At 42.3% G+C, this 60,948-nt stretch overlaps 1 protein-coding gene across 2 annotated transcripts; it reads right to left on the bottom strand.

The window, feature by feature from the left end:
- Positions 1-740: 740 nt before the first annotated feature.
- Positions 741-51,997, bottom strand: LOC104147794 (LIF receptor subunit alpha). 2 transcript variants are annotated; one of them, XM_068925180.1, is made up of 21 exons: positions 51,869-51,997; positions 43,390-43,496; positions 29,102-29,256; positions 28,274-28,394; positions 26,116-26,267; positions 23,687-23,850; positions 22,124-22,298; positions 21,513-21,782; positions 19,341-19,470; positions 17,337-17,500; positions 15,906-16,051; positions 13,391-13,556; positions 13,168-13,238; positions 12,529-12,742; positions 10,053-10,232; positions 8,271-8,372; positions 6,333-6,500; positions 5,510-5,671; positions 4,407-4,500; positions 3,756-3,834; positions 741-3,063 (listed from the first exon to the last, which is right to left on the bottom strand). In XM_068925180.1, the coding sequence occupies exons 3-21, from the start codon at positions 29,181-29,183 to the stop codon at positions 2,425-2,427; spliced, it is 3,279 nt and encodes a 1,092-aa protein (XP_068781281.1). In that variant the 5' UTR covers positions 29,184-29,256; positions 43,390-43,496; positions 51,869-51,997; the 3' UTR covers positions 741-2,424. The 2 variants fall into 2 exon arrangements, with proteins under 2 accessions (XP_068781281.1, XP_068781282.1); XM_068925181.1 differs by lacking the exon at positions 43,390-43,496 and having other exon boundaries at positions 51,869-51,978.
- Positions 51,998-60,948: the final 8,951 nt, after the last annotated feature.

Here is a 60,948-nt window from a genome sequence, read left to right as displayed (position 1 = left end):
CAAAAAAACCCCAAAACACACACACACACACACACAAACAACCCTCCCACACTACCCACGCATTGTGTCCTTGACATCATCTGCTTTCAATTAAAAGCATATGGCAGCACAATCTAAAATTCACCTTAGGTGCTAAACACATTAAGCCAATTCTGCAGCAGTGAAAAGAAATCTGCTCTTAAATGTGGTACTGCGAACTCTGGAATGGAAGGAAAAGGTCTTTCCTATTTGGATTTAGCCACCTCCCAGCCATCAAGCACAAAAGAGCAGAACTACCTCCTTTTATGTATTAATTTAGTGTTCTGAATACCAGGCAATAATAATTAGGCATCAAACTTTCTCTTGCAGTGATGTCTGGTAATATGGATACCAGCTATTTTCAGTGTCTCTCTGTCTTTTCACTTGCTTCTCTGTTAATTCCAAAATTCATCCTTGAATACTGAATCTCATCTGCACTTCCTATGCTTTCAGACAGATCTTGTATTCTGTCAGGTCTGTAAAGAGATCTATTTTTACTGTCTTCGCTCCTCCTGAAGGTGCACAGAGGCCGTTATTACTGATGAGGATTTGGACGCTATTTACTTTTTTGACTTTTTGTCAGTTTTGAAATCTCCCTATTCTTTCACTCTATGGAGATGGCACAGACGTTCCAATATCTGAAATTTCACCATCTTCTGCTGTGAGTAAGTTTAGCTCAAGGCTTGATTTTATTTTGGCAGCCAGATCATGTGGTTTTGTGGACCAAATATCTATCAAGCTAGCAGTCTTCCTGGTCTGTTCTCACTCCTTTAGAATGAGTAGCTTAGCAAATTCTGCCTCCCTATCTGTCTCAGGATCTTCTTTAGAAATCCATTCTTCCATCTTATTAATTCAAGAAGCCACAAGCCAGTTACAGAAATCAAAATTAAAAGAAAAAAATTCAGTTAGGACTTTATGGAGCCCCTCTTCGATCAAATGCCTTAACATATGACCTCTCAAGACTGTGTTTTACAGTAAGGAAAGGGCAAATTAGAAAGCACTTTCTTGTGCAAGCTAGCGAAACTTGTTCGTGTGTGCCAGAGTCTGAAGTTTACACAGTGAAATGTTACAATCAGAGCTGCCTGGAGGTGCGCATGTGAAAACAAAAGTTTTCAAAGACGATTGTTCTGAGCAGTTCTGTAACCACACAAATTTACATCATCTAAGCTCTCTTTGTATCACATGTCTGGTAAAGGAGAGGTAGAATTAGCGGCACCAAAACCTCCTAAGGTTTCTCCCTGCCAGCAGAAAAAAAAATCCCACCTAGTACTCCCAGGGAGGATTTGTTGAGAGGGCCCTGTTCGGTAGATGCTGTGGAGAACAACCAGGCAGCAGGTGGCAAAGCTAATACAGTAAAGACAATCCAAGGAGTAATTTGTTCTCACAGAGCTAACATTACTGTCTCTAATTTCTGGCGCCAAACTGCTTGGTCAGCTAATGTTAGTAGATGTAGACTTCCCCATGGCTTACATCGGTGTGGAGTACAACTGAAGACTGATGAGCACTGTGGGAGAATGGAATATTGTACCACTTTGAGACAAGAGATCTGGAGCTGAAGCTACAAAAATACAAAATGCATTAGTGCAATACATTAGGAAATATTTACTCCTTAACCAAAGGATAGAAAAAATATAGAGCATTCTAAGGATTAAAAAAAAAAAAACTTTTAAACTTGACGCAGTTCTCATTGACATTTAAATCAGTGTTAGGCTTTTTTTTCCAAGTTTGTACCCCTGAGTCAAACATTGAACAAACATTGTACAGTAGGTACAGAAACTAGTGTCTAGTTAAAAAGCAACAGGTCTGAACGGCCATTGCTTAAGAAGTGTTAAACAGTGACAATACCCTTCCAAATGGGACCAAAAAAAAAAGCACTTTGATTTGTTCTTAGTTTATGACTAGATTAAAGAAGATCTCAAGAGTTTCCAACCATGTTGTTTCTACGTGTTAGGCTGAGGTTTGTGATAAATTAAACCTTTCGCTCGTAAGCCTGTTTGGGCTACATCTTTTGAGTACGCACAGTCAAGAACACCTACAACAAAGCTAAGCAACCTTTCTAAGTTATAAGTTGTATGAGACCATATTGATTTTTGGAACACTATGTGAGGGTAGGCAGAGCTCTTTGACTATGACTATCAGGAGATCTAAACTCAATACCCTTACATCCAATACATTTTACTAGAATAATAACTAAATGGCTATAACTTTGGCCTTTTAGTCTCTATTAAAATGGAACATTAACATTTTCACTAACTTAAACATGGTAACATTCAGCTCACTTGAACCTCTGCTGACTGTTTCCAAGAATAATTTGTGCCTTTTGCACTTTTCTTCCTCCTTTTTTTTACAACATCAGGAATAAGAGCTTATTTAGAAGGCAGGTTCGGGTGCAATGAGGACTCACTGTTAATCATTTGGTTTGTTCTGAAAAAAGTGTGTAAAGGACCACCCTGCGTTACTGGGTTTGGGAGAATCTTCATCATCCTTTGGGGGGATCAAAAACTGTCGGGAGTTAATGGAGCACGGGCTACCAAAAGATGCATTTTCATTGTTGCTTTCAACTGATCCAGGCGAGTCTGGAGCGTCCACGTTCCAGGCATTTGTGTTTGCTTGAGGTCTGTAACCTGCAGTTTTATCTGATTCTTCCTCTGTAGCTGAGCGAGACTCTATTTTCAGAGCACTGATAGGCAGCTGCATTTGTGGCTTATAGCCTGCTGTAGTCACTAAGTCTATTTCTGGCTCCTCCTCTGGTTTAATTTGAGGCTGATACATTGACTGGATGTCAATGTAAATGACCTGAGATGACCCCACAGGTTCATCCATAGGGGGATTGGAGATCTCCTCTTCAATGATAGGGGGGCAGTAGGACACAACTACATGGTTCTCATTTTCTGAGTCAGAGCCATCCTCGGGCGCAGCAGTGTCTGCTGCTGGGGATACCATCTCTGTGTCTTCTATCTTGGGAGCTGCAGACCGTGTTTCCACCACTTCAACACTATTGGGGGTGCAGGGGTTCATTTCCAGTGTTTTAAGCGTCTTATTCCCCTGAAGTGAGAAAAAGGAGAAGGGGGAGAGACTAAGCAAAAAGATCAGGAAATCCTGAAAGCAACAGCTTGCCTGAATTAAAACAGTATGCTGGCTTGCGGCTTGCCTTCATACCACTTCCACTACTACAATGCAAAAAAGGGATTTAATTCTCATTTGCAGTCTCATGAATATTCACACATTCCTATTAACGTAAAAGTATTCCAGCTAACTTAAAGAGACTCCAGCTTTGGCAGTAAGTGTTTCAGAACTGCTTCCCCAAATCTCCGCTTTGTATAAGCCATTCCAGAAGGTTATTTAAATGTTATACTTAGTTCCAGCTATTAAGTGCATCAGAAGGTTGGGGACATGGCACATACACTTCTCCCCGCTTTCCGCTGCTCCTAACACCGTGAGGAAGATAACTATATGGGAGTAAGCTGGAACTCATCCCGTCTACTGAGACGTGCTATTACTGTGGGAGGACAGAACTGCAGCAGTGCTTTCCTTGTTCAAACTTTTCAAGTAACTACATTAACAACATGATAGCTCCAGATACAAAAAGTAACTCAGTAACTTGCCCTGTTCTCCCCCACCCCCGGGGCCACAGAGTTAATTTACAACTGCAGCAGAAGACTCAAAGTTTGCAGAAGACTCTTCTACTCACAATACCTTTTGTAAGTTTAAAATTCCAGGTTTAAAAAGAGCCTTACTTCACAGATGCTCTTCTGAAACTGCAGTGCCTTGCTGTTCTCAGGATTCGGGATCTCTGGATAAAATGTTTCCTTAATCCTTTAAAGAGGAAAGAAAGAACTTTTAGAAGCTACCAGGCCTAGAAACAGACTGACAATACAATAAAGGAGTCAGGACATTTCCCTTTAATTCAGAATACTCAAGACATCTGGCATAAAGCTTTAGCGTGTTTCACTTTCACGTTTCACTTGAGTATTTAATGGAAAGAACAGCAAACATTTTAACTTAGGAACTTGAAATGCCATCTTTACAAGTTGAAGATCAGATGTCTACCTGAGTCTTTGTGGACGGGTCACAGATTACATCATTTATGGGTCACAAATTAGCTCATTTACGCTTGGGGACTCTAAACGGTGTTCACTGGGAGACAGGCTCCCGCAAGCCTTTTTCATTCCTAACTAACTCCGAGTTCTTTCTCACTTCTCTGCGACTCAGTTCCTTCTTCACCTTCTACCATATGTTTTCGCCCCCTGCTCTTAAACAAAGCCCTGTAAACCCCATTGACGTATTTGGGTATTCGGAGAAAACAAAGAGTAACTCAAATCACAGAAAACTCTAGCCCTGAAACAAACACATCCAGGAGAAGACCAGCACTGAATGCAGGCATTTACCATTCCCTCTTTCTGTAGCAAAAGATGCTGGCCACTACTCCAAGCAGAACAACCACTGCCACTGGGATGAGAATTGCAATGATTAATCCCACAGCTGGAGAGAGGAAAAAGAAAAAACAAGAAAGACATATCCCAAGTTACCAGCAAGGTTTATGGCTTTTGTAACATTCCTACAGACCAGAGGCCCTGTCACCTAACCAGAAACTCACTTAACAGTGGTCTACAGTGACCTATACCATATACTTCCCCTTTGCCAGAAAGGGAAAAGTCCATCTGTAAAAGGGCCGATTCACGGATCACTGCAGAAATCAACATATATTTCTCTCTGATTGCTTAATTGAGAAGAGCTTCAGATGAAACACAAGAATGATTGTAATGTAAGCTCTGTTCTGAGGAAGCACTAGAATTACACTTTCAGGTTACTTGAGCTGGCCACATCTCTGGTAATGGCTCTTACAGGCCACCAATTCATTGCACACACTGCACTGCTTTTTTCTGGTTTACAATGCTTCTAATCCCCAGGGTTACTCTAAGATGTTCCCACTGTCTTTCTCCACTGATGCTAAGTGCCTCAGCTTTGATTTTTCATGTATTTTCACTGAACCCCGACGCTTCCTCTTCCCTTCACGTGAAACACTTTTTAAAATTTTCTCATCCTCCAAAGCTGATCTCTTTCTGTAACTATCTTTCTGGGTTTGCTTCTGTCAGGGGATCGATAAAGCTGAAATCAAAGCAGAGAGGCATCTGTTTATAATTCTGAAACTGGTAAATATTTCCATAATGCCTTTCTTCCCACCATTTATTAGCAGATATTCATCATGGGAAACTTGACAAAAACAACTAGCTGCTTGAAAAGACTTAAGACTCCACCATGTCTAGGATTCTTCTTGCACACATTACCATGAACTACATGGTAGCTATGACAGGAACAGACTTTTTACAGCAATTTTTACATTTAAAAATAAACAACTAAATAAATTAAAATAAAAAGCAGGCTGCAGGCCCAAACTGCTTGAAGGGACCAGACAAAAGAATCTCAGCTTTATATACATTGTACAGCCCCTGTCCCAAAGAATATTAATGAACAGGGATATTCAACTTACAATCCTCCTTTGTCACCACATAGAGGCTATTTGGAGGGCTCATCCCGCCAGCAGTGTAGGCTTGTAGGTCCAGCTGGTAGCTTGTTTTGCCTTGAAGATCAAGTATTCTCAAAGACTTTTTTGTTAAGTCAGTGATATTCTTAACTTTAAGTTCTGGATTCCCTGTTTGTTTGGAAGAAGTAAGAAAAGAATACCTTGCAGTAAGGGATTCTCAGATCACTCTCAGCATAAGCATAGCAAGAATTTCTTAAAATCAGCATATTAAGCCTGCAGAACAGTCTTTGGAAAGGAGAGAAGTAGAGAATCCCAGGAATGCCACTCAGCCGCAGAACAGCAAACAATACAGTGCGTATGTTGTTGCTGTAGACTGGTTTGACTTTTTACACTCAGGTTTATCCTATTACGTTAATGAGCTAGTTCTGTACAGTTCTGTACAGACATGTCCTTACAAGCCGGGTACTGGAAGAATATACCCTATTAAATATAGCCACGTAACTTCCTACCCGTCCTCTAGCTGGTGCTTGTGAACACAGGGCAGTGTGTCACACTGCCTCTTAGTCACTGCACAGCTTTATGGCCTTGGTGAGTCAGTGTTTTCTCTGACTTTTGCCCTATATTAAAGAATAACTGTGCTACCAACACAAAAAGCTGATATTTGAAATGCCTTTGTCACATATTAGGGGCCGATTCTGTCACTGAATAATGCAACTGAACTATAATTAAAACATCTTTTTTTCTTTTTTTCCCCTCAAAGTGGAATTAAAACTATTGGGAACTAAAAAAGGCTAAAATAGGAAAGTTGCAATCTATAGATTTCACTTACCTGATTCTGAAAGCCTAGGCTTTAAAGCATCTTTTTCACCTTTTGCAAAGGAAAGCCGATATCCCTCTAGAAACCCCTGACAATCCTCAATAGGAATGTCTTCCCATTTTACCAATATAGAATCTGAAGATGTTTCTTCTACAGTAAAATTTGGTGCACGTTTTGGGGCTGCAGGGAGAATTATACAGGAAAAAGTTAGTAAGAATCTACACTATCATAAAATGCAGACTCCACATAAGTGTTGCATTCGTTTTATTTCAGAGCTAATATGTTTGACTTTTTCCTGAATACTCTTCTCTCTTTCTCAAGGACATGTAAAAAAACTGAGTAGGTGATACTACAAGGCAATCAGTATTTCTGCCTCCTTATGAGTAATTACTGCAGTATTATCTACCAACAGAAGCTGAACGAAAAACATTTCCTTAGACAGCCTTCTTGTGGACACATACGTGTAATATACCCCTCTCCCTGCATCAAACCCAGAAAGTTTGCATAAACATTCTGAGCATGCAAACTGAAGTGTTTATTTTTTTAAGGCTTTAACTCCGTGGCTACATTGCTTGTATTGAAATTAAACAAAGTTCACATTCCTATCAAGGAAATCTACCTTAGCTTAAAAGAATTAGTCGTAGCAGGCATGGCAAATCCTTATTCCAATATCTCTCCAATATCCCACTGACAGTATCACTGCACATATTGTGTACAGTCACACAACAGGACGTTGACTGATATTTGTCACCAATCTGTGACTATCTACCAAAGCTGAACTCATGTTTAAGAATGCAAACATTTTGTCTTGATGGCTATCCAACCAAAGGCAAATACGAAGTTTTAGCATAAATCTGTACTTTTCAGCAAAGTGAATACATTTCTCAATTCCTAATAAGCTTCTTTTCAGTGTCCAATGGATTTCCCCCCAAAAAGCCTTTATTCTTTTATCTTGAAAGCTTCCAATTCTGAGAAGAACCCATATGAAAATCCTTCTTCCAAGAGACTGTTCAGGATTTTTAAAAGAGATGCAAAGGGCTGAAAGTTGAGTTTTTGGTAAAATTGCCTTACTCTAATCTTCAGTCCTTACAATAAGGATATTTCCATGGCCTCAGACTGTGTGATCAGCTTAGTTTTCCGAGCAACTTATTCCAGCAAAAACATGTTAAACTTGAAAGTAAAATGGTCTAAAAAGTGCATTCAATCAGCAACGTTGTGGACACCTCTTATATCTGCTAAGCTGTACCGCATGTGCTCAGAAGTTTACTTTGACTTTGAACCAAGAAAAGTTCCTTCCCTTCCCAGGGAAGTGACCCCATCTCTGTAGTTCAAATTATGCCTGTGCCTCCAACTCTGCAACGTCGTCGTTTTCAGAGCAAGCTTCTGCAACACCCTCTGCCACCAAGGAAGCTGGAGGACACAGGGATACTGCGTGCTGAGAACTGAAAGTGGCTGCTTTCATATAACCACAAGGCACACAGTTTGAACTGCAAACGTGCTACTGTTGACATCTGAGATTCTGCACAAGCCAGGCAGGCGGTTCAGCCCAGGGGCTGTGATGGGCATGTGAGGTGCGTCTGTCTCCGTGTTTGTGCGCGTGTGTGAGCGGGGGAGAGAGAAAGCAAGCAAACCCCATGCGTTTATTAACTTCCAAACGGAACAGCCACAGGAGTGCTTAAGAAAAAGCAGGCAATCCAGACAAGTAGTTTCAAGTCAATAGGACAGCATTTAGATCTAAAGTAAAAGCACAGAAAAAAGTAGGTGTGGTACAGAAATTGAAAGATTACTGGATCTATGAAGAGAACTATATTGCAGTTGTATATAAAGAATTTGCAGAAGTCAACGGTACTATAAGGGGATTCTGCTCTTAATCTTCTGCTAACACTGAACTAAAAATAGGCACGGTTTAATTTCACTTTGCAATCATTCTGAACGATAAAGTATACTTACGCAGCTCTTTCATATACCCAGTTATGTTCTTCAGTAACTGATATCCACTGGATTTGCAGCCATAGAGCGAAAAGTTGTATCGCACACCAGGTCTAAACAGTACTGCAAGAGAAAATCACTGTTAAGAAGATTTGGCTTATGAGGAATGATGCTTTTAGCTTTCAGATGATGCAAACATATAAGTACATATTGAAAAGATCATAAAGTCTTAGACCACAGAGTTAGGTATCAATACTATCTCTATTTGTAATTCCTATAAAAGCTATGCCATCAAACACAGTTTGGGGGCAGTAAAAAAAAAAAAAAATCTAGCTCTCAGAGCAATTTCAGTTCTAAACAAATAGGACAGAAAATAGTCTACTGGAAACGCATTAAATTGCTCTTTTCCATGAGGAAACACAAACTGTAAAGTTACAGAAACGATCCCTTTTGTTGCCTCCCATGGTACCTGTGTAGATCCTGCTTACTCAGAAATGCAAACACATCTTTAAAATACACAGGCTTATTACAGAAACAGCGCAAAGGTAATTCAGAGAACTCTCAAAAGTGATACTGAAGCAGTTCAACAACAAAATCCAGGTCAGAACTCTGAGCATATAAAACAGATAGTCATCAAACCTCCTCTATGTCTTCAATGGAGGCACAGGTGTTTGGTACTAGAGCGTACGTATAATTTACCACTTTCTGTGATTTCCTCAAGGGTGCACAATATTTTCAAATGTATCCTCTGCCTATTTTTTTTTCCTCCATAGGATGCCACTATGACCCACAGCAGCAGTCAAGCATGTTTTTGCAAGAGCTCAGGCCCAGCCTGAAAGAGTCTCATTGCAGGATGAAGCACAGAGGTGAATTTACTAGTTTGAGCCCAGCCCTAGCAGCCTGGTATCTCCTACAATCTGCTGCAAGAAACATCCCAGCAAAGAGCTCAGAAGAGAGAGACCAGTGCATCCTAGGACAAACACAGTATTGTCTGCTTAGAAAAAGCAAGCTATAGCCAACACAAACAAAACCAACATGGATGAGATGGTGTAACTATATTAAGAACAACACATTGCCCCCTGTCAAAATTCCCACCCCAACACCCCTCCCACCACCTTCTTACGTGCACAGCTCCAAGTTGTTTTATCTAATGGAGACTTTACATACTGAACTCTTCTAAAAAGCAAATAAATACTCTTTTTACGGAGCAGAGAAAAATCTTAAAATTTTCTTGAGCCTTTTCTTTCCTCTTCTGTTTCTACTAATCCCACCACAGCTGAGTTTCATTTCCCTGAGCTGCCCACCAGCATCTAGAGACCTGGAAAGTGCCCTGTTCCAGGAAACTTCAGTTGCTGACAGCAAGCCAACACATGGAGGTTACACTTAAAAATATCTGCCTCATGTAAAAACAACAGACAGAGGTCTCCCCTCTGTCCTGAGCAGCACAGTTTTTGTTCAGAATCTGCATAAAATTCAAAACCCTAGAATAACCATTATCCATTAGGAAGTTTTAGGAAGTTTAGGGCTGAACTAGGAAGTTTTCAGGTGCAGCTAAAAAAGGTAATTTGAAAATAGTTAATAAAATAGGATGGTAACAGTTAAACCAAGACTGAATATTTGGATTTGGCAGAGCAGCATAGGAAATTAAAATGAATACAACAGCAAGAAGAGGTTCATTTATACACACAAGCATACAGCAACACAACAACCTTTGATCTGTAGTAGATTGGTAATGTTCTCCCTCCACTTGCTGTTCAACCTCTGAATCAGAAAGACTCATAAAAACTCTTACTTCTGACTTACCAGATTTTATCACTGCATCTGTTGTATTTGAAGGAAATTTCTGCCAGTCCACACTACAGGGCTGAGACCCAGATGAATGACACCATTTTACTATGTAGCCACAGGTCACGTTGGGGTAAGAATTCCAAGAAATATAAATTCCGTTCCCCAGTGCAACGGCCCGCTCTGTTTTGACATTGTCTGCAACAAAAATGACGCAAAAACCCATCAGAGAGCAGACACTTATCTGTAGTCCAAGCGAAAAGAAAGCCTTCCAGCCACAGCACACAGGCTTTACAAACTGCAGTCATTTCTAAGAACGAGGAGCGCGCTCCTGGTGCTGTGAAATTCGGAGCGGTGCTTTCAGCTGCGCTCTCTGAAGTGCTGGAAATCAGACGAAGCCTGCAGCAAATCCTACAGCCAGTCTTGAGTAGGATGACGAGAAGTGCTGCAGCTCGGGACTGGCTAAGAAAGTACATTTTCAAGGTAAGCATTTACAGCAGATGTCAGGTTCAAATCTGACTTGACATCAATTTGGCAGGAGCCTCCAGCTACAAATTCCTCATTCTGTCTAAGAGTTTGCTTTGTGTTCCTTTTAAAGTGTCTCTCGTACAACCACAGGCAACAATTTTTCACTGAGACTCAACGGCAGAAGGTAAGTCCCTGGCAAACTCTGCGGAGACTCCAGAATATCAAGGGTAAAAAAAGATCCTCTGCTTTGCCTTCAGTACATTTATTTTGTTTCTGGTTATTAGAGATTTAGCTGCCCTTGAACTCATGAGATTGGGGAATGACACTTCCCTCTATGGCCGTCTGTCAGGAGGGGTCCTGCAGAGCTCAGGGATGTTTTCCAAAGGCCACGACAGATCTTCAGAAACAATCTCGGGGTTTCAGTTTTTCTTTTTTCAATGTTCTTATTTATGCTCCCCTATTGAATCAATTATTTCCTGTTGTCAAAGCCCTGACCCATGGGAGGCCGAAGGGAAAGGACGATTTTTAAGAAGCAGTGTTGTGAAAACTTTACTCTCACAGACATGCTGTGAATGTTGAAGGACTGCATAATTCTAAACATTTTTAATAGATACTGAAGTGTTTAATCCTTTTCTAGTTTGCTCATGGCAAGAAAGACACACATGCTTAAACAAATACAAGTCAAACTCCAGAAGTACTTCAATACTTTTCCCCATTTCTATGATGCTGGAAGAGAATTAAGCTGCTTTAGTTTTCCTATTTACATGAAAGGCTTTCTAGGGACTGTGGGCACATACTCTCTAAAAATGCTTAAGTACACCACACTAAATATTATTCCCTGAGCCATAAGACAGGAGATTCACCCGGGGCAGTAATGAGCCCTGTTCTGCTCATTTGGGGGTATTTATAGCTGTAGTAGTAGAAATAACTATCTACAGTACTACCTACTGTAGCAGCGGAGCCTGTAACAGCCAGATTATATGCCCTTGACTCTCTGCAGAGCACTTTTCAGAGACAGTGACAGATGAATTAAGGCAGTGTATCCTCTGTTTTCAGTTTTCACGAAACCTCATCAGATATCCAGCTTCAGAGCCACTGCTTTCTTAAGGACATTAGAAGCACTTACGGACTGTATACAGGAAGTAGCCAGAAGAAATGTTTGGGAAGAAATGTCATCCAGTTCAGTGAATGAGTCACATTTCATGACTCCAGTCAGTGACTCAGATAATTCCTATACCAACTTGGTAGCAAATCTTCTACAAGTTGGGTAATGCCACGGGAACCTCAGACTTCTGAGCTCTTTCCAAGTGAAAGCTGCAAATGAGTTGCAAAGCTGTCGTCCGTCCCACACCAATACCTGTGTTAGAGAGACCTCCACCACTCCCAGAATCTAGTTCTCTTTTTGCTCAAAAAAGAGCTATAAAAGCATCTTCATGAAAATCACTATCTGTCTCAGCTACATCACTTCACAGAAGCCCACAGCAAAAGCGGCAGTGTTTTAATTGGGAAGCTGAAGTCCACTTTCTTTTCAAACCCCGGCTTCTAGCACAAGGAGGCAAATGCTTTTCCAGCTAGCCCAAACAGTATTCTCCCGTAGAGCTCAGAATCAATGAACTGACAATTCCCCCCTTAACAAGGCACACAACATGCCCCTACAACCTTTTTCCGATTCTCTTTAGCATGTACCACATTTCAGTGTCGCAACAAGAACACAGAGGAACAAACTGAGCTCCCCAAACATCAGAGATCTGTGCCAATAACTTAGCATCACCCTTGTTATTCCTGGGAAGTCTCCAAAAAGGTGCAACATAGCTGCAGACACTGCACACTATCACCCATGGAGAGCACAATTACTTGGTGAGACACTGCACCAAAAGCAAAGCAGCATGTGTATTAGACTTCAGTGGGATAAAACCCTGCACACCAAAGCAAACAAAGCATGCGTCATCTTGTTTTTCAATAAATAAGCCTGCCCAGATATTCCCCAGGCTGGGACAGCGCTTAGACCGCTGCTGTGAGCACTCACCGCTCGGAAGTTCCACGCTCGTTATCTTCGAAGGAGGAGACGAGCCTGCGTGATTTTTGGCTACAACGCTAATTACACAATCGTTTTTTCCGAGTTTTATCTCAGTACTGTTTGAAGGTTCGGTGACTTCTTTATACTCCAGTGGTGTATCTAGCAGGTAGCATGACACTTCATGAGACACTATTTTTCCATTGGCTTCAGAAACGGACAATGGCTATGAAGTAGTCAAAGAATGCATTAAAAACAAGATGGAAAAAACAGAGGAAGACATAGGATTATATGAATCTAACGCACAGGACCACCAGGCAAAAAAGACAAGCTACTCAAGTGTGATTTTGGGAATTAACGTGCAAGTTCCTAAGATTTTATTTTTTACCCGGGACGTGTTAAAAACTTAATTCTTCACGTGAAATTCTTCTCAAATCAAAGTTTTCAATAATACTTCTTTTTAAATAGAAAAATTCTGTAATATTCTCATTTGCGGAAAATTATTTGTCTTAAGGTATGATTCTAAAAAGAGTTAAGAAAAGTTATCTGATTTACTGACGATAAACTCCACACATTCATAAATGCATAAGAATATTATTTTCATAAGAGTTACTTTATGTAATGCTTTAAAACTCTAAGTTTCCTATCTACCTTCCAAAAGATTTTTAGGCTTCTTCCAGAAGGACTTCTCTCTCTCCAGACATCTGGTCCTCTTGCAGGAGCTAAGAAAAAAGAGAATTTTTTTTTCCTCCGAGTTGTACAAGAGACAATTTAATATCTATCAATCAGAAAGACAGCCTTCCTTCCTGTAACATTTAAAATATATGGCTTCACAAGTTCAGCATTTTGTCATCAAAGAACTAAAAATACTTACGAGCTTCCAACGTTGTGTGTTCCTCTACCCTACTCCAATCACTCCATTTCCAGAAGTGGTCAGCAGCTGAACAGCGCACCCTGAACTGGTATTTGGTATACGGGTGCAATGCGTTCAGCTGAGCTGTGTAAGTCGAGAATTTTCCACCGGGCATGGAGACGTTGTGCTGTTAAAAATTTATAAAATTTGACATGATTTTTTTTGTTGTTCCTAGATTATGCTGAAAATCAACACCTGAAAACAAGGTGATATTCTTCCTAAGACATGTGCACAGAAGCACACTGAAGACGGTCCGTCTGAGCAAGATACTTATCATACTCTTCGTAGTAGTCCTATTTCTTTCAAAAGACAGTATGTAAGTCTTACCCAAGTGATCTCTGTTCACGTCTATTTTACAGCACTAGTCACTCTTGCTATTCTTAAAATGGTGCAAGTCTAGGGAGTATTTCAGTTTCATGATTACTTACAGAAACTCTAAGCCTGGGAATATTTTCTACTGTATCTAATTATAACACGCGTGCATCACAGCTGCCAAGAATGGGACTCTAAGCAACTTTAAGTTGTAACTAATTGTGCATTTCTGAAGCCAAATAACAACTTGAAAAATATCAAAAAGAGCCAACAATCTCTCACATGGATGGAAAAGTTTCTGAAAACCTCTTCAAGATGCCATGTAAAAACCCATAACAATTTCACAGCTACTTTTTTATTACAGAGAACTCTTAGAGGTTTTTTATTAAGCAACCAGAGTCAATATAATGCTGCCAAAACTTTTATAAAGTTGTATGCTATGTTTCAAAAGCATCTGTAACAGAGGCCTCTGATACAGGTGCAGCAAAGGGAACTGCTGTGGCAGCGTAAGACCTTACCATCTCCCACCAGCCCAAACTACTGAAACAGTAGCAGAGCTCACAAGCAAATACGTGCCCCAAGCTTCATCCAGTGCGACTCAGGCTAGACCAAACCGTGCAAACCCACATTTGCTGGTAATTTAAGCTAACTGAGCTGGGAGCAGGTGCCACAGTGGCGTTCGCTCCCACTGCTGACTGCTCCAGGAGCAGTAACTGCTAGGAGCAGACAAATGCAAACTGTGGATGATAATATCTCAAACTACCACACCAAAATCCAACACAGCTCATCTGTCAGAGCTGTTATTTACATCTCAAAGTCAGTTCAGTTCCTTCTCCTGGTAATTCTCAAGATAGCTATGATTTTCTTTGCAGTTCCTAATCTCTGGGTACTACTTAACACATTTGATTACAGAGTAAATATAAGAGCTTACATACTCACAGTATGTAAGTGCTCTCACGGTATTTAAAAAAAACATTCTGCATAGAGTGTGCATTAACTACAGCCCTATTATTTTAGGGATAATGTATATAACGATCATATGCAGCCTCAGCTGCATCACTTCTGTGGCTTGACTGACTGACTGATTATTCAAGGCTTTCCCTGGTAGGCAACTAACTATACGTGACTAACAGAATACTTGCTAAAATCAAACTGAGAAACAAGCTTTCTAAAAAGCAACCTCTAAGGTCAATGTATTCAGGTTACAAATTCCGGCTACGTTCTGTGCACTGAGACTGGATACTTCAGCGTGAGCCTGCCTGAGCTGGTCAGAGATTTACCATCTGAACGGGCAAAGAGAGTCTGGGGGCAGACCTCAGGCCAACCATACCTGCACAATTTCGCCATCGGGCTTCCCCAGCGAAACGGATCACCCACACGCTAAGTTAGGCAATAAGGAAGAAGAGGATATATTTCCACCACCTACACTCAGCATCTGATGCTGGTGTTTAAAATAGTATCCTAAGCTCCTTTGACAGTCAGCAGAGTAAATACGCAGCTCCAGTCAGAGACGCAGAGCACTAAAGCAACCAGAAGCCCGAATGCTGGAAATCTGAACTCTACCCAGAAATACCACCTTCTCTCCAGATGCAGAAGTCTCCATCGGGATTGCCTACTCACATGCCCAATGGGAGAATCCTTCCCTACCCTGTCTCCACGCTGCTGACGCACGAGCAGGTTTAGCAACGCTGTACTACAGCCACATGCATGTCAACTGCTGACAGCAAGCAGCTGAAATGTTCCCTGAGAGGGGGGAAAAAAAGAAAATCAACTACAGATTGCAAGAGGCAATGAGAAACTACTGTGGAAGTCCGCAGAGCAGCAGCACATCATGGGAACTAGCATGTGCTGGTGCAGCTTGCATCATGAAGGACAAAGCACAAGAACTACTACCTAAAGGGTCAGTATAAAACACTATGCACCTTCTCAATGCTCCAAATAATATGGTTGCTAAACTGACTTTCCTCTAAATTGTTTACAACCAACCAAACAAAATAAAGCAGGAAACAATAGATTACAACTCTTCTTGATTTTAGTAGATGGACTTCTAGCCATCACCGCATTAACCTTTCAATAAGACAATCAGACTGAAGCCATGAAAGGAATGTCAAGTGAAAAAGATCAACATTTGAGCACAACAAATTCCAATAAAAGCAACACTTACCAGTTTTTGTTCAGCGTGACCACTGCTAATTTCAATTTGACACAGAAGCCGGATCTCAATAAAGCTGCCGTTTATGTACCAACGCAGACGGACACTTGTAGAACTGTTCCCAGAAGCAGTTAACTTTTCTGGAGTTTTTGGATGAACTTAAAAATTAAAGGAAAAAACCTTCAGTTCTAAGACAAAAATTTTAGCTCAGAAAAATTTAATTTTAAAAGATCCAAGAGAATGAGAAAAATAAATAAATTATCTGATTAGCAACTAGGACAGCTGGTGCTATGAAGGCACCTGCAAGCTGTTTCATTCCTGATGCACTTTTCAGTTATCAAACACAAACAGATTTGCTCAAGGCTGAGTGTCCCTGGCAAAACAGCATGTATGATAACAAGCTGGCAACTCACAAAAACACTTCACTTCCAACTGATTTTATAAAAAAGGTGCAATTACCTGGAACACAGGGGCACCTAATCATAGGTACCAGAGAAGAAAAACTCAACTGCTGGAATTGGCCCAGTTATCTTTAAGGGAATGTGTACTCTATGTTGGCAATTAACTGTACAGTGAGGGAAACGAAGGAAAGGAATCAAATAGGAAACAGCAGTCAAACCTACCAACTGTAAAATAGCCCAGTTTATGATTAACAGAAACAAATTATGCTTCTCTAGGGCCTGTCAATTGACCCTGACAGTTCTAATCTCACTTGTAATTAGGAAATGGGCAAAAAATGCAATTTCTGGAAGAAAAAAATCAGTTTTTCCGGGAGAATGACTGAGTACTGTAAGCTTTAGGAATGCCTGAATCCGCGGCTATGTTTGTCTGCGGAGGCTGACACAACAGGGCAGGGGAAGACGGGAACGTGCACCAGAAAGGTGCCTGTCTTCTCCCTTTCCTCATTTATATTGGGGGCCTAATAAAAGATATTACTTCCTTCAACAAACCGTGGCAGCAGAGGATCATGGCTACAACAGTACTGCTATTACCTTTTAGTGCCACTTTTTTAGGCTCCAAATCCCGCAAAAGTAAGCCTGTAAGATCTTGCCCTAAAAGCAGGCACTGAAATATGGGGCCACCCACAGTTCATAAAGTTACACCTAAATTTTAATGATTGATACTTACTAGAATATGAAGTGATACGTAAACAGCAGTTGGCTAATTATTAGATCACAGGAGCATTTATCCACACAGCACTGTATCCAATGTGGTAGCATGGCTACGGAGAGAACTAGCATCTCCGTGCAGACCTATGTTTAACCACAAGTCATGTCCTCAGCTTTCTTTTCTTTTTAAGTTTAAATTACTGAACAACACCAAAAATTGTTGACAAGAGAGCAAAATAATAGTAAGTATAGCATGTCACAGATCTTCTGAGTTCAAACAAATGGTTCACATGCAGTAAATGTATCTTTTGCCTTTGTAATTCTTAAGTCTTACCTCTCTGAGTTAAATCAACCAAAAGCGAGGACTCTGTTTGCCCGATAGGATTGGAGACGCCTAGTGTGAAACTGTACGTTTTTTGATCAGCCAGCACCGGAAAGCCACAGACACGCTCTCTGCTCATTTCATTTACTTCACACGAAACGTTTTTACCAGATATCCTATGAAGTAAAGCAGGGGGGGAACACCTTAATTTTTGAATAAGACAATTTCTAGCAACAGTCAACAGTCTAGATTGAAAACACAGTAAAGAATGATGGGTTCACTGACGCATGGCTTACAGAATGATTTGATTGCAGAGGCATATCTAACACCATAACGCAGGTTAAAGTGGCATCAGTCATGACTTGCCCTGTTCTCACGTCAAACTCTCCTCTTCCACTATCATAACATTTCCATCCTCTCACTTCTCAAAAGCCTGGAAAACAGGTATGTCCTGTAAAACCACCTCACAAGTCACAACTAAGACTGATTTAAAGAAGTATCTTTGCTCAGATCAGCATACATTTGCATGTAAAGTACGTCACTAACCGCTTTCTGAACTAAGGAGATGGGCCATACGTAACATCTTTCCATCAGTCCTGTCAAACCTAAGCTATGGTTTGTCACCTGGGATACTTCCACTAGTCCCAGCCGTTCCCAAATCAAAAGCAGGAAAGGTGGTCTGATAATAGCCAAGACCAGAGTTACATATTTAAAGGTAAAATACAAAGCGTTTGTGTGTGTGTATGTACAGATATGTGTATATATAGGGGTGTGTGTGTGTGTGTGTGTGCGTGCACACACATGTACATAAAAGTTGCTTTAATTACAATCTACATACACCTCTCATTCAGTAGCAAGGATTTAATTTCCTCCTTTGGGCATTCGTCCTATATTCTAGCTGAGCTCTCCATTTCAAAAGCTCAGTGTGGCCAGAAAGTAAGGATGAGAATATTCTCTCTGAAATGCATCACATGCATCTCTGAACTATATTTGAACTATATCCTTACATTTATGATATGAAAATAGGCAGCCAGTGACTGGAGCTCCTTTCCTTTGAACACCTGCTCTTTTCCCCCCACCTCTTTGCACCCTAACAAATGACTTTTAGCAATAGCCTCCTGGCCAAGATGCATGACCATAACTTCATCTTCATTCACTCTGACTTGCTCTAAAGGCCACCGTTAAACTCCATTTTCCCTTGTGTGACTCAGGCCTCCTGGCTCTCTTCTTTGATTGTTCCTTTGGCAGTACGGGGAAGCTCCTCACCACAGGAATTTTGTTCACTCCTCAGCAACTTCTAATCACTACCACCAAAGAATACCATTTACAAGTCCAATTCCAAAATGATGATTCTCCACTTTTAAGACTGTACATGGCCTAGCATATAATATAAACCAGTGGGACACCAGCTTTCATTTCATTCTGCAGATGGTGCCAGTGTTATTTGTGGCTTTCAGTATTTTCCAGGTAACACATACTTTGATCGCTCTACACTACACCATTCTTCATGCTGAGAGAGGGGGGAAATTTGAGTAGGCTTATTTCCAATGGCACCTGGGAAATGCTCCGTGCTCTGTCTTACAATGGTTTCTCAGTGAGTTTCTGTCATGCAGAGGCTCAGTAAATGTCTGACAGATGATCTGACATAGGTTGCATACAAAAAAAAAAAAAGTAAATAAACGACTCCCCCCATCTCCCAGTATTCTCACATTGGTCTTATCCACCTGTTGGCAGGAATCTGACACACAAAGTCCTTTATTTTGTCATGCGTCTGGACCGGCATAAGTTTTTGGGAAAAAACATCCTCAATTCTCATTGCAACACTGCAAAACTAGACTGGAGTTCTCTGACTTTGTTTTTGGACTTTAGTTCAATCCACAAAATTCTGAAGAACATTTTAGGCTCTAAAAACTGAGACTATCTCATTTAAATGAGAGGTAGGCATGGAGCAGTAAAGTCAGAGGCAGCAAGGGATATATTAAAGTTCTATCTTTTTACAACGCTTAACTGTTTTACCTTTCAAATAAACTGTACTTTGTTCGTCGTTTTCCATATAGTCCACTGGGTCTGCCTGGTTTCCAGGTACATTTTATTATCAGAAAGTTGGATGTTTCACAGATGAGGTTTTGGGGAGTATCAGGGGCATCTGTAGTATAAAAGGAAACCAGATCAGTCAGCCAGTGTTCCCCCGTCCTGTGCATCACCATTACCACTTAAAGAGTTTTTCTGCTGGGTCTAGATTGTGCCCCTCACAAGTACATGGTAGAAGTTACTCTCCAACCATATAAATAATACGCTTCAGATTAAACACACGGATAATTATTACCAGCCCAAGTGACTAACACTTGATTCTAGGCTTCTAAGTGGGTGGAGAATCTGGTAAAACACATGCAACTATGTTCTTCACAAGCTCCAGGCGCTGACCTGGAAGTGTTTTACTAAAACTCTGCCAAGACGTTTCCAAAATTCTGAGCGTCAGTTTAGCCGCTGAGCAATTTAGGAGTGCTGCTGGCTGCGCGTCACGTTTTGTTACGTGGCAGCCCCACCACTGCTTCGAATTCTCTAAGCAAGTCACGTCAAGAAGTTCCCTTAAGCACGAATTCCACCCTGTATTTGAAACTTGAAGCAAGCCCTGAATAGCTCATCCTCTTCACCTCTGCTTTGCATACGCCCCTCTTTCCTTTTCTTTTAAAGCTTGTCCTTCCATCCCAGACTACAGCACTGCTGACATCCACTGACCGCCTTCCTGGACAAGACGGGCAGTGCTCCCAGCAGAGACAGGGTAACCACGCTGATGTGAGGCTGTTTGCAGCCCTTCTTTCAAGACTCATACACTCTCCCCCAAAAAGGTGGCATAATAAAATCAAGTACCTGCACTAGAGAAGGGACACTAACACAAGAGACAACAGTAGCTGGCTTTGTTCAAATTACGAGCAACTGGCCAAAAAGGAGAACGCTTATTTTGCCAGACCTAGGCTACCTAAGGTGGTGTGTATACACATTTGGGGAACAGCAGACAGATGAATCAAATGTTTCATCAACAAGAGCATCCTGACCAGACCTCTCCCTTCCCACTAACTAGGTACCACAAGGAAAACAGTGGCAGAGAATAGACTTTACCACATCCCAAATCTTCTAAAACTGCTGTATGGGAAAACCCTGTGTATGCTTCTTTGTCCTCTCTGAGATTGTCACAACTTTCATTTATGAACCACTGACTTACATGGAGAGTTTTCCAACCAAAGCGCACAAACAATGTGAAAACAGCACCTCAATGAGAATCCAAAAAAAGCTGGATTCCTTTTTGCATTTGCTATCACACATTTAACATCCAAAGTCAGTGACATTAGTGGAATTAGGAACACACTTTCAAAATAAGTGCAGTCTCTTTTCTCCTTTCCCTCATCCCTCCAAGGACCGTTAGGTTCAAAGGTGGGTATTCATAATGGGAAACTGCTATTCTAATGGGCAGCTATTGGAATAAGGCAATTCCCTCAAGCACTCACTGCGGGGGAAAACGCACAAAACTCTGAAGTGACCAATTATGGGAAAGAAGAACCAGATACTTTCAACAGTTTGTTTTAAGAGGTAACTATATCTGGAAGACATTTCTGAGGCTTGCAAGGTTACACAGAAATATACACAGTGATTTAGTATCTTAAATATTTTAAAGAAAATATTAAAAGAATGTTTAGAAGATTTTCCAGGAAAGATTAATTGTCAACTGGGTTCCTTTGACTGATTGGTAAATGAATGTTTTCACCCATAATTCTTGCTCTTACTCTTGCCTTTTCAAGGACTAAACTGGAATGGATATAAACACAAACTGATGGAAAATGAGGACAAATATTTAAATACAATAAACTAGTAAGTATTCTGGACCATAAAGCAGTGCCTTAGGAAGAGAGATCAAGGAGAGTAGCACTGGGCCAGGCTGTAAGAGAATCTCACAGCTGCTTCCACAGGTACCTCTCTGTCCTTCCAACCCCAGCATCTTCTCCGAGTGCTGGAGCTCGCAGAGTGAAATCAGTCAGACGCGTAAAGGAACACCACTAAAATCCTCGTTCATCCTCAGAAATCAAAGGCCAGGAAAAAAGAGCCACAACAGCACCTGTTTCCTAGCGGAACCGCAAGAGTCTCAAAACCATTTTGATTTTTCCTAAGGTTAGTAAATGTAAGTATACTTACATCCTACAAACAAGACAGTTCCATCCATCTCTTCTGGGTATAGTGTACACACTACATTTGTCCCACTAGTATCTGAAGCACTGGCATTTAGCACCCTGATTGCACTGCTCCGACTGCTCAGACGTATCAGTGGGTATATTTCTGATCCGTAAGTCATCTGTTGTATCTGTTGTCCTTCTTCATGGACACAACAAATTGTTACATCTGAACCTACTGCCACCACAGTGTCCTGAGGAAAAACCCCGCTCCCATTGGGCTCGGTATCTTTTCCTAGCAAAGAAGGAAGAGCAGAAAACAAATAAAAAGAAAACCTATTAACAGTTTGCTTTTATAATTCCAATATATGTAATAAATATGGTGTTCGCTTCTATAATTGCATCCGTGTAACAAACACAGTGCTGATCAGCTAAAACATGACTCAGGAGCGCTTCTGTGCATACAAATCTATAGTTACTAGGTTTCATTAACCTGTGATTGCATGTTATTCTTATTTCTCTAATCAGAACACCCTGAACGCAACAGGCCATCACTGCCTACCACTCTTCCTCCTACTTCAGGCTGCTTTTCATGAAGCAGTCAAAGTCCAAATGGCGGTAAGGGAACAGACATACCAGGGACCTTTTCTACTGGGCTCCAGTCACTCCAGTCCTTGTGGCCAGCAAAATCCGTAACATTAATGTAACAGCGAATCTTCACATAATGCGATGTACACTCCAAAGGCATGTCCGATGTCCAGTTCCAAGAAAGAAGGATGTTTTCATGCGTCAATTTTGAATGGTAAGTTACCTGCAAAGTTTCCCCAAATAACAAAGAGAGAGCTTATAAACAGTTGCTAAGAAACATACAGAATCTTGCAAGTGTCAACAGGTTGGCAAATTACGTGAGGTAAATCATAAAACCCAACAGATGGGCAGACTATCCCATCTAACACTTTCAGGAAGACTATCAGCCAGAAATATCAGAGGGCGGACATCTGAGGGAGGGCAGGCATCCTGGAAAACCTTTCAAAAGGTATATATTGCATCCCAGTGCCCAGGGCATCTCCCATGCAGTGATGTGCTCCAACATTTCCAAAATGCAGTTCTTGTAACTTTTAGTTCCAGGCCACACATTTTATTTTTTCTCCATTCCCAAAACTTATAGAACAAAGTTACAAATGGGCTTGGGCAAACTGAGGTTGCCATTCTCAAAATACTGGTTTAATTCATGATATTGCATGGTGCCCCCAGAATATCAAGTGATGTATATATCCTGTCTAATGACCTGCTGCAAAACATAATCTATAGGCAAATAGCTTCTTTCATACAATGTAAGGTTAAGGAATCTAGTAGTTTACTGCTGAAAAAACCAGTGAATTATTCTAAAAAACAATTCTGGGGTAACTTGAATGAGTAATTATTTTTATTTCAAAAAGATAAATAAAACCTGAATACTCAATGGCATAACCAGGGACAGAAAGAAAGATTCACTTCATATGAAAAAATTATGCCTTCCATATGTAATATTCAGAAGCATATCCTTCCATATGTAATATTCAGAAGCATATTAATTTTTGATACTCATCGCCACTCCTACGAACATGTGAGATGCTGCATGAATAAGAGCAATGACAGACTTTTTCCTACAAAGTTTTTAAAACCCCAGCATTGAGGCACACCAAGAAGGATATTCTTCAAAAATGCAGCACGGAGCGGAGAGAAAAATATAAATTTGTTCCCCTGTTTTGAGTTGATTACTTGGTATGCTCAAACAAACACAGAGCTTGTGAATGCTGAACATGCTGCAGTCATGTTTTCTGGATTTTTTTAGGGGGGAACATAAGGGCAATCGCACAGGAAAACAAGCTGAATCCACCAAGTCTAGAGAGACTCTTGGAGAAATGACGCAGAATTAATGGTGCAGTATATCTGCCAAATTCATAAGCAAGTTCTAAATAAAAGAACTGTAACAGTTAAAAAAAACTGCTGGGGCTGTGAACAAATACTGACAGTGCAACATCCACTGTCCTCCCAAAACTTCAAAACTTAACAGTAAGTTACCTACCAGCATCAGACACAGAATCTGCAAAGTTCAACAATTTGCATTATTGTGAGCTTTCTTTCAATGACCCCTCAAAATATTAGGGTGGGGGGGAAACGTATATATACTTTTCGTAAAGAAAGAAAAGGACTTACTCGTGTTACTTTTTCCATTGTTTCTTTACGGAGTATCTCAATCTGCCAAAAAGCATCCAGTCCATATGGGAAGACTGACCCATTATCGCTCCACTTCAGATTTAACGTGGAAGTCGAAAAGTCAGGAGTTAAACTGAGAATGTGCGGAGTGAGCGGAACAAACGCTTGAAAAAGAGAGGGGAAAAAAAGCCCATATTCTAGTCATTAGTCAGCAATACCAGCCATACAGGTGTTTAACAGCCACATCTCTCTGCTCTGAACTGGCTGGTAGCCATACAAACATGGAGGTCAACCTCTGTAATTAGAATAAGATGGGCTCTGTCATTACTTGAACGGGAAGGTTCCTAGGAAAGCACAGGTGCTGATGAGTCACCAGGTAGCATTTTCTTCTAACATTTCAGCATGCAGGCAGACGTGTGAGTAACTGATCACGAATATGCCTCTTCATAATGCATGGCAAGGAAAACATCGTATTACCTTTCACAACCTTCATTCAATGCCACAGGGATAAAAGAAACACTTTAAGTGCACATGGGAATACAATTAGGGAGGAGAAAGTAAAAGCCGTCAAAGGAAGAAGAGCGTTTTGGACACCATCAGGAAAGCGTGAAGGAGGAAGGAAGAGCCACAACAAAAACAGGAGTATGGAGAAAGGAGAGCAAAAGCACATGGTGGAAGAAGCTCACATGAGGCTCTGAAGAGGAAGATGAGGAACATGATTTTAAGCTACCAGAAACATGAAAGGCACGACAAAATGATGGAGTCAGTACAGGGAGACTATCTAAATAGAAGGGCCTCTTCTATGAATGGGTGGTAGTGAAGCAAGAGGCTCTGAACCCTGCAAAGGTTATGACAGTTCAAGTAGATCCGGGTTGCTGCAGGATAAATCCTGTTTTTTCAGTGTGTGATTTACCCAGCTGGGGTACTAGCCAGGGGGAAGCTCTGAGAGCCTTCAAAGTGTTGAGCACAGTCAGCAAGCTACCTGGGATAACCTGTGAGGAACCCACAGGCCCATCCTGCCTGGAGTCAGCAAAACACCTGGTATGAACCCCACACATTTTTGAGCTGTGCTTTGTTAAAGTTTCTTCTCAACTAAGAACAGGTCAGAAAACTGAGCTGTGGATAAGAACAGCAACTGAAAATGGAAGAGTTTGGATTTTGAATAAATGGGCAAAGTGAAAAAAAAGGCTAAATTATGAGTAAGTGTGGCAGATGGTACCAATGTCATCTTTAGCATAAAGCTGATGAACTTGCATAATCAGTAGAGTTGCCACTAGAAACTAAGAAGAACCAGAGAAGTTGAAACTGAAGAAAAATAAGTTATCAACTAGTCCAAGTTTTGTTTTAAGTTCTGCTTCTGCGGGGGATGCTCAGAGGCAGCTAGTGATGGGAAATCTGACCGAAAGGGAAAGGGGAGGTGGGAATCCACAGCATAATGCCAACAGCTAAAGCTATTGAAGCAGATTCAGTTTGCAGGAATGGGGGGGTGGGGGAGACTGTTATAGTAAAAAAAAAAAAAAACTGTAAAGAGGGAGAACGTGGAAGAGCACACAGCTGACGTAACCCGGGGCAGTGAGCACGTGGGCAGACATACTTACTGAGTGGGATAAGGGGATCTCCTTCTGAACAGAGAAGACAAAACTCAAGAGAAACTTCCTTAGAGCCAAATCAAGGCACAGCGCTATTAATGTGGTAGAAAGAGATATAGTGTGGAACACAGCTACCTCAGCCTAGAGATACTTCCCTGCTTTCCTCCATCTTTGGGAGGAAGGAAGCAGGGAAAAATCCATCTAATTTAGCTATAACTGCAGTATGAAGAGTTGCCTACCTCCCAAGCATTTGCTCAGTTTCATAAATGTTTGAACAAAAGGGGCAATTTGGGTGTACACTAAGACAATAAAGTCCCATTAGGTGTGACACATGATATAACTGCCCTTAAAATGTTACAAAGCAGTAGGAATAAGCTACTTCATTCTCTAGGGTTTCAGCATTTAAGAAAGGTACATTGCCACTACAAATTTTATTCCACTTCTCCCAAAGCTAGTATGAGCACTTTATGCCCCACGTAGTATGCCACGATTCAAATACGTAGATAGTAACTTGTTTGCAAACTCTTCCTAATTTTCAGCAAGGAAAACAATGGCAAAGAATAGTTAGGGGCATGCAATGGTGTTGAATTTTGTTTTCTTCCTTACATTTTGCCCTCCATTTTTCTGCTATGATTTACGGGTAGAGAGGTTTTCTTTTCCCTGAAGGGGGAGAAAAACAACCTCCTACTGCATATGGCTAGATGATTAGGGATTCTGCACATCAGCATTTTACATACAGGAACACTGCCAAAGAAAACTGCAAGCACATACGCTTCTGGGTCATGTTTAATCAGTGATAGGATAAAGGCCTCACGTATACACATAAAACTTGATACTTACAGATGTCTGTCTTGTGAATTGTAAATTTTTTGGTGGCAAAAGCAGTTCCATGAACGTTGTTTGTCGTTATTGTCACGGTGGCGGAGCTCTCTGAGACTGGAATCTCTACTCTTTTCTCCCTAGTTTTAATACACACTGGAGGGGGGAGGTCACTGAAAAGAGAGGGAGGATTAAGCAGGTATTCCAGCTTAATAGGAAGATAAGACATTCCCAAGACACTAGTATAACACAAATTCTCTGTAACGTAACAAAGAAAGCTCCGTTTCAAGCCTGAGAAAGATTAAGAACGCATGAGCTTTGGTTAACATTCGATTAACAAGCATTCCCTCTTCCTTCAAGTCACTTTTATCACAGTGGTAGACTCTGCACTAGTTGTATAATGTAGCTACATAGCTCATAAGAGAACACCTCAAAGTGAAAAAGCATGACTTTGTAAGCAAAAGACACATTTCTGAACCTGGCAGTCACCATGAATCAGTATTTCAAAATAAGCAAAAACCAACAAAACAACACCCAGCAGTATCCTTCCCTTCTTCTCCTCCCTGACTTCTTCTCCCTCCTTCTCTTTTCAGAGTCATGGAATATGGATGCAACCAGTGGGTTCACACATCTGTCTCCCCATCACAGAATAAACCTTCTAGCTCCCTTCTGCTGCTCAGCTAGTAGAAAAAGACCAGGGGGGTAGAAGGGAGAACCGTTTGCACGGTGCTCAGCGCAATGCGATCTGGTCTTTGTCTGGAGGTTGTAGACACATATAGACAAAAATAATGGACAGGTCAAGCCCCTTTGCTCATAATCATTGAAATGTAACTAGAAAGGAAAATTCTTTGGAAAAATCCAGATCTTCCTCTTGGGGGAATGAGGGGAGGAAGCAAAGGAAAGAGAACAATGCCAGACTTCCTGTGGAGGGACTATTACTCATTTAAGAACTGGAACATGATCCTGGAACTCCTATCTGTTGAAGTCAAGAGCTTGGGCTGAACTTTAAGGATTCATGCAAAAGACTCTGCACTAGTAAAGGCCAGTGAAACTTGAGCGCTCAAATGGGCTACTCCTCCTCTGTTACTGAGATGCCATTAGAGGATGACCAGGCAAAAGAAAGCCAAAACCTCTTTCCCTAACGGATGTCCAAGCTAAGCTAAGCCTGCCTCAGCTTCTAAATTTCTGAGATCCAAGCCTGTTCCGCTTTGGTAAAGAGGAATAGCAACAGTTACCTGGTTATTCTTGTTTAGAGGGCAGAACGTTACAAACTCTGCACTCCAAAACTCTGCCTACACTGTCACATACACATATTTTTTGTATAGCAGTGATAGCTGGTAACACAGGAGGAATAACTACACACATAAAATTAAGTATGTAGGTGGAAGAAGTGCAGCCAAGCCCTGGGACCCCAAGGACAAGTCTGAGCTGCCTGAGGATTTACAGGAAGAAAGACAGTACAAATATCTGGACTGGGGGCAGGATCAAGATGCAAAAACTTCCTAGCACATGACAAGTATTTGGCAGACCCACAGCATGGGGATTGCACATGTCGTTCTCGTTAGTGAAAAGCATACTGAAGATTTAAGCTTTTTTAATGTTTCTTGAAATTTTTCATCTCTCATGTATTTTGGAAAGGCTATTCCAAATGTGGACTCACTTTCATGTTTCCTCTCATATAATGATCTCCAGACAGCTTAAAATTTATAAAGGTTATAAGACAACCACCAAGAGATTTTTTATGTTTTTCCACATGTGAATCTTGACACTTATGTCATGTATTCTACCGCTTTGGCCCATAGCACCAGGATTTGCTTCCTCCAACTATCATTTCCTTTTGGACTGAACCAACCACTGGTATGAAGATGTCCCTTATGAAAACTCTGAGCAAGGGCTAGGCAGACACACAGAGAACTCTAAAGAAATGAGAGCATCTTCCAGCCCTTTGAAGAGAGCAAGCAGGAGATTTTGGCAGGAGAATTGTTAGCATGAAACAATGCTTTGCCAGAAGACTCGCCATTGCCTGAATTAACAGTGCCTGGAGAGAGCACCACCCAAGGATAACTGACTGGGAGATGCTGGGAAACAATATCATCACAAATTCCATGGGCAAGGACTGAGGAACGGTTACACTTTCTTCACAGTTTTACGGTTTTCAGTTAGGTATACATGGACTTACCTGGTGGCATAACAAAAATCAGTTTGTCCATATCTTCCTTTGGAAGAGACATCCCAAGTACAGACCATTTTGTGTAAATTGTGCATTATACATTTCAAATTCTGTGGTTCCCCTGGAGAACCTGAAATGAGATAAGAACTATATAGTCACAAACTGCAGGTCAAAACGGACCAACTGTAAAACAAGTGTTTTACATATCAAAAGCCATTCTTTTTACATTTTTACTGCATGTATTTTTAGCAACTATCTTAAAAACTGGTGAATGATTTGTGTGCCTGATCAGAGAAAGGCAGAGACTGCCAGAAGTACCCCACAATTGGATTTCTATTTGTGTGCATAAACACAGGCAGCTATTTCTTTCCACGCTACTCATTCCTGGCCTTCCTTAATAAGCAGGCTTTGGGCCAATGGCAAAACTGCAAGCCTTGATGATAAACTTAATGGGCTTTTTGCTCTCCTCTACTGTCCCACACCAAGGGCAATTAACGATAGGAGGGCAATTAATGATAACACGTGGAACTGTCGCATATGCTGACATATGCGGCAAGAACATCTCAATGCAAACAGCTACACCGACCGCACACGCAGACGACTAGAGTCATGCTTTGGAGAATTTAACACCTGACTTTGCACTGATTTACAAGATGCCACTGCATGCTGGAAAGCAGAGATCAGGCTTAGTAGTACCTCTACACCTAGGATGGTGGGGGACCACAGAGGTGACAATCTTTGGACACGCATATATTAGGAATGCACCACAGCTAAATGGCATGGGCAGAGAGGCTACAAAGAGACATTAATTAGCGTATTATATCAAAATACACTCACCTATCTCTTGACTACATATTAAGCTTGTTAAACATAAAATAGCTAGTGCTAAAACACAGCGAAGGCTTGAATTCTTCCACATTCTTCTACCGTTTGTTTTCAGAATGACAACTTCAAGCAGGAATAAACATCATCTTCCGACAAGCTGGTCAATTCTAAAATAAAAATAAAAATAACCTTTGAAATCCCAGAGCTGGTCCTTCACAAACACCATTTTTTGTTCTATCTCCTTTTTTTCCTTAATACTTCCCTCAGGCCCAGTAACTCCTTTAGTTTCTTTGGCAAGCAAACATCTTTCATTGTCCCAACCACTCCTCGATGCATACTTTTTCAGTGAGGAATTTCAAAGATAACTTCAAGAATCACATATCTGTAAAATTCAACTCTACACAGACCTCCTTCAGGGCTATTTGAGGCCGGAACAGAACAGACATGGCAAGGTATTCTTCTAGAACAGGTCACAGAATCCAGAATGGCTGAGGTTGGAAGGGACCTCTGGAGATCATCTAGTCCAACCCCCCCTGCTCAAGCAGGGTCCTCTAGAGCACATCGCCCAGGATCGCATCCAGGCGGGTTTTGAATATCTCCAGCGAAGGAGACTCCACTACCTCTCTGGGCAACCTCTTCCAGTGCTCCGTCACCCTCCCAGGAAACAAGTTTGCCCTCATGGTCAGATGGAACTTCCTGTGGTTCAGCTTGTGCCCGTTGCCTCTTGTCCTGTCGCTGGGCACCATGGAGAAGAGACTGGCCTCATCCTCTTGACACCCTCCCTTCAGATACTTGTACACAGTGATCAGATCCCCCCTCAGTCTTCTCTTCTCCAGGCTCAACAGGCCCAGCTCTCGCAGTCTTTCTTCATAGGAGACATGCTCCAGTCCCCTCATCATCTTTGTAGCCCTCTGCTGGACTCCCTCCAACAGTGCCATGTCTCTCTTGTCCTGGGGAGCCGCCCAGAATTGGACACAGTACTCCAGGTGAGGCCTCCCAAAAGGGCTGAGGAGAGGGGCAGGATCACCTCCCTCCACCTGCTGGCAACACTCTGCCTAACGCACCCCAGGATACCATTGGCCTTCTTGGCCACAGGGCACATTGCTGGCTCATGGTCACCTTGTTGTCCACCAGTACTCCCAGCTCCTTCTCGGCAGAGCTACTTTCCAGGAGGTCAGCTCCCAGCCTGTACTGCTGCATGGCGTTATTCCTCCCCAGGTGCAGGACCTTGCACTTGCCTTTGTTGAATTTCAGGAGGTTCCTCTCCGCCCACCTCTCCAGCTTGTCCGGGTCCCTCTGAATGGCAGCACAGTCTTCTGGTGTGTCAGCCTTTCCCCCCAGTTTAGTATCATCAGCAAACTTGCTGAGGGTGCACTCTATCCCTTCCTCCAGGTCATTGAGGAATACATTGAACAAGACTGGACCCAGGACTGACCCCTGGGGGACAACACTAGCCACAGGCCTCCAACTTGACTCTGCGCCATTCACCACAACCCTCTGAGCTCGGCCATCCAGCCAGTTCTCAAGCCACCTCACTGTCCACTCATCCAGCCCACACTTCCTGAGTTTCCCTAGGAGGATGTGATGGGAGACAGTGTCAAAAGCCTTGCTGCAGGCCAGCGAGACAACATCCACTGCTCTTCGCCCATCTACCCAGGCAGTCATTCCATCAGAGAAGGCTATCAGGTTGGTCAAGCATGATTTCCCTTTGTGAATCCATGCTGACTACTCCTGATCACCTTCTTGTCCTCCAGATGCTTAGTGATGACCTCCAGGATGAGCTGTTCCACCATCTTCCCAGGGATGGAGGTGAGGCTGACAGGCTTGTAGTTTCCTGGGTCTCTCCAACTTAGATGAAAAGTCACATTCACAAAGTGTCCTAGGCACCATGAATGCAAATGTCTCTAGCTTTGGACCATGCTTTAAGGGGACAGGAGAGTGTGCCTGTTTCTCTTTCCCCTCTCCTCACTCTGCATATTGTTGCTTCTCGAAATTCTGAGAAGCCTGAGACACTGCAGAACTAGACCTGGTCACCCAAGACATTCAACCCAACGTTAAATCACAATTTCTGGAGGAAAAAAGGCCAGAAACCGAAAGTCATTTCTCAAACTCTGGATTTTTTAGCTGTAAATATTGACGTTAAGGTAAAAATCATCTAGAATATTAGCTACAGAAGAGGTTAATGTTTCCTTTGAAGATTAGTGGGTTGCATGTCTTCCAAAGTGAAGTTCCACTGCTCAGCAGGATCTAGGGAACACACTGAGTTCCACTCGCACATTAGCCAACATCAGGCTTTGTTGTCAAAAAGAAAGCTGCACAAAAGCTTACCTTAAAGCTCAGCCAATCGCTGATGTGTTGCTTCCCAACTACCTGAAAGGCTTGAAGGTTTGAGCACCCTCCCAGAGACCATAAGCCTCATGTAGCAAGGGGCACTATTACAGTGACAAACAGCGGAAGCAGACTTGTTCACCTAAGAACATAACAGTCTCTCTTACAGAGCAGCTCTCTCAAACTCACGTTTTGTCCAGGCTACCTCTTTTAAAAGAAGTCTCAAGTGGGAAGGCTCCTCACCTTGCCTTAGAAGCCTCTTCCAAAGCTAGATATACATCACTGTCAGAAAAAAAAAAGAGACTTTTTCTAAAAGCCTCCCTAATTTTAAGGATGCCTTCCTTGAATAAAGTGCTCTGCATCACTAGGAGGATGCTCCCTCATCCCTACAGTTCAACTTTGCCTTATTTTCTTAGCTTTTAAAACGTCTTCCTGATCACATTGCTGGGAATGCCCCAAATATGCTTCTGTCCCTCACCAATTTGTCAGCACTGTGCTAGGACAAATGTATTGGCACTACCTGAATAATTCAGAGCTGTTTACAGAAGAGCTGCTTCTCTCTTTCTCTTGTTCTGCAATACTAAGATTGAGGAAAAGGCCCAGGCAACACAGGAACTGAGAGAGATGCTAAGGTAAAGGTCGATGTTACAACTGGAGGAAAGAGAGAGACACTTAACAAAACAGACTAAAAAACAGAGTGAATAGCCTTAGTAATTACTTTATGCTTCATCATGTTTCCAGGCCACCCGAAAAACTCATTAAAATGTATACTAATTAATTTAAGCCATACTACCCCAGACACATCAAGACCTTCTTTTTATACATTCCTAAGCTGTAATATCCATGTCCTGTAACTTGTTAAAGATCAAGTGTCAAGACTGACAAGTCCACGTTCAGGTAAAGATGGGTCAAAAACCCGCCAGCATTTAAAATGTAATAATCTCAACACCAAAAAACGCCACTGCATTTTGGTGTCTCTCAGGGACTTCGTACCATATTTGTTCAAGTGACTAATGAAGATCTTTCACATTAGATCCAGGTTTAAACTTTGCCTAGAAGCCTCTAACTTCATCAAGAATGTGAAGCACACTCAGATATACATGAACAAAATGACTGATTTCCACTTGATACATACATGTAAATTACAACTGTTTGTGAGCACTTCAGTTCTTCAAAGTACTTCAGCACTTCAAAGCCCACTTCTGGTTTGCAGAAAAGCCCATAACCAGAACCTTAAGTTTCACATCAAAATTAGCTGACAGTTAACAGAAGCCAAGGAAAGAATAAAAGAAAGGTCAAGCACTGATACCACTTAAAGCAAAGAAAACTATACATTGTGAAATTAATTAAATCCCAAATCTCTCACTTTCTAAATACATATCTGTACAGGATTGTGCAAAACCTGTTTGATTATGCAAAAGGCCAGGTTTCTGAGGCAGATTTGGCAACTGCTTGTGTGTGTGTGTGTGTGTGTTTCAAGAAAACTTCTACTTCTGCATATACAACACAGGGTTTCCTGAGTAGTCCCCCTAGCATGGAAGTTTTAAGAGTGACATTGTAACAGTGGATTACAAGAAAATAGAGTCAAACTAAATTCTCCTAAATCATCTGTCAGAACAGTTTTAGCTTCCCTTTCAGAGTCAGACAGTCACCAAAGGGAACCTATGTACTCGTATGCAGAGCATGATGAGCGTCTTGTAAACCACAAGCTTTTGTAAGAAGCGTAGGTTCCTCGGCTCTTGTCTTCTCATACACATTTTATAGCTTGCTGAAAAGTTGGCAATTCAAAGACTCTTGTCCTATAATTAAATGCCATTAGTCAGGAAGAAAGATCCTCATTTAGAGCCCTGTTTTAATTACAAAGTTACAAAATAATTGAAGTAACTTTAAAATAGGAAGTTCACTTTCTGTGGATGAAAGCTGCCTTCCATCATCTTAAGACTAACACAAACAAGATGCAGGGGTTTTTCCTTACTCTGGAGGGATACAAGGAGCATGTTATCCCCTAGGCAGACATACTCTTAGGATGGCACAGGACAATACAGACGTTAGAGATACATTTTAGGACAAGAGAGCTCAGAAACGTATTAGAAGAAGGCAAAACTTTGATCAAGGATTGCTAGAATGGAATAGGAGCATTTGCTGCTAAGTGTAAAGGTCTTTAGGTTGCAAGTCTTTATTAAAGATAATAAGAAAATAAAAGAAAAAGATGAAGGTCTCAAGGGGCCAACCCAATCTCTGTGACAGAAAGAGAAACTGCAACTAAACCGTTTCTAACAAAAGGCTGTCTAATCTGCTCTTAAAAATTCAGTGATAGGACATCCCATAACAACCTCATGTCCCTGGGCAATCTATTCTCGTCATTTCACTGGCGCTATTGTTACTGTTCCCAATGTGCTACACAGCTATCCCTTGCTCCATTTTAAGCACATTACTTTGTCCTGTCTCCAGCAGACAAAGTACAGTTTATCATCTGCCTTGCAGCAACCTTTTATACAGACAATGGCTGACACCATGTCTCTACTAGCTCCTCCCTTAAAAACTCCATTTTTTCCCCCTCTCTTTCCCAAACCCAGTTATCGATTTCTGATCATTCCTGGAACGCTCCTCGGTGGACCAAATCTGGTGTCCTCATCTTTGACATATTTCTCCCCCTGAAGCCTTGAACAATACAAAGCACGATGGAAGAACTTTTCTACGGTAAACCTATGCACAGTATGTGTTTACACATCCCATGTCATATTTGCTTTTCTCTCAACACTCAGACTCTGTTGACTCAATTGCAGCTTGTGATCCAGCTGCAGATACTTCTGCATAAAGCAGCCACGTAACTATTTATCAGGTATTTCAGACTCCAAACCAATCAAACGGGCCTCAAATAGGGAGGCCCCACATGGGCCTGCAAACCTCCCGACTTAGTGCGAGTACATTTGTACAGTAAACTCATGAACTTGCCTGAAAAGGTCTTTCACTTTTGAAATTTTAAAACAAGGAAAAAAACTCCCATAAACCTATGCTAAGGAGCAACAGCATGTGTGGATCCAGAGAGTATTTAAACACAAGTTAATAACATACCTATAGCAAAGGCATGTCAAGCTTCAGTACCTACATGTCCACCTTTAAGAGCAGCTGCTAAAAATAGCATTCCATAATAACTTTGTCGAAAGCTACATTAAATGAAGATGTTCTGAATTCTGCTCAGGGCTTTATGGTGCGCAGAAGAACTGACCCTCCTCCCTGTGGTTAGAAAGAAGTCATTTTCAATGGCTTTTCATGTAGATAAATTAACACAAGAACAATTAGATTCATATCATTAATCACCGAAACCAAAGGAAGGCGGCCCTTATTTGAAACAAAATTTAAGAAAGTGCGCACGTGCACGTGCACATGCACACACACGCGCGCGCGCAGAGGAAGCAGCTTCTTAACAGCTCAACACAAATTGCGGACTTTCAAAGGACTTTTTTAAAATTACTTTTAAAGATGTTTTGATGCATACAGTGCACCTACTGGTGGATCAGATAGATAAGAGAGGAAAAGTACTCCCATGTTAATAAGGTGCGCCTGGGAAGCTATCTGTGGACAACTTTCCTTCACAACTTTCTCACTGGAAAGAGGCTTAAAGATTCTGTGACAAGCTGAGAAACCAAGCACAGCACTAACGGTGTGACGGTGACATGCTGAGACATTCCCAACCTCTTTAGACTTAACCTCTCGCAGTAAAGACACAAGATAACCAGAATCTATCCTACCGACTATGTTTTTTGTATTGTGTATTTCTTGGCCTGACTCCTTCATATCTTTTTTAGCGCAGAGCTGACCAAATGCTTGATTCTGTTTGAAGAAAAAAGAAGTATTTTCTTAGGCAGTTGTCACAGCTTAGCTCTCCAAGTGTAGAAGTTTTCCAAAGCTCTGTTAAGTAATTAAAAAAAAAAAAATCTAGTTTTGAGATTTCTAGTCTCTGAATGTACTTCATTGTGCTTGGAAACCACTTTGAAAACAAACAAAAAAAAATCTTTCTGGTCTGCTTTCTCCTGGCAGTATCATCTGCCAATCACAACCCTCCAGATTTGGTTTAAAAGCCTATGAATTGAAGATCAGCAACCACGCTTTTCACGCCTACTTTGTGTTACACAAGCAGATATCTACAAAGAAAAGGTTAAAAAGTCAACTTAAACAAAAAGTTGTGAGAAGCGCCAAGTGGAGGATACTGGATGAGACCATGAAACCATTAAAAGCATAGGTTAAAAGTAGAAGAAATCTGTTCTCCAGTATATTTTCTCAAGCTATAACTTATTTGCTTTTCCTCTGCAGCTAAAGGTATCATCAGAATAATTTACACCAAATGGAACACTAGAAGATCTCAAGAAAAATGACCATCCAGCACAGTACCAAAAATTGTGCGGACTGATGCCAGGCTGGATTTTCAAAGATACTGAACAGCCATCATCCCAAGCCCAGCCAGCCGGAAACGCAGGTGTTACCTAAGTGCCAAAATTAGGAGTTTATTGTTCGAAGAAAAATTATTCTGCTTAGTGGGTGGAGAACGCTCATTTTACTTAGCCTTGGCCTTCTTTTGAAAATGAAGATATTAATTTAACCTTGAAAGTGAGAGAAAACACTCCTATACTCAGACAAAAATGCATATATCAAATTACACATCCTATTATTGCCAATAGAAAGCTTCCAAAAAATTCCCCTAACTGAAAGCCCATGCCAGAAGTACACATTTCTGGGAAACAAAGCAAATTGCCAGTACAGCTGACAGTAAAGACAATGAACACAGAAACAGAAGATGAACTGGCTTTCTTCAGAACTGTTTTGCTGACCCCACAGCCTTCTGTCTTTGACTCTAAAGCTAACCGAGTATGATAAAAACGAAAGTAGAATTAATAAGACTTATCTGAGGTTTTTGGCTGTTTTTCGATAGAGTACATTCTTCCACCTCCTTAAAAAAATTCCCCAACTTAAGACAAGAATCACTCTGTAGTAATCCAAATGCAGGCTTTCCCTGTCTGTTTTATAACATGGCAGCATTCCATGTTATAAAAGATAAGCAGGACATGAATCACTAAAAATGATTTATAAATGAAGGCTGAATCCCATCTGGGAATCTAGCTTTCCCCAATTCTGGAGAATTAATTTAAAAATCAGCTCTTTCTCTTCCAGAAAGCTGACAAAATAATTCAAGTTGCCTGCCTGCACCAGTGCACCCTCTTGATGCGCACCGGAGGAAAAGGAAACAAACAGTATTAAGATATTATACAATAAATATGCACGCGCTCACAGGGGCAGATTTTCAGTCCTTTGAGGCAAACCGCTTTCATTCTGCCAAATGCGAGTAGCAAAACGCATCACTCCTTCCTCCAGCTGCCAAACAACAGCATCGTCCCACAGAAGCTGGGAAGGCACCACTACCTTGCAGCAACTTTGGGCTGCTTCTGCTCTGCAAGGTCACAGAATCACAGAATCGTTTAGGTTGGAAGGGACCTCTGGAGATCATCTAGTCCAACCTCAAGTGAGATCACAGGACGTAACAAACTCAGCTGAAGGACCGACGCTTTCACAAACTCCTTTGGAAAGCTCCTGGTCACAAACATCATCTCCAAAGCCAAGCACTTTGACAATAGATTTTACCAACATGAAGACGCATGGTAGATGCATCCCAGCTGGAGCAGCACACACAGTTCCCAGGACTCTTAAACGCTACGGAAATACAAAATGGCAAGCTGCAGGCTGTGAAAGCTGGCAAATACTTCCAGGTAGCAATTAGCATGAAAAAGCAGCCTCATCTGGCAAGAAAAGGTGACAAAACTCTTGGAAAGAACTGTACTGATTTGGGGAGGGTGCTGCATGCAGAACACATGCAGGTCATAGGCGAGTAAGGTTGGAAGTCATTTGCACAAGAAATCTGTGAAGACGCTACTAGTCTGCGTACTCAGGTACCATAACTCACAGGCAATTTTAGGAACGCATTCAGTACATGGTGGACAGCACAACACATATACACATACAGAAGCTAGGAACCATAAGATCTGCCTCGGAAAAGAAATGCAAATATTCAGAAGAAGCATTAGTCAAAATAGTTTAATCATAGCAAATGGTTACAATCTTGAAAAGGATTTGGGAAGTACAGTGTAAGACTCCTCCAGGTTACTCATGTTTTTAACAAAAAGAAGAAAAAACAAACAAACAAACAAAGTGACTTAAAGAGAGACGCGAGAAGAGTAGCTCTGGCAGGCCTGGAGAGAAAAAAGCAAAGAAGTGGTGCTGAAGAGGCAGATCAGTCAGGCAGAGCAGTGTACGGAAAGGGCAGAAGAGAGTCACCGTAGACGCCTTTTTTGGAATTTGGAATATATTTTGCACACTGTCTCTTTTGCTTTCACTAAATTTTTCCTGTTTTCAGTAAACGCATATTCCAAATTGGAAAGCGTTACGCTTACTGGAATCATTTGCCACACCTTGCCCAGAACATACCGCACAAGAGCGATCCCCAAACTAGCCACTGCATTTGATGTTCCCAAGGTGAGATTTTCAGAAGTACAAAGATACTTTCAAAAGAAAATTGGCTGCCTAACTCCTGAGCTTGGAAGTCTCCGTCCACATCGATTAGCGCCAAGCATGTGGTCAAACACAAGCACATCCATTGCTACCAAGCACACAGCACTGTTCTCCAGATGGTTAACAACAGAAAACAAACTCTTCTGAGAAACACAATCTTAATACTACCAAGAATAGATTAAATATGTTCAGGGTCAAATGACAGCCTGTTCGTGCTTTATTGCTGTGACATATTAGCCAAATGGGATTACAGATTGGCGCTTACCCCTAAAGCCTTATTAAGGCATCAGAGCAGGCATGCTGCAGAACCCTGGATTGCAGTGTAGTACGGGCTGGCTCTGCAGCCGTTGTCCTCAGTGGGGTCTCTCCACCCAGCTGCAGATTTTCATACAGACTGTAAAAACATCATACTGTGAGACCTCAGCTCCTCATTCTGAGTGAACTGAACCTGGGCAACGTGTTCAAAGGTTATTGCGGGGGTAAGAGGACAGACAAAGCATTATCAGATACGCCTGACTTCCTTAGGAAGTCAGCTCAAATTAACAAGTACAGATTCTTCTCCCATAAAGGTACAGATGGAAAACACCTAATCATCTGAACAAAGAACAAAGCAAAGGGGTGAAGGTTAAGGGACACTACTGGCTAAATGAGAAATTTTTATCTTCTGGCCTATTGTGCTGTGCAATAGAAGGAAATTGCTAGGAGTCATTTACACACTAGTATTTTAACCCATTCAGAATTTTTTTGATACTTAGTACAACTGCCAAATTAATACTGCAATAAGGTGAAGGATTCAACTTATGTATTTGCGTAAATCTGATACAGCTACACACATTTCCTGAAACACTTGAATTTGGTTACCTCATGGTCACACTTCCTTGAATTCTTGCACTTCGCAGCACAGCACGGAACAAGAACACTGACCAAAGACGCGCTAATCGCACTACTGCACATATACACAAAAAGCATCTTATCATGAATGCTATGGCCATCCACTTTACCTTTTCAATACTCAATATGAGGACAACAATATAAACAAATATATCCATGTATTTTGCAGTGCATAAACCTAGAATCAAATGAAATTGTACAGACGAGGTTTCCCTTTTCTCCCGTATACTACTGCATTTTACTGATATGTAACTGAAAGAAAACACAAACCCAAAATTCCAAAACATATTTCATCTCTTTGGTAATGCTAGGACCCTGTTCTCAAGATAGCGTATCTGCAGAGGAAATTTTATTTGCCCGCATTGTCAGTTGTGCTTTACTCAATGTGAGGTTCAAAGCCCAGACCACCCTCACTCAAATTTTACGAAGAGCGCTGCAAGAGAAAAGTGCTGGTCTTTGAGTAAAATCATTTATCTATATAATCCCGTCCCTAAAGCCTCCCTTCAGTTCGTACGTCATTATGAGCTGATAAACATTAACGGAGTTGACCTTATTAATGAAATTTCATTTCCCTTAATCTAGTAATGTGCAAAAATTTATTTGGAACTATATGACCTTTAATCTTCTTTCCACCACAGGAAAAGCCTATTTAGTTTTATAAGAGAACACTGGTAGCTATTGAAGCAACTCCAAGTGTTTTTTTATAAACAACCGACAATGACCCAACGGTTGGAATCATTCTTTGTTTACAATGAAACCGGTGGTATTCAAATTATTTTTAAGGTACAATGAACGAAATCCAAAGAAAGTCTGGCTTCATGGGTATGAACAGCATATAAATAGATCAAATGCTGAACTGTGGCTTTCACATTAAATAATATATTGAGAATAATGAGCAACAGTTATGCAATATCCTTTTAGCGTGAATGTTTAAGGAGTCTTAAAGAAATGAGAGTCATTTACGAGAAAGAAATTGATTTTTTAGTAATCGAGGGAATGAGTGATTCCTGAAACTATAGATCTATATTTTCTGATAAATTCCCGTTTTATTAATCTTTCTTGTCATTTTAAAAGCTCTCATGCCCGGCTGTATTTCCACCCTTTATAAGGACCAGATGCGTGGCATGAAGACATTCTGCAGCATGTTACCACGTCTAGGCTACCCTTCTGTTCAGGTGACTGATTGCCTTCCTCTCTCTTTCACTCCCAAGCTGGTATTCAAGTACTGCTGTTCCTCTTCCAACCTCACCAAAGAAGGAAAGCCTACAATACATTATGACAATATCAGAACAAGCCTGTCCATGCATAATTACAGAGCAGTTAGCATTTATTTGAGAACAGTTATTCTCTCACATACCCTTTCAGTTATATCTTATTCCTCCCCAGCTTCTCATTCTCAAGCTATACATGCATTTCCTCCTTTTAAGGCAGCAAAGTGTAGGGATTTATCAAAGCGTAGGGATTTATCTTAAGCACTCAGAAATACAAATATTGACTTCTACAGCTGAAATGCACTGGGGCCAGTCTCTTTCCTAATTAACTTCTGCAGACCTCAGAGAGGCCACTGCCACACTATAAGGAATAAATATTAACTCTTGCACTTGTGCATGCACGTACACAGGCACAGCTATTGGAAATCTACGCTCTTTCTCTCTCATAGGCAGGTCTGCTCACTCCTTTACTGCACTGGTACCCTCTTACTCGCTTGCTAATCACAGCCTTCACTGGAGCCGTGGGCCCAACAGACATGCAGGCAGACCAAACCTGGCTGCCTGCAGCTAAAACTGTCCCCTTGCCCGTTCCGCTCCTCTAACACAGGGCTCCAGGCCCCTGCAACGGACTCGTGGTCCACTCGTGAATCAGTTCTCATAGCAGCACAGCACAGAAAAATACACAGATCCATCAAGTTCTCCTTTCTGTCCCTCTAACAGACGTAGACTGAAGCACAGAGGCCCTCAGCAATGTAGTTTTAATCGACTCCTATATGTTATTCCCACTTCTCTACCAATCGCGGCACTTCCTCAACTCTACTACCCTAAATGAAGTCACTGACTGCAATGCCAAAGGTACAAGACGTACTTGTTTTACAGTTAAATTCACACCTACTTTTCCATGTCAAATAATTTAGGGTGACTGTTCAGCTTAGGCATAATCTTGTTTTACAACAAAAAGCATACAGAAAAGCTCAAGTTTGCTTTCCATTTCTGCAAGATGACCTCAAATTTGACACAACATAAACTGAGATCTCTCAGTTCACAGAGTGAAGAAGATGCTAAGAAACTCCTAAATTTTGTTTTGAATACTCCAAAGACTACATCTTGTCTGCTGATTAGATTTATTTAACTTAGCAAGTTTCTTGATTTTGCATGATACAAGTAAATTAGCAGCTTTTCAGTTTTTCATAAACGGTCTCAGAATGGAAAATACTGCTACGAAGGACCCTGAGGGGGATCAAATAGTTGAACAAACTCTGAACCATTAAGATAACGCTCAACAAAAGGAACGAAGCAACAAAGATCTGAACGTTTTAAAATAATACATAAGATGGCTGGGACTCCTATGTAGCATTTTTATTGCTATAAAATAAAATAATGGTTTTCTGCCGGTTGGTTTAGAACTTGGCAAAAACAGTGAACTGAACGCCTGTAAATAACAAACCAGCAAGTGCTGAGACAGCAGCGACTGCAAGGCGAACGATGCTGCACCTCCTTTGGAGCTGAAAGCAGCTCACAGAAAACTGAGACTGCTACTAATAGGGCACAGTGAGTTAGTTCCACATGTTTCTCCTGACCCAATTCAGACTTAGAATAAGAATCAAAATAGAAATTTTCAAAGCTGCAGCTGCACTTCATCTCACATCTCCACATTTTCTTTACATGAAAATCATTACCTCATCTGTAACCTGGATCTGCTTCTTTTCCCTCACGCTGCCTTTGAGAGCAAGATTCTTCTACCAGAGTTGGCTTTTTTCACTTTCTCAAGGATGAGTAGGAGAATAGGGGTGTGTGTCGGGGGGGGAAAACATCCTTGAATTTTACACACAGAAATCATTCCAACTTTGCTATCTTTGTTTAACAGGGTTCTTCCTTCCTGCTATTATTAGTAAATCTCACAGTTTACTTCTTCCCTCAGTACTGAGCTGGCAGATGATGCACAAAAGAAGAAGGATTTCTTACTTATTACCTTCTGTCTGCAATAAATCCTGCATACCTACACACTGGCATGGAAACATCTTTTCCTGTGGAAGGCTGTTCATCACATTTTTCATGCATTGTTGCTGATACGCTTAACTTTTTTGTTTCACGACTCAGCAATGAAGCAGCTATTGTTTCCAAACTGCTGAGCAAGTCTAACTGCGGGAACGAGAGACGTGGGACAATTCTCAATGGGCTCTCTGGCGGCTGCAAGTGAGGTGGCAGGGCATGTGGGGGAGAAGGTGGGGGCAAGAGGAAACCTAACTCCCCACAGAGGATAAAGGTAATTGGTACAATTATAGGAAAGACATGCTCTGCTTTAGTTTATTTTCAGTTTGTGTTCCAGTCTCTTTTTCTCCTTAGGAATATTTTTGCTCTTTATGCACTTACATTAAGTCCCGTCAAATATATAATGTATGACTCAAAAGGCCAAGCACATTCTTATTTTCTAAATCCGGAGAGCTGCAAAACCTCTAGTGTAAGTTTGACGGTATGAAATGCAAACCTCTCACAACTATTTTTCTTTTAGGAAATGCTCCTCTACAAGATCTGGTGCCAATCTCACCAGAAAGCAAGTTCTTAGAACCCATTTACCATTGAAAAATACCTCCTCAAATGCCTTTGCAGAGTGCTCTGCCTTTCCCAGTTCTGCAGTCTTGCATACTAAAGAGCTACACACTGGATCTCTACAAGGATTACATTTGCAGAATGTATTTAAATGAGAACGTGCGTGCCTCAGGGCATAAATATTTGACTTTAGAACAACATATATGGAAAGTCTTTGTCAGCTACAGCAGAAGAGATTAAAAAGATTAGAGACCCATAGAAGTACCAGGAATGTAAGTGAAAAGTATCTCAGAGAGGTTTTTTTTTTTTTTTAACGAGAAGGACAAAAAAAAAAAAAACAACCCTCCCCAAACACTCACCTATCATTAACAATGGTAAAAATCGATGCACATTACTTCAAAAGAAGAGATCAACTGGAGAAAGTTATTAGCAATACTTGTTAAATTCTTATTCAAGTCATTAGTTCAGGCTTAAAGTATTCAGGTTCAGGTTTAAAGTCATTAGTACAGGTTTAGACTGTAACATCCTACTTCACACATCCCATGAAACAGGCAGCTAACGCTATCAGAGATCACCTGTGCCCACCGCAGAGAAGGTATTGCAAAGGCACGGAATGCTGTTTGCAACTGTGCAACTATCAGATTTATGTAAGATAATAAACTTCAGTAACCACATACGTACACATACTGCTCCTTAATCTGCAGACTTGTAAATATATGAATAATTCTATTTCAAGAGTAAAGTTACGCATAAACTTACATTTGCACTGTTGGCAGGAGCCCAGCTGCAAGAGCCTGTGACAGGCTCAGTCCTCACTCTTCAGTACAGGAGAACTGAACGCTGCTGTGGGTAGTCACATGAGATACCTGAAGTTAAAAGATGTATATATAATCAATGGGGAGGGATGCTCCACTAGAGGATGACTCAGAAAAGATGGTGGAATTATAAATACACTTTCTATGTTGAACATGCAGAAGGGGAAATTAACACTATTTCGCTCAGAGACTGTTAACGACCTAATGCTCCACGCAGTTAAGCTTGCTCCCATTACTGCCAGCAAAAATCACTGCCCAAACTGATCTCCAGTTCGGAGTTACCTACTGATTAGCAAGCAAGTATATGCTAGGACAAAAGGATAATAAACAAGAATCTATTTTTTTTCAAGGACATGTTCATCGCATATTGACACCAGCAGCACCGCTCATTAGTTGAAATACGGAGAAGCAGATGGAAAACCTTCAAGTTTTTACGTATGAGCTATTACAGCTCAAGCAAGTAACTGTATAAAAGCTACTGAAAATAAAAGTCTTCCCAATTTAATCGCTATGGACAAGGCAACAGAAGAAAGAGATCTAACAATGCAAGAGAAAAAAATTACAATTCATTAGCAATAGAAATGGTTCAGTCCAACACAAAGTTCATTTATATGCAGAATCAAATGGAGTAGAGCAGTTCAGGTCTGGGAGATAGTCTGCTGTTGCAAAGCCTAAAACAATGCAACTATTTAGTTTAATGAGGTTACTTGATCACAGTCCTCAATTACCTACATTAGAAAAGATTACACTAGAAAGGATTTTAACATAGCCCACAAAAAGGAGACAAGGGAGAGTCAATGCCCTGCATTAAATCTTAACTAAAAGTGCATATTTTTAAAAGTAAAGGTAATTAAGTATTCACAAAGCTTTTTAAGGATGGGATGAACTGCTTGAAATCTTAAAGGAAAGACTGGATACAAGGGTTCATTTTGCATCCATGTCAGACTAAATTAGCACAAACATAATTAGCACAAAAATGCCATAGAACTTTAATTAAAAAATGTTTTAGTGCTGAAGGAAGACAATACACAGAGGATCAACAACCAATTTTGAGGTAAGATTTAAAATAAGGGTTATGTGACAGGTTGTTCAATTTACATCCAGATTAATCCTATCATTTGAAATACAACACAAGGTTTGGTCAAAAATATCTTTTTTTTGAAGACTTCCTAGAATTTCAGAAAAGAAATAGATCGATCACATTTAAACCTGAGGAGAAGACTGTTCTATATTCGGGACTGTGACAATATTACTCTAGAGGACGAATTATGAGTTACGTGCCTAGGGACTGGCATACTAAAGATTTCTCGTAGCCATGACCTTTGGAGGAGCACGGAGCAGGGGGAACGAGGGGGAAAGGAAGGGGAATAGGTAGACTCTAGGGAATAGATATTTTTATCCTCCGAATCAGCAGAAACTCCAACCAAAGTGAAAGAAGAGTGCAATATTTATGTCCATATCTCACACCCAGTATTTTGGGGCTTGTTACACATAAATCAAGACAATAGTGACGTCTACACCATAAATAAGTCAGAGCTTCTCTCTGTTTCTCTCCCTAGGATTAAACATTAACAACTTATCTCCTCAGTTTTAGCTCCAGAGTGGCTATAAAACCTCAGAGGTCAAGCATCTCTTTTCCACAAAGTGCTGAACTTGATCCAAAACATGAAATATTCTGAAAAGTAGTTATAGTTGGAATACAAATAGCTTACATTCACCTTTGGGCTTCAGAGCCTGCAAAAGCCCCAACTGTTGCACTGACCACTATAATTCTCCTCTGAAGTTCATTTGACTTAAGCAGCATTTTTGCCCTGCAGTATTATTAACACCAATTATTTGAGAAAGATATTTTGTAGCTCTGTCCTCACAGATTTTATAGCTAAGAGAAGCCATTGGATCACCCAGTTCAAGAAGGGAACGTCCATCGTCAGCCATACGAACAGGGTTACATCACATGATGAGCAGCTGAGCTGTCCTGGCACAAAAGCTTCTTGGCGATCGCTTAAGTCCTGATCTGAAAGGAATCCCTAGATAGGGCTAGGGCAAATATTATCAGATAGCCTCTAAAGCCAGCTACCTGCCCGGGCCAGCCCCACACTGAGCAGAGCCACGTCCAAACCTCCCTCTCCTCTGGGGTCTTCAAGATACATGGGATATGTGGTGCAACCCTCAAACACCCAAGTAATTTGAAACGCAGCTTGTAAAGTTACAGAAATGACACATATCAAAGATGCCCATGCTGCCCTGGCAGACTGCACTACAGAGGTAATTTCACCCCCAGCCTAAACACTGCAGTCTGCTTTCCCTTCACACTGCTTGGGACCAGCATGCCTAGGTATGGACTAGCCCAGTGACCACTTCACAGATAGTGGCCAATATCACTGTCTGGCTCCAAGACAATTTTTTTGTGTGCTTCTCGGTTCAAAGTGCTCAAAATAAAGGGAAAGTTGTCTTTAAAGCTTTAGGCTGGAAATGTGTTGCAAGCCCAAGGGCACAACACAAGGGGCACTCAAGGACATAAAGTTGGCTGGAATAGAGCTAGCTTAGATGGCTAAGGCCCAGCAGCAGAAAACAGGGAGCATCTGAGCCAGACTGACAACACAAGCATCTTGAATACCTGCACCTTTACCACAACTTTAAGCAACCTGTGCAATAATGACAAAGTCAAGTAAGCATAAGAAGTATTCCAGCACACTTTTTTAATTCAGAGTTTATCAACTAAAAATAGTACAAATACATTGCTTTATATAAACTTCATGACTACACACTACTAGCTACTTTTGGCTAAGCTACTTTGATATTAAGCTATTAAGATTAAGTTGATATTACAAACTATTATCAGTGCAGCTATAGTTACAGAGCAAGCACAAATATATTTCTCTATTTTAGGAATACACAAGAAAGTGCTTTTAACTGTAAAAGTCATCGAAATGCAGTAAGCTATATTAGCAGACAACATTGGTATAATGTTGCTCATCAATATAGAAGCATCCCCCCACCAAAAAAAAAAAACAACCAACCAACCAAATCAAAAACCCTAGTAATTCTCTAATCAACATTACTGTGTCAGTGAAGTTTTTTGGCTGGCCTGGAAGATAGTGAACACATAAAAGCAATCCAAAGAAAGCCCTCCTGTAGTTTCCTAAGACTTCAGGAAATTTCAGCTGCCTGAGGCTGACTGAAAGTCTGCACTCTTGTTTTGCAGGAAGCAGCCCCTAAATTTATGGCTTTACAGGTGAGAAAGAAATCTCTGCTCCCTGATAACATGTGGCCCAAGCGAGGGGGAAGCCATCCCGCTCGCAAGTGCTCCCCTAGCACCAAGCTGGCAACACAGGCTGCCCGTCCTCTCTTGCAGGCTACTCCGTTGGGTCTGACTTTTGGCGTGGTGGGCAGTGAGACAGAAAGAGCAGGGAACTGGTATGGTGCTGTCCTTGTTTCCATGACACATGCTTTTATAACTTGTGCTCCCTGAGGTAAAAGGCATAATTTGGACTCAGCAGCTGACAACTCAGCAGTTCTCTGCCTGGCAAAGCTGCTTCTGTTGTAGCAACCGTCTTTGACATCACTCCAATGCCAGCTCCAGACAGCACGTGGAAAGAGGAGGGGAGACATATGCCCTTCAAAACCTTACACTCTGACCAACATTCGTACGGAAGGGCTAGAAGTTATATTTAGTTTAAGCACTTTCTCCTTGCAGTAAAACCTGCCACCAGGGGTGATTCGAGAGGGAGCAGCAGGGGAAGGGAGACAGCAGCAGCAGCAAAAGCCCATGCCAAGACTTTCTGGTTCTCGCCAAAGTGCAAGGGCCTTACAGAAGCACAATAGGAGGGCTCCAACAATCTGTACATTTAGGAATTACAAAATCCAAGGGAAGGAGGACGGCAATGATCAGCAAAAAATTGGTGGTGCCTATGAAAAACAGTCCCTTGGTATTCTACTCAGTGTCAATTCAGAACCTCTTAGATATCATTATCTGTCCATCTACAAATTAGTAAGGCAGACAAACAACACGGGAACTTCGGTGCTTGCCTGGTGACTGGTATCCTAGCCTCTCCCTCCTCCCCCAAAGGCAGATAAGAAAACAGCTCTTGCCATCTAGGAATTTATATGGCCCCTCTCATTGCTGCGTTAAGGACTCTGGAAGAGATCCGTATGATTCTGGAAGAGATCCATGGAGACCTTTTAAGCACCTATAAAACCAGAACTTTAGACACTTAAACTTAAAGCAATGATGCTTCAAACTCCTATTTAGCTGCAGCTTAGTACTACTGGCAAAAAAAAAGATAGAGGTGATGATAAAATTCTGGAGGCATCAGCATGCACAGATGCAGGCAGTCTCAGCTTTGGCAGGGCCAGAACAACTGCCTAATGCTTAAACACTCAAGCCCCTCAAAGTAATTGTTCCCTTGCCTGCCAATAAAATGTGCACGGAACATGTCACACTCATATCCAAAGAACTAACTTCCACAGAAAGAGCAGAAGCCATTGCTTTTGGTTAAAGACACAGCCAGAAAAAGAAAGACGTTTTGATGCTCCCTTTTCTAAGGCAGCCCAGTGGTTGGAGCACTCACCCGGGATGTGGGAAACAACCCTGACTGTCCTGGAGACTACTCTAAGTAACAGATCAGCTAAGACCAGCTGGGACGGATCCTTCTCAAGCCTTTCTGCAGATGGCATTTCTCTCCAAGGCTTAAGTAATCACTGACTAAGAGCATGACTCTGTCCTTGTGTCCTTGTGTCCTTGTGAGAGGGCACTCGCTGAAGTGAGGGACCACGGGTTCCAGGCCCGACTCCCAGGGACTATTCATATCTTTTACACTGAACAGTTTATGCAATGAAATATGTAAACCAGCCGTGGGGCACACAACACTATCACCTCTCAATCCATACCTTGAAGACAGTAGCTTTTTCTTATCTTTAAGACAGAAATTCAACACCTAACTGTCAAAGAGGATTCAAAGCTAAATCTCAGGGGAAAAGATATACCAAACCATGAAACAATTTCAACTAATTCTAGCTAGTTATGGTGACAAGAGGATAAACTGCCTTTCCTACTAGTTCTCCTTTGCTTTCTGCATGTGAATCAGTGCCTAACTCAGAGCTACGGGCGGCTGAAAGACAGCCACCCATAACTCGCCTTTAGTTCTCACGCCTTTCACCTAATAGAGTGTCTTTAAACTTCCTTTGTCAGACTTTTCCCTCTGCACTACTAAATAACATCCCTTCACTTGAATCATCTCAGCATTTCAACATTAGTCTGAATCCAGGATTCTAGTATTTTTATAACCGTTTCCTAGATCAATTAATATTATTTAAAGCAGGACAAAACTCATTTCAGAAAGTTTCCTGATTTATTTTTTCTCTTTTCCCGTCCATTATCCAAAAGCTACCATTCAACAGCTGCAATAAAGCTCATTACAAGATAGCATAAACAGCCATTTAAAAAACGTATCAGATCATTCGTGTTTTCATCTAACAAATGTATCAGCGCTCTTTAGACCACATCACAGAAATGGTTGGATTTACCACCCTCTGCACTCCTCTGACCACTACTAGCACACAACATAACTGAATAAGAACCTCACATACCTGGTCACATCATCTATCGAGTCATTTGCAGAAAAATATAATCCATCTGCATCAGCCTTGGTAAAATCTAGATTGTTTAAGTCTGCCAGAGACTTTCTTCTTGAAGGATCATTTCATCTTTCACGTGGAATTCTTACTAACATACATTTAGCCTTGTGTTTAAATACATCTTCTCATGTGGCACAAAACTTGCCTACTCTCAGTCATTCACTGGATAAAACAATGTAATCATGCTCTAACAGAACCAAATGGATTTACGTATTGTTCTAGTGTTACATATGGAGATTTATGAATTCAGACAGTTCTACTGATGTTACTAAAGCCCCTAGAATAAGTCTGAGCTGTGCATGATCTTGAAACAGATGTGACCTTATGAGAACAGATCCTAATTCATCAAGCACTTGAGAACTAAAGCCCCATGAATTCTGCGTTAAAGCAGCAGCAGCAGCTTTACCACCTGTAAAAGTAAGTTTATCTCTCTTTCTTGGAGGGCATCTCCACCCAAATGGCTCTTCATGTATTCCACAATCTTCGACAAGTCTATGAGAATGCCCCTGCCTAGAGGTTAAGTCTCTCCCTTTCCTCGGCACACCGGCACACCTGTAAAGGGATTTGATACAATCTAAACCAGATAGTACTTGCCACTGGTTGCTGTAAGTGACTAAATAGGTATGTTTGGAAAGTGCACAATGGAAACTGTTATCACTTAATAATGCTGATAAAATGTTGAATTGGTGAAATAGTGATAAGATGAAAGGATGCAAAGACTGAGTAAACAGAAAGGAAAACCAAACAAAATCTGGTGATTTGCGGACTGCCTAAAAGCTATCCTCTAAACCAGCTCCAAGTTAGTGATTTTTAAGCTTTTGATTTGTGGACTTCTAAAAAAAAAATACAGTTTAGATACAGATCCCTGCAGACCTGCAGTCTGCTGATACTAGGCTTTCTTTTCGTAGTTGCCTCAGCGCACCTCTCAGAAGAAACTCGCAGACTCCTATCTAACTAATGACAGGTAACTGAATCTGAACAAGACCAACCAGCTGCAGACACGGCAGTGTTAATTATGCAGATCCACTCCTTGCATTTGCTGCCATCTCTCCTACATCCCAACCCTTCCCCTCATCAAACATAATTTTTGTTTTGATCTTGACTCTCATTGGGGTCCAATGAAGAAGACTTCTATGTGCATGCTTTCCTTTATCACCAAAACATACCGAAATCAATGCTTACCTTCATCAGCAAAAACATACAGAATACAATGTCTGAGAAGTTAAGGACAAGCGCAGGCTTTCTGCAGTTTGAGGAATGCATGCATTCTTCCCTGCAGAACACGCCGAGCTTTATTTATAAAGTACACGTGCATTGATGGACTTACATGAAACAAATCACTGTCTCAACTGGCATTGCAACATGCTAATTTGAGGGGGGGAAACGGCAGGGCACAGACCTTAATCTTCCTCACAGCTGCTAAAGCTGCTAAGTCGATTAACAGTCTGGGTTCCTTCTATAGAGCTGAACTAAAGGTTTAACAAGAATTTAAAGAATTCTTTTATAGCAGAGGAAAAAGGCAGAACGGATTTCCAGGTGAGATGTCAAAGGCAAGTCACGTTCCCTAACTCTGGTAACAAGCTAGGTTTTAAAAATAGCACAGAGCTACCCATGCCCGCGATTCCTAGAAGGGAATTCGACAGGACCTGGCCAGCTTGGTTATGGAACATGAATATGTGACTGCTTTTGCAACGGAGATTTTAAGTGTGAGAGTCCATGCAAGCAAATCTAAGTGGCAATTCTTAAATGACAGCTCAGAGCCTAACTCTGCCCAGCACTAGATGACTACAGTATTTATCTGCTGCTCTTCTCCCATTTATAGCAAAAGCCCCCCGGCATCCATGACCGATTACGATTAAGAAACAAATCAAACCACGTATATCACCAATTCTTCCTGAAGCAACACCAAGCATGCCTCTAACACCATACGCTTAGTTCCCATTTACTTACACACGTCGAATTTTAACAAGAGAATGATGTTCTTTCCATGACCACCTCGGACAGATACCCTTTTCAAACGCAAACTCTAAACATTAGAAATCCAATCACTCAAGCCAGGCACGGCGAGCTGCCGCAGCGCCTGTGTCCCCCCCACCCCGGACAGCCGGGCTGCGCGCAGCCCCGCGCAAGCCGGCGCGCAGCGCGGCCAGACGCTCCCCAAGCGCGGAAGGGGCGCTGCCGCCTGGCACGGCCTCCAGAGCCCCCCCCCCCCTTTTTCAGAAGGGTGCTACTTATTAAAAAACGACAACAAACCGCAAAGAGAGCTATAAACATTCACCCGCTGTCCAGTCCTTGAACCAACCTGCCGGCCAGCAGAACGAGCTGCTGACAAAACACAGCCTCTACTGAAGCCGCAGGATCCGGGCAGCGGCGGAAAGGAGCCGCCGGTCTGCCCCGCGCAGCCCCAGGGAGCGGCGGCGGCGGCCGCCGTCCGTCCGTCCGTCCGTCCGTCCCGTCCCCCGCCGGCGCCCGGGGCCGCCGCCGCCGCCACCTGCCCCGCGGGGGCGGACGACACGGCCCCGCCGAGCGCCGCGGCTGCCGGGGAGGCGCCCCGGCGGCAGCGCCGCAGCTCGCCCGCCGCCCTTGCGCGCACCGGCGGCCGGAGGCGAGCGCGGAGGCCGCGGCGCGTCTCTCCGCGGCGCCGCGGGCCGGTGGGGGGGGGGCGGCGGCGGGCGCGGGCGGCCTCCCCCCCCCCCCCCCCCACGTGCGTGCGGAGCGCGGCCGCGGGGCTCTCGCCCGCCGCCGCCTCCCTCTCCCCTCGCCGCCCCCCGCGGGCCGGCACTCACCCGCCGCCGCCTCGCCGTGCCCTGCGGCAGCCTCATGCCGGCCGGGGGCTGCCCACGGCGCCGTCCCCGGCGGCCCAGCTCCGGCGGACAGCGCTGCGCAGCGCCGACAGGAAGCCGCCGCGGAGGGATGGAGCCGAGGAAGGAGGGAGGGAGGGAGGGAGGGAGGGATGGAGGAGAGGGGCCGGCGGGCGGCCGGCGGGAGGAGCCTGCGCCGCGGCGCACCGCCCGGCTCTGCGGCTCCCCGAGCCGGGCTGCGGCCCCCGGGGCCCGACCCCCACCCCCAGCCCGGGCAGAGCCCCGCGCAGCGCCCCGAGGTGCTCCCTGACGGCGGGGGGCACGTCCCCTGCCCTCCTGCCGTGCCACCTCCGCAGGGCTTTGGCACGCCGCTTTTCGGCACATGGAGCAGGCACGCCGCTGCAGGGCGCTTCCAGTGGGGTAGGTCCTTGCAGGGTTTCGCCACCCAGCCGCCGTGACAGCGGATCCGTCGTAGAAGCACAAGCCATACTCTTATTTTTATCAGACCGACGATATCCTGGGTCTTAGGCACACTCCAGAGTCACTTTGCCTGTCGTTATTATTTATTTATATTGTCAGGGTTTAGTCAGGACTAAGTTGTTACAGATTCCCGTAGTGACTAGTGGTTTAGCTAGGTCCCCAATGAGCTATTAAAAGCATGCTTGGGGTGGATTAAGTTACTAATCTGATCTGATCATTTCAGGTTCTCTCAGTGGCACAGGCAAATATCCTACTTAGAACAGTATTCTGAAAGTCTTCAACACTGCGAGCCCTCAAGGGTTTGAAATGGTGGGCCAGGCCTTCCAATCCCAGGAGGGTCTTGGTTCACTGTATCTTCCTATTTGCCTCTGGTGTTTGAGGTCTGGGGCCTGACCTCCAACATTTCTTTGAAGCCACAACAGCTACATGCCAGCCTCTCTTTTAAATAACACTTGAAATCCTCACAGTCCCACAGTCTCAAGAGTCAGGCAATTAAAAAAATGTATATCACGAGGCCCATAAAATCAGAAGAGTTGGCAAGTCTGTGGCTCCTCCCTTGTTCCCCAGTAAACCACAGCAGAGAGGGGAGAAGAAAGTAACTGCTCAGTTTTCCTTTCATTTTTCTGCTTACATGTTCCTACAGGGATTTTCCACGTTGCTACAGATTTTCTCAGATCCTAGATGATAAGGAACCTCAAATAACTGTATGGAGATCCTGGGTCCAGTCTTGTGTCCCATCTTGGGTCAGTAGATGGGCTTCTGGTCCAGGGTCAGCATCTCCTGCCATCCAGCACATTCCCTGCTCAGCCTAAGTGCATGCAGGCTATTCTGTAGAAAAAAATCTTCTACTCTTTTCTCCCCTTTCCATTATCTTTCCTTGTACAAAGAGAATTGAAGCATCAGCCAGCAAGAGAAGCATAAGTCATGCTTCAAGAGACATGAGTTTCGGTCTCTTCTGGCTTAAAAGCACGCTTGACTTCAGACCTTGTATCCTGAGACAGTCTTGTATCCTTTGACCTATGTCACCTACCTAAGGGGAAGCACAAAGTGTCTGTATACACACACCATTCCTGGGAAACACTTTTTTTTCAAAATTGCATTTGGAGAGAAGACCTGGGCTGTGAATCATAATCGCTTGTACTATACACACTTGTATGACATAGCACTATGTATGTACTATACAGACTTGAATTAAAAGCACAAGTTGCTTGGCAGAAGGTGATGTCTCCTCCTGAAATAGATTAAAACATTTTTAACTCCAAAGAAGGGCTGACGTTAAAAGAGTCCTTTTCTTAGTGTTCTTCTGTCAGCTAGGTTTAAACAGCTTCCTACCCAACATGTCGGTCAGTCAGCTCTCCACAGTCCCTTTGCCCAAATCTCTCCACACAGGGAACGGCTGCTGGATGCCTGGTTCTGGGGTCTGGACTCCACTGTGCACTCCGAGAGGTTTGGTAGTTTGGCTGCCCCAGCCCTTTAATTCCCTGTTCCTGTTCTAGCCCTGAAGTCCCCCTGCCCTCTTTCCATCCAGCAGTACCCAGGGCGGCAACGAATGCCAGGCACTCCCACAGTCCTATGAGGACATAGTATTACTGGGAAGAGCCATAGCACCAGAAGGCTTGGGGAGAAGGTGCCCATATCACTGTGTCTGACCCATCCAAAGGAGGGCAGCCTCTGCCTTTCTCCTTTTCCAGACCTCATGAATTGAAGCCTGGTGCCCTCCCTTGAGTCTGGATCCAAGGCTTGTGGAGAATCTGTTAAGGATGCAGCTCACCCTGTGCCATGGATGACGGAGCCACACACGTAGGTTTACATCCACTAAAGGGATGCAAGAACTTTCTTCTGAAGGCATCGAAAACGTCAAATGAAATTCACTGACCTGACTTTTCAGCAGGTCATGTTTTCACCTTTAGTAAAGGCTCACAGGCTGCTCACTTAGCACGAAGCCCTGTTGATCAAGGAATCTGTACCATGAGCAAATGCAGAAGATCTGGCCCATTTTCTATTTGACACAATCAAACGGGCCGTTTTACTGTTTCCTCTTAGCTAGGCAACTTCCCCTGTAATTCACAGACGTTCCATGGAAGAACTGGGGAAAGAGGTTTTGTTAAAAGCAGGAAAATACGACTGCAAAATTAGAAGGAGCTGGCAGGAGAAATCAGAGGCAGGGGTAGTTCCTCAAGTTATTTTAAGGTTTTTGGTTTGTATTTAATGATTCAATTTTTAATGACTCAGTCAGAAGTTAAGAAACTTTCTTGACCTGGCTATTTAACACAAATCTATAGAGTACAAGTTTCAATATCAGTTTGTCATACTGTTAATATGCTAATTTAAATATAAATATCCCATAGACGAAAGGCTGGTTTAAGTATCCTTACCCTACTACTTCTGATCTGCAGAAACTATGCTATTTGTGCATCCTGTCTCATCACATGACCTTCCCTGTGTACAATATCAAAGCTATTTTATTTTAAAATAAAACTTAACTGCAGGTAGTATATATATGCAGGGCATTTATTTTGTTTCCTGCCTTATCTCTAGTTTCCAGATAACTGAAGGGCAGATGCTGGAACACACACTGTACCTTTATAAACTCAGTGCAGGATTTTGTCATTCATTTTAATAGCAGCAGGAGCATGTCTTTCGATATTAATATTCTGGACAGTGAGAGAGGAAAGTTTAAGTCTCTGTGGATAACAGGCCAGCTAGTTTATCTTAGGGCTGAATACTACTTGGAAAACAACTCATCTGCTGTCTAGGTCAGAAAAAAATGTCTTGGGGCTTTGTAAATTTCAAATGAAAGTGAGAAACCCAGCTAGGACTTTTTCATTAATGAGAGTTTCCTGGAGCCATTTAGTCTTGCTTTTAAGGGTGTGTTGGTTATTTATGGCAGAGAAAAGGAACGGATGTGTTGATGTTCTGGAACTTTTCCTTTGTGCATTGTTTCCCATTTCACAGTTGTATTTGGCACCCACTTTCCTCCAGCCAATGAAGAATATTAAAGAACTTCCTTTGCTGAAAAGTTGTGTGCGCATTTTAAAAACCATACAGTGTAACCAACCATGTGCGATGTAGTACTTCTACCAGCATTTACAAACACCAGAGAGCGTAAATATATAATATTTCCAAGAAAGGCCTGCCAATGATTCATTTTATGGACTATGCATTAAGTCTGGAAAAGTTATTTCTTAAGTTGTTCTTTAAAAAATGGATATATAATACCACCAGCAAAGCAAATTTGGTGTCTGATTGAATGCATCCAGGAAAGCCAATAACAAAACTCACATTTGCTGTGAAAGGTGCAAGAGTAGCCTCTGTTCATGCCAAGAATAACCTTGAGTACGCTGGATAGTGCATGTGTTTTGGTGCATTCACAAGGCAACAGCTTTTTCCTATGAGGTCTCAGTGGAAGCATCCCTGTGTTGTCAGGCTGGATAACAGCTATTCTTGGAAATGAGTTCTTTGACCCCAGATAAATGATCTCCTTGTAATTAAGATTTTTCAAATATAGAGAATTTTCTTCATCATTAGGGACCCATGCCTACAAACCCCGGTGACATGTTGTCAATATATTGCCATAGGGCTTCACAAAATTCCCTGGCCTCCTCTGCCTGCAGGAAAACCACATGCTCTATTGTGGTTTGTGTGTTTGCAGGGCGGAGCAATGAAGGACTTTGATCTGCCGGCCTGCACTAACTTAGTGCCATGAATTTGAAAAGAAATGGAAAGAAAAACCCTAATTGCCAAAAACAATTAAATTGAAGGTACTTGCGTTCCTTTCACTGGAAAAATTTCTACCTCAGATGCCTCAAAAATACATTGTGTGGAAATACTGGATTCACTACCTGTAGTAAGACTCTTACGGTTAGCAGTGAGGGTGAAGATTCACCCACACAGTACAGAGAAGATAGCTACTACAAGGTGGATCTCACTGCCACATACTGCCAAGCATCAAGATATTTGTGTCCAAGTGGTTTGGCCAGGGTCATTCGTACGCAGAACAGAGGACACCAGCTGTCGAGTCCTCACTAAGTACATTGGGTCTCTCTCAACTGGCAACGAAGAACTATTTTTTGGATAGATCTTTTATACCTTCTTGAGTCAAGCAGTTTTTATGCAGAATTTGAAGCAGATTTTGCTTCAGGATCTTGCTTGCGTTATCCTCCATGAAACCTGGGCAAGTTTCTGCCCATTGTCTTTGTCTCTTTGTTTTGCCATCTTTACGGCCACCGTCTGTCTTCCTGTTGGGAAGACACGTTATCCAAACCCATGTTATCAGAACATGGGTTTTCGGGTGACCAGTTGCCTGCGCTGTGGCCTTATCAGAGCAGATATCTTCTGGTCTTGATGTAAACAACGCACTCCTCACTGTTTATTAGTTTGACTGGTGTCATTCATGCCCCTGATTTGCAATACAGGCCATTGTTTCAACCCTTGCTTTGTGTGTCTTCTGATGCTTCCACACACAGGCATTCCCATTCATACTTCATTCAGACCAGTCTTAATATTTCAGTTACAAAGTTCTACAGTGTTCATAGTGAGCTAATGCCTGAGAAAGAACTTCCTACTGAAGTTCACCTGTTAAAACAACCTGCATGTTGTAAAGTGTTTAACAGCTGCAGGCCTGCTTCCCAATCTAAGCACTTACGCCATCCCGCAGTTGATTATACCGGCAGTGTAAAGTTCAGCACATGCTTAATCATGTTGGATGAGTCCCATTGCTGAGTCCCATACAGTAGCGCAAGAGGTCAGCCTTCATGTCAGTGAAATAAGATACAGCAAAGTTCTTGGAAGAAAATGAAGCTAAATATAAATCTCTGAAGAACATGATAAACACCAACAAATGGTAACAATCTTACTAACTGTGGAAGGGTTGGTGGAACCAGTCCTAGAACCTAGTCTGATTTATGGATATGAAATTGAAGAGGCTTACTTTGCACAGTAGTGGAAGGGCCTAATTACATCATGAAAAAGAGGATTTATGAGAGTCACAAGCTAATTTAGATTTGTAATAGTCAGAGAAGCATGGAAATCTGCAAAGAAAAGATACTGAGCACATCTCAGACATTCATATACTCTTAATGTTGTAAGTCTCTGCCGTTGACTCCCCAACATCAATGTATCACATTCAAATATACTGCCTTGCTCTGTGCAACTTTCTACTATGCTCCTTAGCAATTCTTGTCACTGTTGTGTTGGCTCCGTGTCCTATCATTCCCATCAGTCATATCTTTTTGCTTGCCAATTTATCAGACAGATGTCACCATGCTTCCTCTATTTCTAAGAGATCCCACAGAGAAACATGTCCTACTCTACAAAGTTTAGTAAGTTGGTGCTTGCGTGATGTTTCAGATCTGTGCTTCAATCCGTGTTCTGAACATGGCAGATGAATTTAAAGCACCAGAGCTGTTATGAACATGCTCTCCAGAGTTGATCTGTGCATGAACAGGAGTCATTTGACCAGAATTCCTCTCACTCAGCTGAGCAGCCAGCTTTAGTGAATCCTGGGTAAGTCACTGAAGTCTTCAAAATTCTCCCTGCACAAAGTTGCAAGGCCACAATACGCTCTCTCCTACTGAACCATATCTAGGAAAACAAACATGCCTTCTCCCATAGTAACCTTGGACTGAGCTGTATGCCCACTCACTGTTTGAAACTAAACTTCTATGCGTCAGAGTGTTGCCAGCAGGTCAAGGGAGGTGATCCTGCCCCTCTACTCAGCCCTGGTGAGGCCTCACCTGGAGTACTGTGTCCAGTTCTGGGCTCCCCAGGACAAGAGAGACATGGCGCTACTGGAGAGAGTCCAGCGGCGGGCTACCAAGATGATTAGAGGGCTGGAGCACCTCTCCTAGGAAGAAAGACTGCAAGAGCTGGGCCTGTTGAGCCTGGAGAAGAGGAGACTGAGAGGCAATTTCATCAACGTGTACAAGTATCTGAAGGGGGAGTGTCAAGAGGATGAGGCCAGCCTCTTCTCCGTGGTGCCCAGCAACAGGACAAGAGGCAACGGGCAGAAACTGAACCACAGGAAGTTCCATCTGAACCTGAGAAAAAACTTCTTGACTGTGAGGGTGACAGAGCATTGGAACAGGTTGCCCAGAGAGGTGGTGGAGTCTCCTTCGCTGGAGATATTCAAAACCCGTCTGAATGTGATCCTGGGCAATATGCTCTAGGTGACCCTGCTTGAGCAGGGAGGCTGGACTAGATGATCTCCAGAGGTCCCTTCCAACCTAAACGATTCTGTGATTCTGTGATAAGTAGGGAGAAAAAGACAGCTCAGTCAGGGAGCAGGTGGAGACACCTAATATACATGCTTTTCAGATGCATATGAAGTTCTATATTTACACAGTCATTGCATTTCTCCTCTCAGTCCTTCCATGTCACTTTTCAGATGTGATAGAGCTTGCTACATCTTTAGATACCCATGGACTCTCTTATCTGGAAGGTATCCACCTGGAAGGTAGGTAGCAAGTTCAAGGATGTGTTCAAGCATGGCCAGTCCTGTGACCCATATATTTTCTACTAACATTGCTGTTTGTCTTCCCAGCTGTACCCAAAGCTTACAGCATTTATCTCATGTCCAAGAGGAAACCTCAGTTATTTACTGCTGCACAGAACAGCAGCATGCATAGACCCTATGCTAATATACCAAACACTCATCAGAATACGGTTTGTACCATGTGCAAGTACGTACTAACACATGAAAGCTGAGGATGAGTAGGCAAGTTGGGAGTTCGTGGCTGTGCACTTAGTTGTAACCACTGTCTCCTACATGACACCATATAGAAGAAAATTTAGTTACAAGGTCTTCAGGACTTCTTGTGAGTTTCAATATTGCTTAACATCAGGGCTTGGGATATTACAGTATTAAATAATGTACAGATATCTTAAGATGTGGCCGTAGAGGACACAGTGGCAAAATTCATTTATACAGAAGCAGCTTTACCCTTTCTGAGCCTAATTTTACAAATATTATTGTTTGGTGTGTCTCAGTTGCCCTGGTTAACCACAGTTCTCTTACAGGCTAATGTAAATTCTGTATTGGTACATAAATAGAAATTCTAAGTATAAAAAAAGAGGATAATCCCAGCATATTTAAAAGCCAAATTGAGAGATGGTTTCATAAAGGCAGATGATTGTTTGCACTAGGTTAAAAATTGAGGCTGATTCTGTATCCGTTCCAGGAGTTTCCATCAAGGTGGACCTATTTTTATCCTATGTTCTGCTTTTTTTTTATACAAAAACATCTTTACCGATGACGTAAAATCCTAACCTAGTACCCACTTAATTACATATCTGCATGCATCCTCACATCCTCCCTTCTGGTGTAACAAGTATCTTCGCTTTCACTAGCTTGCAGATTGAGAGCAGGACCTGATGGGCAGATGTCTGCCTCTCTGCACATCCCCAGTAATGCCAAGGGGCTGCCCACCCAGGGAATGATTTTTTGTAGCATTAGGGCTGTGAGATTCTTCAGGCAGAAAACTGTTTTCTGTAAAACACTTAGGACATGTGGATAATACTGCAGACAGCAGGAATGTACTTACATGCTGAAAAGAGTGCTATTGAGCATGTTCTGTCTTGTTCCTGTCTTTGCAAAGCTGGATGTCTAGGCAACTTCTTCTCTCATTTGAGTCACTTGAGATGCAGAGAACAGCTGTCCCTGTGTCACAGAGCCCCATTTGATAGCACTGACCTGAAACAGTGATTCACATTCACAGTCAGCTCCGTTCAGTACTCCTCACTCTGAAGCATGGCTTACAGGGGAGGCTGCAGAGCAAATTCTTGAACCAGATACGGTGAGTGAATGAGGTACAGGCTGAGGTAATAGTTGTATTGGCCTAGATTAGGATTTGTCAGGTACTTTTTCTGCCACCGGTACCAGCTTGAGCATCCCTGGAATCGCATGTTCTGTGACCCTCTATTGCATTGTGTTACAGAATCACAGAACGGTTGAGGTTGGAAGGGACCTCTGGAGATCATCTAGTCCAACCCCCCTGCTCAAGCAGGGTCACCTAGAGCACATCGCCCAGGATCGCATCCAGGCGGGTTTTGAATATCTCCAACGAAGGAGACTCCACTACCTCTCTGGGCAACCTGTGCCAGTGCTCCGTCACCCTCCCAGGAAAGAAGTTTGCCCTCATGGTCAGATGGAACTTCCTGTGTTTCAGCTTGTGCCCGTTGCCTCTTGTCCTGTCGCTGGGCACCATGGAGAAGAGTCTGGCCCCATCCTCTTGACACCCTCCCTTCAGATACTTGTACACATTGATGAGAAGCAAAAATGAACACAAATGTTTGTGCTCATCCATACAGTAAGACAGATCAAGAAACTGATTCCAATTCTTTTTTTAAATTAACTTCCCCTAAAGGTATTTTTCAACTGAATGGTTCCCCTGCTCTGAATTACACTGAGCACAAATACCAAGCCACTGGAAGCCTGAGAGGAAGAAGGAATAGACATAAATAAACAGCCAAGAGCAAAAGTTTAAGGGGTATAGTGCTAGAATAAACAACCAAGGGCAAAAGTTGAAGCAGCACTCTTGCTAAGTGTCAAACCACAGTCCTGTGCTCTAGGCTGTCCTTAGGTTGGG

The sequence above is a fragment of the Struthio camelus genome, chromosome W (genome assembly GCF_040807025.1).
Source record: "Struthio camelus isolate bStrCam1 chromosome W, bStrCam1.hap1, whole genome shotgun sequence".
Classification (NCBI taxonomy): Eukaryota; Metazoa; Chordata; class Aves; order Struthioniformes; family Struthionidae; genus Struthio; species Struthio camelus.
The sequence above is the reverse complement of the archived record's forward strand: the minus strand, read 5'-3'. Positions and strand labels throughout refer to the sequence as shown.

Bases quoted from the DNA above. Each gene is read 5' to 3' on its own strand.
- LOC104147794 (XM_068925180.1), bottom strand. From the start codon at position 29,183: ATGTGGAAGAATTCAAGCCTTCGCTGTGTTTTAGCACTAGCTATTTTA. The intron at 28,395-29,101 runs GTGAGTGTATTT...ATCTCATTTCAG, and splicing joins AATATGTAGTCAAGAGATAG to GTTCTCCAGGGGAACCACAG. The intron at 5,672-6,332 runs GTAAGTGAAATC...CCAAACAAACAG, and splicing joins GCCTAGGCTTTCAGAATCAG to GGAATCCAGAACTTAAAGTT.